General features: G+C 49.8%; 4 protein-coding genes across 5 annotated transcripts; 3 read left to right on the top strand and 1 right to left on the bottom strand.

Annotated features, from left to right (window-relative positions):
• Nucleotides 1-661: 661 nt before the first annotated feature.
• On the top strand, nt 662-25,050 carry HAUS7 (HAUS augmin like complex subunit 7). Of its 2 annotated transcripts, none has more exons than XM_079123887.1 (10): nt 662-875; nt 1,748-1,863; nt 6,801-6,868; nt 8,505-8,566; nt 13,237-13,328; nt 13,868-14,026; nt 14,175-14,271; nt 14,752-14,964; nt 16,443-16,557; nt 24,912-25,050. In XM_079123887.1, exons 1-10 carry the CDS (start codon nt 714-716, stop codon nt 24,980-24,982), a joined length of 1,155 nt encoding a protein of 384 aa, XP_078980013.1. In that variant the 5' UTR covers nt 662-713; the 3' UTR covers nt 24,983-25,050. The 2 variants fall into 2 exon arrangements, with proteins under 2 accessions (XP_078980013.1, XP_078980012.1); XM_079123886.1 differs by having other exon boundaries at nt 667-875; nt 14,740-14,964.
• A 1,836-nt stretch (nt 25,051-26,886) lies between these two features.
• Nucleotides 26,887-28,558, top strand: TREX2 (three prime repair exonuclease 2). The gene is made up of 2 exons (XM_079123891.1): nt 26,887-26,946; nt 27,590-28,558. Exon 2 carries the CDS (start codon nt 27,624-27,626, stop codon nt 28,332-28,334), a length of 711 nt encoding a protein of 236 aa, XP_078980017.1. The 5' UTR covers nt 26,887-26,946; nt 27,590-27,623; the 3' UTR covers nt 28,335-28,558.
• An 8,737-nt stretch (nt 28,559-37,295) lies between these two features.
• On the bottom strand, nt 37,296-52,982 carry ZFP92 (ZFP92 zinc finger protein). Its single transcript, XM_079123885.1, has 5 exons — nt 52,351-52,982; nt 45,400-45,451; nt 44,957-45,083; nt 43,656-43,760; nt 37,296-43,281 (listed from the first exon to the last, which is right to left on the bottom strand). The coding sequence occupies exons 2-5, from the start codon at nt 45,430-45,432 to the stop codon at nt 42,047-42,049; spliced, it is 1,500 nt and encodes a 499-aa protein (XP_078980011.1). The 5' UTR covers nt 45,433-45,451; nt 52,351-52,982; the 3' UTR covers nt 37,296-42,046.
• Nucleotides 52,983-65,613: 12,631 nt separating this feature from the next.
• On the top strand, nt 65,614-68,616 carry LOC306651169 (paraneoplastic antigen Ma6E-like; the record flags this gene model as incomplete). The annotated part of the gene is made up of 2 exons (XM_079123654.1): nt 65,614-65,974; nt 66,704-68,616. The coding sequence occupies 2 exons, from the start codon at nt 65,614-65,616 to the stop codon at nt 68,614-68,616; spliced, it is 2,274 nt and encodes a 757-aa protein (XP_078979780.1).
• Nucleotides 68,617-69,766: the final 1,150 nt, after the last annotated feature.

A 69,766-nucleotide genomic window follows, 5' to 3' on the forward strand; every position in this document is an offset into this window, starting at 1 on the left:
TGGTACTGGGTTCAATCTCCAGTACCAAACCAAACAAAAACAAAATAATAGTGAACATTTATCCGGTGCTTTTGACCAATCAGGCACTGCCCTAGGTATTTCATAGGAATTATTACCGCAGGTCATTCTCATTAGCAACTCAATGAGGTGACCTTTCTCATTATACCTGTTAGGTGAAGGCAAGGAGGCACCGAGATGTTAGGTAACTGGTCCAAAGTTACCAGAGCCAGATTTGAACTTAAAAAACTTCTAACCATAGCGTGAGCTAGAGAAACAGGAGATGGTACTCCGCGCTGGGAGACGGGTCGCTCAAGTTCCGTTCTGCACCCAAAGGGGCTCCCCTTCATCTTCCTGGGGACCAGGTTCCGCCCAGCTCTGACCAAGGAGAGCTGTGGCAGGAGCGCCCTCTCCCGGAAGAGCCTCGCCTCTCAGTGTTCTGCTCCAGGGTCGCCACTAGGGGCGATGCCAGCAGACAGGCAACAGGGAGCAAGTTCCAGCCCGCCCCGCCTCCCGCCCCGCCTCCCGCCCCGCGCGGGTGGTGCTGAGACCCACGCAATGGAGCCGCTGCCCAATAGGAAGGCGCGGTGGGAAAGGGGACGGCCCACAGATGCTAGAGATCCTGCTGAGGGGCCCCTGCTGAAGGGCCCCGCCTCCGCCGTGCACGGACGAGGGGGCGGGAAGAGTGCGAAGCTGTGGTGTGATTGGCAGCCTGGATGGCGAGTGAGGCTGGGGGCGTGGGCGGGGCTCTGTTCAGAGCGCGAAACATGGCGCGGCAGGACGCTGGCGTAGGCGGCGGCTCTGGCGACGACTACTGCGAAGACAATGGCGACGACAGCGTTTTCAAGGCGGCCGTGGAGGTGTTCGGGAAGCTGAAGGTGCTGCGGGTCCAAGAAGCCACCCCAGGGAGGGGGGCTGGGTAGGGCCCAGTCCACGTCCTGCTCGTATTTACCCTGCGTGACGGCGGCGCCACGCGGCCACTGTCGCGGGTCTGGGCTATGGTCTGTGACTCCGCAGCGCGGGGCGGCTTTACCTTGCTCTTTGGGGTTCCCTGGACCTTTGCTCTTGGTGTCTTCAAGGCCTATGCCTGGCCGTGAAGTTGAGGTCAGTGCCATGCACAGAACTGCAAGACCAGGTCTGGGATCTGTTTGTTATTTCCACAATCCCACAGTGCTGGGGACTCGAACCCGGGCCTCCAGCATGCGAGTCAGGCACTCTACGAGATGGGCTATATGGCCAGCACAAGGTCTGGGATCTGGAAGCAAGTGCAGAGACCAAGGATGCGGGCCCTGACCCGAAGGAGCTTGCACGGTCTAAGAGGACAGATGTTCGAACTCAGTACCACCTGTCAAGTCAGATAGTTGGGGAGCTTGGAGTGATCAGGGAGCTCCCCAACAGACTTCGTGCTTCCTCTCACTTTCCCTCCCCTTATCTCATAGTCCGGAGCTGAGATCTGAGTATCTCTAAAGGTCCACTCTTTAGGCATTGTTTCTAGTTTTGCTGCCACCAGATCCCAGAGGGGACACACTTAAAGGTGGTGTGGGGCAGCAGGCTGCTGCAGATGTGGGGGTGAGGATGAAGGACTTGCAACTACTGGCAAGATGGAAGGAAAGCAAGAGGGGTGTCCAGGGACATCCTGCTCTGGGCTGCCAGCCCAGGAATGGGTCTGAAACACACACTGGCAGAAGTGCGTTGCCACCCAGCAGTGACAGACTTCCTAAAGCTTCCCACTTTTCTTTTCCTTGCTTAGGACTTAAACTGCCCCTTCCTTGAGGGTCTCTATATCGCAGAACCAAAGACGATTAAGGAACTGCTTTGTAGTCCCTCGAAGTACCGCTTGGAGATACTGGAGTGGTTGTGTACACGGTAAAACCTTTCTCTTCTTATGGGGTATCCACCACGCCACCAGCCCACCTGGGGCAGATGGGATGTTCTAGCTTCATAACTCAGCTGACTGGGAGAGTAGCTGGTTGTTGTCTACAGAGCACAAATCGGGGGCTATTTGAGCCTCAGCAGTGCTGGTCTACTACATCTGTCACCTTGCTGGGGAACTTGGCTTGCCTTCTGAGTGCTCTTCCAACTTTAACTACGTGTTTGGATGTTCCGGGCTGGCAGGGACCTGAGAAATGCACTACTTCACTCCTTCTCAGACGAGGGAGCTGAGGATAAGTTGAATTCATGAACTGTCCTGGATCTGTGGTAGAGGAGAACCAGGAAGGCCAGGGTGCACAGGCTTTTGCCTGTGTGACAGGTTTACCAGGAGGCCCTCGTGCTACCTTCTGTACCATGATCCAATTTCCCAGTCCTTTGGGTCAGGTGTGGCATGGTGTATGTTCTTCCTTAGTATGTGTACTGGGAGCAAATGGGTCTGTCCAGAAGGCAGTGAATGTCTGCTTCTCAGTAACACTATTGCCTGAGGCACATATTGTTCCCCCTCAGTTCCTGGGCTGAGCATCTGTCTTAAAGTTGTAGGTGCAGAACCTTGCCCCAGCCTCCCTGGGAAACACAGGCTCTTGTGGGATTTGGCATGACCTCCAGGAACTTCTCTGCTGGTACCAGTCATCTGCTGGTATGGGAGTTTCTTGTGAGGCCAGGCATGGGCCTGCCTACCTCAGTCTGTGATCTGCTACCCTTGCTGCTGAAAAAGGGGCCTGGGCTAGCTTGCACTCAGCATATATGACCTGTCAGGCCACAGGATATCAACAGGACAGCCAGGGGAAGAAAGCATTTTCACATTTGAACCTCTGCCTTTCCACCAGACCTTTCCTCAGGCTCCTCCCTAGGCTTCAGCACCCTGGCACTTTATAACCTTTTGATCTTACTAATACTGCATGTCATACATACTCCTAGACACCCTCAAAGGGCCCACTCACATGTCCCATTTCCTTATCAACTTATTTTTTTTTTACTAGTGATTGAACCCAGAAGCACTTTAACATTAAGCCTTATTCCCAGTCCTTTTTTAATTTTAAATTTTAAAACAGGGCCTCACTAAGGTGCTGAAGGGTCTTGTTAAGTTGCTTAGGTTGGCCTTGAACTTGTGATTCCCCTGCCTCAGCCTCCTGAGTCACTGGGATTACAGGTGTGCACCACCATGCCCAGCTCCAACTCCTTTTATAACGTTTCCTGTTTGCATGGTGTGGTGGCATATGCCTATAATCCCAGTGACTCAGGAGGCTGAGTGAGGCAGGAGGAACACAAGTTGGAGGCCAACCTGGGTACTTAGGGAGACCATGTCTCAAAATAAAATGGAACAAGATCTGGGGATATGGCTTAGTGGTAGAGTGCTTCTGGGTTCAATCCCCCATATTACAAAAAACAAAAAAGGTCTCCTGTTCCCAGGGTGAATCGTTTCTTCTTCCCCTGGAAGTCTACAGTCATTTGAACATACTCACCCCTGCTGGAGTCCTTAGCCTTTTGTTCTCTTGGACCATTATCCTATCTGGATCTCCAAAGCACTGGTTCCAGCATGGTGTGGCACATGGTTAGTAGGTCCTCTAGGGTGCAGCCTGATTGGCAGGTGCACGGATACACATGCACTGCTGTGCTATTTCAGGTGCTGCAGGCATAGATTGATATCTTCAAGGATCCAGGGCTCTAGTGGGTATGGGTCCCAGTGGCAAGCAGAAATAATGTGTGCCTCTAGAGTCTGAGTTGCATGCAGTGGTTGTTGGCAAGGAGCAGTTAGCAGTTGATCTGGGAAGGAATAGGTAATGGCTGGGTGGTTGGGGGTATAGCTCAGTGGTAGAGTGCTTGCCTAGTGTGCACAAGGCCCTGGGCTCAATCCAGCACTAAAGAAAGAAAGAAACAAACAAACAGGAAGGGGAGGGCAGGGCAGCAGTGACCCAAGGCGGCATCTTGGTGTAGCTTACTCAGGGCCTCGCAAAGCCTTGTGAGGGCCTTTGAACTTCATGTTCTGGGTATGGCAGGCATGGGGCCAGGGGAAAATTGGCATTTTGGGGGCTCTGTGGTAGATGAAGCTTTAGAGAGCAATAGCTGGAGGCACAGAGACCAATACCCCAGGAAAGGATGGCGGGAACCTGGCTTGGAGTGGCAAACAACCTGTGTGACAGCCATTGCAGGTCCTGGAGGGACCAGTGCCACCTGGTCCAGGAACCTGGGAGGAGAGGCACTAGTGGGGATGGCCTGGCCATGTATGATTTGAGGCCCCAGGAAGGGAAAGGAGGGAGAGAACACAGATTCATCAGGCCCAGGCAGATGCTTGAACCAGCAGGAACCAGGGTGCTACGTTGACCAGAGAGGGATGGGTAGGGGGCTGAGGTCACATCTCTCAAATGCTTCCAGTAATTCTTTAAATACTAGAAACAGAATCATTTTAAGAAGCAGCCAAGGAAATATAATGTCATTTTATGATCCCAAATTGGCAAAAGCACTTAGGCCTCTCAAGGGTCCAGAAGGAAGATTGGACAGATTTCAGTTTTCTCCCAAATTTCTTGTTGCTTTTTTTGCACGTGGCTGCACCAAGGTGGCTTCCATCCGGGCTGCTTTTCCCTCTTCTGATGGAACCTCGAAGCTGTATCTAGCATTTGATAGATGCCTTGGTGCACTGGCCCTCAAGGTGGGGTTGGGTAGAGCCATGTGGACTCCTTGGTTGTTGAGGTCAAGGTTTCCTTGGTGCTATCAAGGCCTTGAGCACAGTTCTTTCCACTCTGTTCCTGGCACCATCAAGATTGACTGTAACAAAATCCCTTCCTGGGCTAGGCAGCATGGGCTTTTGTGGCTTGTTTTGGAGTATGCTGAGGAATTTGCTGTTGTCCAGCAGTGATTATTCTCCAGTCCATTGGCATCTTGTCCCTTGTGATCAGGGACATTGCTCAGCAACCCAGCAATAGAGCCCAGCCTCTAGCATTTCCCTGCTCCTTCCTAAACCCTATTTGCACAGAACTGGGAGTTGTCTTTGTGCTTCCTGATGGCAGAAGATGCAGCTGAGGCAGTTGGTCCTAGCCCTGTCTTGCTGTAGTCCTGGATCAAGTGCGGCCCCAGGGAAGGAGTATCTGAATCCTTTCCAGTCACAGCATCCTTTCCCACCACTGTGAGTCAGCAGGCCATAGTGCTGGGGTGCAGGTCACACACACCATGATGGAAATGGTGGTGTGGAGGCCAGGCTTCTACCGCTGTGTGAAGAGGCTTTTTCTCTGTACATGGGGGGCTTTCTGTGGTGACAAACACTTGGCCCTCCCTAGTGAGCAGATAGAGCCACGCTCCCAAGGCCTCAGCTGTACCAGGCATGGAGCTTGGGGTTGGGGGTGCAGCACTTGGACCTGCCCCACTAAAGGAGGAGACTTAGTGGAATTCCTGGGTGTTGCTGGACTTCATGAGTTATAGTTGCATGTGGGATTTGTTCTGCTCAGCAGATTGCTGTCTTAAGACAAGGTGTTTACTGGAGTGGTCATTGTGACCAACATTTATCTTTGTGCCAGTGTCAAGGCCAGGGCAGAAGAACTGGGACATTGACTGTAGATTGTTTTACAATAGGAGCCTCAAATGGCTTAAAACAGGACTCAGCAAGGCCTTTCTGGCAAAGGGCCAGTCAATGTTGTTGGTCTGTGTTGTGACCCCTCCTGGAGGATTGCGGTTGGGTGAGTGCTGATAAACTTGATTTATTAATTGTTTTGCAGTACTGGGGATTGAACTCAGGGCTTTCTGCAGCTAGGCAAGTGCTCTACCACTGAATTACAGCCCCAGTCCTCAATAAACCTTTATTTCCAGAAACTGGAGGCCAACTTGTGGGCTGATTCCTGCTTTCAACTGTGAACTAGTTTTTTTTTTTTTTTAATTTGGTACCAGGTATTGAACCCAGGGATGCCACAGCCTCAACTCAGTCTTTTATTTTTTATTTTGAGCCAGGGTTTTGCCAAGTTGCTTAGGGTCTTGCTAAATTGCTGAAGCTGGCTTTGAACTTGTGCCTCCCCCACCCCCCTGTTTTCAGCCTCCTGAGCAGGTAGGATTACAGGTGTGTGCCACCACACCTGGCTTCTTTTTTTTTACACTTGGAGATAGGGTTTAGTATAGACTTAGGGTCTATACTAAATTGCTAAAGCTGTCCTTGAACTTGAGATCCTCCCACCTCAGCCTTCTGAGCCACTGGGATTACAGATGTACACCACCTCACCTGGCCGAATTTAGTTTGTTTTTTTTTTTTTTTGTTTTTTTTGTTTTTTTTTTTTAAACAGAACATCTTTCTCTGGAAAGAGCTCAGTGTTGGTATTTCCTGATAGCAGAGGTGGTGGTCATTCATTCCTTACATGCTCACTGTCGTCTGGGTCATTGCCCAGAAACGTGCTAGGCTCCAGAAATACTGAACAGAAAGCCAGCTTCTGGCCTCTCAGCAAGCCTGCACGCCAGGTGGTGAGAGCCCTGCTGGGATGGACGGCCACCAGTGTGATTGCAGGCTTCCCTGGGGTGGCCTTTGTGAAATGTTAGCCACTGACTTGGGGACTGGAGTTTTGCCTACTTTTATCTGTGTTCATAATCAGGTTAAGGACAGTTGCTGCCAAAAAATGATAGGGAAAAAAAGAGGTTACGAGACAAGCCCCATCAGAGAGCAAGCAGGGTGATTCTAAGAGCGCACATACCGTGAGTCAGAGCACTGGGGACGCTGGTGAGAATCACTCTCTACCTACAAGTGCAGCAGTGCCTGGGGGACCCTCATTCTAGACTCTAGAAATATTGACAGGGTGTGCATCACCCGGAACAAAGCACCAGTCTGATGGAAAACTCAGTTAAGAAAGGGAGATTCTCCAGCCCCTTCAGGCCTGACTGGCTTTGCTGTTTTCCTGCAGGATCTGTCCCTCCTTGCAGGACAAGTTCAACTCACTGAAGGGGGCCTCGGTGGAGTTGAAGATCCAAGGTAGGTCTCTTTATGGGAGTGTGGAATGTGGTGGTAAATTCTGGGTGATTCTAAGCTTGATCACAGTCCTTACTAACAGCTGTCCCTGCATGCTAGGGATTGAACCCACAAGTGCTCTACCTCTGAACTGTGTCTCTAGTCCTTTATATTTTATTTTTTGAGGCAGGATCTTGCTAAGTTGCCCAGGCTGGGTTCAAACTTGCCATTCTCCTGCCTCAGCTTCCCAAGTAGTGTAGATTATAGGCCTGAGCTACTGTGCCTGGCTTAGGCTGGTTCTTGAATTCATCTGATATGCAGGAAGTTTACATGTTATGTAATAAACCAAGAAGGTCCTGAAATTTTCAGTGCATGGAGTGGTAAGAAGAGCTATACAGAGTTGGGAAAAGCAAGGTGGTGCCTGTGGTGTTTGGGGGAAGCACGACCCTGTTGACATAAAGATGGCAGGAAGGGAGAAGATGAGCCTGGGTGATAGCAGGAGCAGTGGTGTTTAGGGTAAAGGGACAGCAAGTGCAAAGGGCCTGAGGTGGGCTTGTGCCTGGAAACTTTGAGGAAGAGTCAGGAAGCAGATGTGGCGGGAGAAGAAGGAGTGTAGGAGGTCCAGAATGTTTGGGGCCACATTAGACCAGGCCTAATTGGCTTTTACTCAGGAAGGCTGCAGTCCTATGTTGAATTTTGCATGTTCTCTGGGGCCACTGTGCTTAGATTAGGAGCATGTTGGCTGAGACATGGAGACCAGCCCTGGGCTCTTGCAGTGACTGATCCAGGCAAGAGGTTGGAGGGGGTGCTAGCCAGGTCCTGGATTTATAGTTGAGGGAGCGTTGGCTAGACTTGCTGAGGGGAAGAAAGGAGTCAGGGAGGATGTGGGTTTAGGGCTGAGTGCAGCAGGCGTGCTTGTGGGGAGCAGTTGGCATTTGCAGAACATTTCCAGGGGGATCGAGAGCTCACATGTAGATTGTCTGCTTCCTTCTTGCAACTGACCTCCCAAAGCACTGGCCCCAGGCATTCTGACTCCATGTCTTGGCCTTTCTCCACATTCCAGATTGTTACAAGATACCCTGGGCACCCTGGAAGATGTGACTGGGTGTTCTCTGGCCTGTGCAGGGACTCAGGCTTCCCATGTATAAAATGAAGCTAAGACACTCCCCCAAGGTTGCCACAAGATGACAGGAGAGGATGACATAAAAGGTCTTTAGGATGTGAACCAGTGTGCTGTGGTTCCTTTTGCTTTGGTCACAAGGCCTCTGAAAGGGCTGCACACAAAGTGTTTCAGAGGTTCCCTGACCTCTGTTGGCTCCTCAGGCAGCTGACTGTCTCTGTTAGAATCCACTGTTAGAGAGTTCCATACATGCAAGAGCATTAAAGGCAACCTCTTATTTTCACACAAGGAAACTTGTTCAGAAAGGGGCAGAGAATGGGTGTAGGCCACACAGCAGCAGGTACTGGGTATGTCTTTCACTTGCCTCCTTGTCCTCCTGTTCTGTACTCAGGCCAGCCTTGTGGGTGCTGCTACTGCTACTGATGTGGCAGAAACCAACTCACTGATGAAGAGCCTCAGCACCCCATTTCTGTGACTTCCTGGGTATCTGGTGTCCTCTGTTTGGGTAGGTGTAGTAACAGGGTCTTTGTGTTCCAACAGAGATGGTGAAACTAGGCCATGAGCTGATGCTGTGTGCACCAGATGATCAGGAGCTTGTACAGGTGAGAGGGGCCCTTGTCTGTCCCTGTGGAGGTAGTGCACGTTTCCTCTCCTAGGCTGGGGTCTCAACCAGCCAAAGAAACCCACTCCCTACTGTTAAAATGTTTAAATTTCGAAGTAATTGTCTCCACTTTTTGACTATTGTGGACAGTGCCACTATGTGGTCTTGCTTGTTTTCGAATGAATCTATTTTCGCTTCTTTTGGGTTTGTGGCACAGAGTGGGATTGCTGGGTGATGTGGTAGCTCTGTGTTTAACTTTCTTTCCATTCTGCTGTTTAGTCTATCCGGTCAGGTTTCTTTTAGTTTTATAATAAGTAGACTTCAGTGCACTGATAAAGGCAAAAAAAAAAAAGTAATCTTAATGTTTTGAGAGAAGTTTTAGATTCACAGCAAATTTAAGCAACAAGTACAGAAAATTTGCCCATACTCCTGACCGCCCCCACAGCCTCCTTCATTGTCAACATTTGTTACAATCAAGGAACCAACATTGACACATCATTATCACCAAAAAATCATATTCAGTGAGTTCTAGTTCAGTTTATTCTGTTTTTCTGTTCTCAAGTTGCTACATGGTTGTTTTATTTTCTGCTTCTTTGCTGATGCTTCCAGTTTTAACTTTTGTTCATGTTCATAGTTGCTTATTCAAGCATTTTTATAATGGCTGTTTTAAAATCTTGGTCAGAGTATTCCAACATCTGTGTAAGCTTGTCATTGGCATCTATTGATCATCTTTTCTCATGCAAGTTGATGTTTTTTCATGTGCCAAGTAATTTTGGATCATATCCTGGATATTTTGGCTATTCCTTTGATTCTGGGTCTTGTTAAATTGTGTGGAGAATGGTGACGTGTGTTCTAGCAGGTATTTGACCTGGTTAGGCTTAGGCAGCAAGGTCCAGCACCCCCTGGGGCCCCATTGTCAGCTCAACTGCTTGCTTCTGTCCTGCCGGTGCTCCACCCAGTGAATATCCTGGGACCTGGGCCTTGGTTTAGTAATCCAAGTCAGCTGTTAGGTCAAAATCAGATCCACCCCTGCTCAGGTGGGGCTCAGCCCAGGCATTCAGAAACAGATATATGAGGTTACTTTCTTGAGCTCCTTCCTCTCCACCATCTCTTTGAGATGATTTTTTTAGCTTGTTGGGGCTCCCCTTCCCCATTCTCTATAACCATGGTGCAGTGGTCTGTGTACAAAGAGGAAAAAGTAGTAAGAAGGTTACCCCTGTGCTGTTGGTACTACTATCCCTGTGTACCTCTAATGGAGCAGAGGCTCTCCCCATCATAATTTTTATTTTTGAAGAGTCTCAGTAAGTTGCCGAGACTGGTCTTGAACTCGTGATCCTCCTCTCAAGTGATCAGCCTCTCAAGTTGCTGGGATTAAAGGCATGTGCCATCTTGCCCGGCATCTATCAGAGTTATGTATGGCTCCTGCAGATTTCTCTTCTCTCTGGCTACTTCTGTCACCCCCACCATATTACCTGGGGTCTGAGTGACAGATTTCCATTCTTTCTGAGCCTTATGGGTTCTCTTCTCTGCTCCTTGAGCCAGAACTCCCTAGAAGGTCTGTCCTGGGGCTCTGGCCATCTGCTCTGCAGCACTCCCTTCCAGGGTTCCATCTGGTGAGCTCTCCACCAGGCTGAATGATAGCTTTGAATTCTGGTGTTCCTCCCCAACCACCTGCTGGCCTTTACTGTCCAGAGACTGCAATTCCTGCCCCCTGCCTTCTGCTGTCCAGCTCTGACAGATGGGACTTCAGTGGGCCAAAAAGATGGTGTGTGTTCTCTGTGTCTTACCTGTACCTGGAACCCTTCTCCTCTCTTCAGTCTTTATAGTATTTATTGTGGTAAGCTGCACATAATATACAGTCCACCATTATAACAACTTTTTAAGAGTTTCCCAGCAAGTCCTGAGGGACTCTACTCTTTTTAAAAGAAACATTCTGACATATATGTAAGATAAAATGTGCTATTTTCACTATCGCCACTATCCATCTCCAGGACTTATTCATCTTCCCAAGTCGAAATTCTACTTTTTTTTTTTGGTACCAGGGACTGAGCCCAGGGGCACTTAGCCAAGTTACTGAGCCATATCCCTAGCCCTTTTTATATTTTATTTTGAGACAGGCTCTCACTAAGTTGCTAAGAACCTCGCTAAGTTCCAGAGGCTGCCCTTGAACTTGCAGTCCTCCTGCCTCCAAGTCTCTGAGATTATAGTTGTATGGGACTGCTTGACTCTACTCAAATTTTAAACCATTTTTAAAAGCATAAAAATGGCATTTAGTGCATACATTCACAATGTTGTACAACCACTGCCTGTAATGAATTCCAAAACATTTTTATTCCCTGAAAGATACCCTGCACCCACTAAGTGGCCTCTTCCTCTTCCCTGCAGCCCTGACACCCATTCAACTAGTATCTCCTTGTGCCACTTAAGTGGGATTTCTCACTGAGCACAGTGTTTTCAAGGTTTGTCCGGGTGGCAACACAATATATCAAGACTTTATTTCTTGTATGGAATGAAAACTAGAAGCAACTGGATGATCACATTGGCATTATTGAGATGTGGAAGATACATTTGTAAGATTGGAAGGTTTGGTCAAACACTGTAATCCTGAAGTTTAAGCAGGAGCATCAGTGTTAATATATTCTGACTTACAAATCTATTTGCATTCACTTGCCTTGTCCCCCCACAAAGGCCTAGATCAGTGATGGCTCACTTGTAACAGTGATGACTGAGGGAGGAAAAGCACAAATGGAGCCAGGAACACCTTGTGACAGCAGGGAGTGAGGCAGCCATCCGAGACTTAGGGTGACATCTGAGGGACTCCAGAGCCAGCAAATGTTAGGAACCTTCACTGGCCAAAGAGGGGCACATGTGAGCACCATGAGCACGATGGCTGCTGTGGATTGCTGTCCTTCATGTGCACTTCAACCCAGGCATTCATTTCACACTAAAAGCACAAGCAACAAAAGAAGAAGTAGGTCAATTGGACTTTATTAAAATTAAACCCTTTGGTGCACCAAAGGACACCTAGCAAGCGAAGGAACAGCCTACAGAATGGGAGAGAGTATTTGGAAATCATCTATAAGGGACTTATCCAGAATCCATGAAGAACACTTACAAATTAATAACCCAGAGAACCCAATTCAAACATGGGCCAAGAATCTTGAGCAGATACTTCTGCAGGGAAGACATAGAAATGGCCAATAAGCTCCTGGAAAAGTGCTCAGCATCATTTGTCATGAGAGCTATGCAAATCAGAACCACAATAAGAGGCCCTTCACATATATTGGAGTTTTTTTTTTTAAAGGAAAATAGCAAGTATTAGTGAAGTCGAGGAGACATTGGAACCTCACACATTGCTGGCGGTGATGTGAAATGGTGCAGCCACTGTGGAAAACCATCTGGTAGTTTCCCAAAAGGTTAAACATGGAATAACCATACGACCCCAACAGTTGTACTCCCAAGGGAATTGAAAACACCTGTACACTCCAAAACACATATATAAATGATATTATCATAATAGCCCCAAACTGGAAATAACCCAAATATTCATCATCTGAATGGATAAACTGATTTTCAGTAATAAAGAATAAACTATTATAGCCAAACACAGTGCTATAGTCCTAGCAACTCAGGGTGCTAGGGCAGGAGGATCACAAGTTTGAGGTTAGCCTCAGCAACTGAGTGAGACACTGTCTCAAAAAATAAAAAGGGCTGGGGATATGGTTCAGAGGGAAAGTGTCCCTGGGTTCAATCCCTAATGCTGTGAATTAAAAGAATAAACTATATGGGGGAATCCTTGAGAACATTATGCTAAGAGAAAGCACTCAGGCAAAGGTCACATACTGTGTGATTCCATGTACATGAACTGTCTGGAAAAGGCAAATCCATGGAGCTACAAAGGAGCTTGTGGGGTGGGGCGGGGGAGCTGAGCTGCCCGCAAGTCTCCTCACCAGGGCAGGTCAGCCCTTTTGTTGGAGCCTGAGTTTTCAATGTGGTAGTGTAATACAAATGCTTCTTGTAGGGCACTCTAGAAAGTTGCCAGTGATGCTCTCTGGGTCACTTCATTCCATTGTGCTCCTCAGAACAACAATGAAGTAAAATCTGAGAGATGGACCCAGCTTTTATTCTGGTGCTGTTGCTTACTCTGGGCTTCCTGGAGCAGGCATAACTTCTCAGGTTGTTTGCTTCTGGGGATCAGTGCCTTTCTGGAAGGACACAAACCTTAAACTCTTGGCGGGGTAGCTCCTTACAGGAATTTCAACCACCTTTCCTGGCAGGTGGGCAGGGAGAAGATGAGGTCACTGGGGCCTTCTTGACTGGACCTCCAGTCCCCTGCCAAAGAACAGGCCACCTCCAGGGTCCCATATCACACACTCACCCAATGAGCTATGCAACTGGCTGTGTGACAAACACACTGCAGCATGTTTCTACAGCATTTGACATTTTCCAGACTGGGGTCCCAGGTATCATTGCAGCCCTGGGTGGGGCTGGGCAGGGAGCACTTCTGAGATAGTCCCAGATGTTGCTGGGTACAGACAGTGAGCTGGTGGGCCAGGTCCTTCCATTTGAGTGGTGCCCAGCAGAAGTCTGCATGAGAATGGGGCACCCAGAACAGCTACACGGGGCCTGGACTTGGGTAGCTAGCAAACGTGTGTGACCTTCCCTGTACAGGGCTGTGCCTGTGCCCAGAAGCAGCTGCACTTCATGGCCCAGTTGCTGGATGCAGTTCAGAGCCTGAATGTTGGATGTTCCACTTGTTCCAGGTAAACTGTTCCCACAGCCCAGCAGGGCACCCTTGACAGGCTGGTCTTGGTCTTAGGAATGGAGCTGAAAGGGACCAGGACACCTTTCCAGCTGGGATCTTGCCATCTCCCTCCTGTAGCACAGGCTGATTATTGGCCCAGGAGCTGGAGGTGGAAGCTGAGGGAGATAGGGCACTGCTCTGGGGAATCATCTGGCTGGTCAGGGGCCAGCAGTGTACAGACAGGGTGTGCTGCATTATGTGGGTGCCCAGGTGCTGCCCAAGGTCCCAGGCACTGCACCTAAAGGGTGCTGTGGGCTTTGGAGAAGACAACCTGGGCACATTGGAGGAGGGCAAGCACCTGGGTGCATATGCAGATGGGCAGGCTTCTTGGAGGAGCCAGAAGCAGGCAGGCGCTACGAGTGATGCTGGGCAGAGGGTTCCCTGCTCCCTTCCCTTCTGCCTGCTCTCCTTTTGCCTCTTGGGTCTTTCACATGGGACGTGGGCTCATTGGGCTTGGGTTCTGCCAGTGACGGTGTGTCCTGGGTTGCGCCTTTCCAGCCTGAAGGAGCATTTGGAGGATACCACAGAGAAGAACGAGGCATTGCTGGGGGAGCTCTTTACCAGCTCCCACCTGCGGACGCTCATGAACCCCAAGTGTGAGCCATGGCCCCTGGATTTGCAACCCCTCCTCGATAAGCAAAGTGACAGCTGGACAAGGTAGGTGTCAGGGAAGGCTCCTGTCCCAGCTCCAACCCTGCTTCCTTCTGTTACTTAAGGCAGACCCTGCATGTGGCCCACAGGGTGCTCCACTGCCCATGGCAGCAGTGGCAGATGGCTGGAAGTGTCTCCCTTTCTTTCCTTACAGGGCCGGCCCCTCTGCCCAGTCAGAGGAGGAGAAGGTGGCACAGCTGGCCAGGCAGCTGCAGGAGAGCGCCGCCAAGCTGCAGGCACTCAGGGTAGAGGTGAGGGGCATCAATTTCCAGGAGCTGGGGGGCTTGGGGACTAGACCCTGGTCTGTGTCCTGGGGCAAATAATGTCACCCCCAGCATAGTGTGCTGTGAGTCTTCAGTGAGGTTACTTGTGTACATGACCTGCTAGGTTCTAGAAGGTGGCAGGTGCTTAGTTCACATGGAGTGGGGGAGGCAGGTGCTGAGGTTGAGCTCCCCCATATCTGGGAAGCTTCCTTAAGAGGCTTAGCGTTAGGCAGCAGCCATGTGCCAGGCCTGAGCTCCATGCTTCTGTGTACCTTGGCTGGGCCTCTTTGTTGAGCCAGACGAGAATAAGCAGCAGGGCCGAGGTTCTGCACAGCTCCTCCATCTCCTGGTTCCTGGAGGCTTTCCTCCTCATCCTGCCTGTGCAGTGCTTAAGGCACCTGCTCACAGTAGCTCAGCCAGGGCAGCCTCTAGGGACTGTCCCCTTTGACTTTGCAGTGCTTTGCGCAGCAAAAACCGGGAGCTGCTGCAGGTGGAACTGACGCTAGTACCCTAGACCAGAAGCTGCGCCTGGTCGTCTCCGACTTCCACCAGCTCATCCTGGCCTTCCTCCAAGTCTACGATGATGAGCTGGGGGAGTGCTGCCAGCGCCCTCGGCCTCACCTCCACCCAAGCGGCCCCATCATCCAAGCCGTGTACCACACTCTGACTTCCTGCAGCCAGGTGCGAATCCTCTTCTCTTCCCACTGAGAATTTGTGCCGTCCCAGGCTTGGGGACCTCAGCAGCCCCTGACGAGGGACTCGAGGGCTGGGACAAGGGGCTACAAAGGGCTTGACTTGGGCTCCCCAAGCCAGTGGCATGACAGGGCTCTTGGTTCTAGGCCTGGGCCCTTTGTGGGTTGGGGCAGACAGTTCCGTGCTTGTGCAGTGGAGGGTATGAGAACTGATGCAGAAGTTGTCCCCAGGAGACCCACTGACTTCAGTGGATGGGGCATTAGCCAAGCCACAAGCCTGGGCTCTGGAGAGGTTTGTGCAGCCTGTGCTGGGTCTTCTTAATTCAGTATGAGATCCTTGTCCTGGCCCTGTACTGGTCTCACTCCATTGTCACACTAAGCCCTAGTGCACCCAAGTGCCTTAAGTCTTGTATGACCAAGCAGTGCACCAGATGGACAGACAAATGCTTGCTGGTCTGTGCCCACCAGCCTCAAATGAGACAGGAGACAACTCTCATATGGCTCTGCCAACTAAATAAATGTGCACTTATTTTGTTCTGCATTTTAGCTCCAGGTTAATATCACTATAGTTGCCATGTGTAAAACTCTGATGTTGACTCAAGGGTTCCGTGATCTATCTATCTATCTTTCTTTCTTTCTTTCTTTCTTTCTTTCTTTCTTTCTTTCTTTCTTTCTTTCTTTCTTTCTTTCTTTCTTTCTTTTCTTTCTTTCTTTCTTTCTTTCTTTCTTTCTTTCTTTCTTTCTTTCTTTCTTTCTTTCTTTCTTTCTTTCTTTCTTTCTTTCTTTCTTTCTTTCTTTCTTTCTCTCTTTCTCTTTCTTTCTTTTCGTGATTTTTCTTTCTTTTTGTGATCTTTCTTTCTTTTCTTTTCTGTACTGGGAATTGAACTCCAAGAAAATTCTGCCTCTGAGCTACATCCTCAGTCCTTTTTTTCTTATTTTTTACTTTGAGATAGGGTCTCCCTAAGTTGCTGAGGCTGCCCTTGAACTTGTGATTGTCCCAGAGTTGCTGGGATTATAGGAGTGCACTACCATGCCCAGCTTATTTTCGGGTTTTAACAGAAAGGTTCCAAGACTGTCCACACGCAGACCAGCCTGTCCATGAGACTCCCCCAGCAGGATGTCTTCTCTCATCAGAAAGGCCTTTTATCTCTTAGGACATTTCTTTTCCCTCCCTACCATTTGCTTTGCTTGTGCTGGGATATCACACATTGCTGGCATGTCACTGGGCACTGAGGGTTGCCAGAGTGACATGATTGTGTGGTGTCCCCACTGGACCAGGAGCAAGGAGACTTAGGTTTGATTGGTTACTCTCTGGATGCGAGTTCTGTCCCTTGCTCTTGGCTGTTTTGGGGGTGAATGCTACCTGCTGAGGGTGACCTTGCATGGGAAGCAGGAAATACTATCTCCAGGTCAGAGCAGCAACATTGAGTGCCTGCATGTCCTTCTCCCTCCCTCTCCCCATGCCAGCTGTTGAAAGCAGTTGTGGAGGTGACCAATACCTCTGCAAAAGCTGTGGATACTGTGAAGAAGCAGCAGAGCGAGCAGATCTCTTGGGGCAGCAGCAGCTCCGTGATGAGCTTAGGTATGTGACTGCCGCTGATGGGGTAGGGGCAGGTGTCCCCATGTCTGCTTAGCACCCACTTGGCTCAGGACTCTACTAGCCCTTGGGAACATTTGGGGACTGGCCCCTTCATTTTTTCTTTTTCTAATGCATGTTTCCTTCCCTTGAAAAAATGCTTTCAACAGATGATAAAATAAAAACATTCATGGTAGGAAATTGGGATAATCCAGAAATGTACAGAGGTATAAATGACAATCCACTGGTGGTCAGTGTTACTGTTTTTGGTCTATTTCCTGCTATTCTTTTTCCTATTGTCATTTTAATTTTTTATAACTTACATGTAATCAATCATAACACGTATAGTTATCCATTTCCTTTAACTTCATTATATGCCTTTCTCCAGTTTTCCTAGTAAACATTTTTACTTATCAAATATTGCATTCAGGCATTTGTGTAATTTGCTTAACATTTTCTATTACTGAGTCTGTAGGTCATTTTCAGTATTTGCTATTGAAGATAATGCTATTGCAGGATTTATAATAGTGAAAATGGAAACAATCTAGAGTTCTAATGCTGGGTAATGCCTGGTTAATAATGTCTGTATGGTGGGACTGTAATCAATGTTTAAAGAGTTAGTTACAATGACATGAGGAATGCATACTGTAAAATGTTAAAGGAAAAATCTAGAAGAGACCCTTGAAAGAAATGAGTAGGACATTGATTTCTCTCTGTGTTGGAATCAGAGGTGGTTCAGTTCGTTTATCTTTCTATTTATGTTTGTGTCTGTCTATCTGTATTTATTGTGGTGCTGGGAATTGAGTCCAGAAGTGCTTTACCACTGACCTACATCCCCAGCCTTTTTTTTTTTTTTTTTTTTTTAATTTCAAGACAAGGTCTTACTAAGTTGCTGAGGATCTTATAAAATGCTGAGGCTGGTCTTAAGCTTGTGATCCTCTGCCTCAGCCTCCTTAAGTGGGATTACAGGCATGCACCACTGTGCCTAGCTGAACTTAATTTTTAATTAAACCTTTTTTCTAAGTTTTTTTTTTAATTGTGGAAATATACATTCAGAAAAGCTTTTTTTTTTTTCTAATAAGAAAAATAGCATTCCGGAAGTCTTGATTTGCAGGACCATAATGATCAACTGATTTGGATATTTTCCCTGTGCCATATCAAACCTAACTTTATCCCAAATTGATGATTTCCAGGACAGTTGTGTGGTGACTTGTGTCACCATAACCCAGGTGGAGAACAGACTGTAGCTGCCATGTGCCTCTCAAAGTCACTGCTGACCTGACTTAGTAATAATTCTTCATGAGATTTGTCTACATCATCTGTGCTGTAATTGGCTCGTTTCATTGCCATGGGGCACAGGTCAGCGAACTTTATCAGTAAAGGACCAGATAGTAAATATTCATGACCTTGCAGGCCACATGGTCTCTGTGGCACCTCCTCCTCTCTGCTCTGCTGCTAAGAAAGCAGCCGTTGAGGATGCATAAATGAGTGAGTGGCTGTTTCAATAAACTTTTACTTATAAAAACAGGTGGTGGGCTGTAGGCTTGTTGACTCCTGCTGTGTAGGGTGCCATCTGCCAGCATGGCACTGCATCTGCTCTTCCTGGACATGCGGGTTGCTTCAGTTAGGATGTCTTGTGAATAATGCTGCCGTGAATGTTCCTGAGCACCTCTCCCCATGCATACTTGCCAGTTTCTCTAAGATGTCACCCTCGGAGCCTGGTTCTCTGCCTTGCCATCTCACTGCTTCGTGTCTCATCAGCCCTTGCCTTACTTAGGCTTGGTGATGGGTGCTATTTGGTAGGTATGTAGTGTGCCTTTCCCTAATTACTAACAGGGCTGTGCTTTTTTACTTTTTTGTTTTTGCAGAGCCCCACTGAGCCACATCCCCAGCCCTTTTTGTTGCTTTTTCCCATTTATTTAATTAATTGAGTAATTAATTTTGTGGTACTGGGAACCAAACCCAGGGATGCTCTACTACTGAGTTACATCTCCAGCCCTTTTCATTTTTGGTTTTGAGGCAGGGTCTTGGTAAATTGCTGAGGCTGGCCTCAAATTTGCTATCCTCCTGCCTTAACCTTCCAGGTCGTGGGGATTACAGATGCGTGCTACCACTTCATGCATATATTTGCCATTGCAGTTGTCTCATGTCAAGTGCCTGTTTAACTCTTATTCATTTTGCTATTGGGTTGACTTATCTTTTTCTCCTTGATTTGACCCCTTTTTATATTATAAATATGACTTCTCAGATGTGAACTATCTCATGGATGTCTTTTGTTTCTCACTGAAGACTACTTTCCTACTTCAACATATCATCTTCCAAAAGCTTTATAGCATTATCTTCTATAGTGAGGTTATTAATCTTCCCAGAGTTGATTTTTGAGTGTGGTGTGAGGTGGGGGTCTAATTTCATTTTTTCCTATAAGAATACACATTTGTCTCAGCACCATTTAACGGAAATCCACTCTTTACCCATTGGTCTATAATACCATCACCTCTGTTAGTTATTTAGTGTCCATATATGTGGATTTCTGGGTTCTCAGTTTTTTCTATTTCGATTTTCTTTCTATCCTTGCACCAGTACCATATTTAAAGAGATTAGAAAATAAAAGGTACCGAGCACAGTGGTGCACGCCTGCAATCCCTGCTGCTTAGGAGACTGAGACTGGAGGATCACAAGTTCAGAGCCAGCCTCAGCAACTCCGTGGGCCCTGTCTCAAAATAAAAAATAAAAAGGGCTGCTCAGTGGTTAAGTATCCTTGGGTTCAATCCCCAGTACCAAACATAAATAAATAAAAGGCAAAATAAACCCAAAGAAAGAAGGTAAAATTAGTCTATTTATCTGTCAGTCCTTCCCTCCCTCCCTTCTCTCCTTTTCCTTTTCTTTTGCCTTCTTGTGCTGGAGATTGAACCCAAAGCCTCAGGCATGCTAGGAGACTACCTCTGAGCTACACCTCAGCCTTAATTTTAGTGACAGCTTTACTAAGCTATAATTTATTATAACATAAAATTCACCCTTTTAAAATTGTACAATCTAGTTTTTTTAGGATATTCACAGAATTGCGTAACAATTACTGCTAAGTCTAGAGTATTTTCATCACTCTGAAAGGAAACCCCATACCATTAGTAGTCAATCCACATTTGCCCCCAGCCAACCATTGATCTATTGTCTATCTCTATGGATTTGTTTCTTCTGGACATTTCCTGTAAATGGAATCATACAATATCTGGTCTTCTGTTTCTGTTCTCTTTCTCTGAGCATAGCAGTTTCAAGATTTGTTCATATACTATATACTACATTCTTTTTTTTTTTTTTTGTACCAGGAATTGGTACCCAGAAATGCTTAACCACTGAGCTACATTCCCAGCCCTTTAAAAAAATTTTTTTTAGTTGTAGATAGACACAATGCCTTTATTTTATTTATTCATTTTATGTGGTGTTGAGAATCGAACCCAGTGCCTCCCACATGTGAGGCAAGTGCTCTGCCACTGAGCCACAATCCCAGCCCCCAGCCCTTTTTTATATTTTATTTAGAGACAGGGTTTCAATGAGTTGCTTAGGGCCTTACTAAGCTGCTGAGACTGGCTTTGAACTCATGATCCTCCTGCCTCAGCCTCCCCAGTTGCTGGGATTACAGGCATGTGCCACTGTACCTGGCTCTACATTCCTTTTATGGCTGAATATTATTCCATTTTGTAGATATACTGCATTTTTTTATCTAGTCATCTATCAGTGGATTTGGTTGTTATGAAAGCCAGCCTTTGTTTGAACATGTTTTCAGTTGTCTTGAGTCTATACCTAGGAGTGGAATTGCTGGGTCATATGGTGACTTTGAGTTTATCCTCTTCAGGGACTGATAGGCATGTTTTATTCATTCTGTAATCTCTGTCTTTGGCTTGGGGTTTTTAATCCACTTGCATTTAATGTAATTACTGATGAGGTAGGATTTCTTTCTCCCATTTTACTTGTTTCCTATAATTCTTAGATCATAATTCTCTTTTCCTCTTACTTTAGTGTTAAATAGATATTTTCTACTTCACCATTTTAATTCCCTTATTGTTTTTTTTAACTCCAATTTCTTAATTTAAAGCAATCAGTGTTGTAGCAGGTTGATTTCATTAGTACACAAATGCTTTGTTCTAATGGTACTTCTTCTCCCTTCCTTTATGTTATTTTTATATAAATTTCAACTTTATATATCACCTGCCTATCAAAACAGATTTCTATTATTGCTTCATGTAATTGCCTTTTAAATTACGAGAAAAGAGTCACAAACAAAAATATATTTATATCCACTTTTATATTTATCTGTGTAGTGATTTTACCGGAGTTCTTTATTTCTTCACATGGATTGATGTTACTATCTAGTGTTCTTTCAGCCTAAGGACTATCTTAGTTTTCTTATAGGAAAAGTCTACTAAAAACTTCCTCGGTTTTTGCTGGTCCAGAAATGTCTTATTTTCTCCTTCATTTTTGAAGGATAGTTTTGCTGAATATAGAATTCCTGGTTGACAGTTTTTTTTTCTTTCATATGTTAACGTACAATTATTTGGCCTCCATAGCTTCTTCATCTTTTTGGTACCAGGGATTGAACCCAGGGGTGCTTAACCAGTGAGCCACATCCCCGGCCCTGTTTTATATTTCATTTAAAGACAGGGTCTCACTGAGTTGCAGAATCTGGCTTTGAACTTGCGGTCCTCCAGTTTCAGCCTCCTGTGCCACTGGGATAACAGGTGTGTACCCCCACACCTGGTTGGCCTCCATAGCTTCTGATATGAAATAAGTTTTTAATTTTATTGAGAATCCTTTTATGTGAGAAACTTCTTCACTCGTTTTTTTCATTTGCAGTGCTAGAGATTGAATCCGGGGTGCTCCACCACTGAACTATACCCCCAGCCCTGTTTACTTTTTAATTTTAAGAGAAGATCTTGCCAAGTTGCTAAGCCTCCTGAGTAGCTAGGATTACAGATGTGTCCCGTGCCTGACTTCTTCAATTTCTTGTTTGCATATGTCTCTTGGTCTCTGGCTTTTGACAGTTTGGTTGTGACATGTCTTGGTGTGGGTCGCCTTGAGTTTATTTTGGTTGGAGCTCTTTGGACTTTTAGATCTGTAGATTTCTGTTTTTCATCAATACTCAGCCAGACAGTTGGCAAATCTTCCTTGTGCACTTTTTACTGACTTACAGCCTCAAGGTCAACTGAACGGAAGAACTCAGGACCTTCGTTCATCTCCTCTGGTCATGCACATGGCCTTCTAAAGACTGTCAAGAGCTTTTCAGAGCACTGTGGACAAGCCTGTTCCATAATCTTTCTTTCCAGGATTTTTGGTTAGTCTCTTGTGTGCCCCACTGTTATCCACCACCTCAGGCAGCAGCAACTAAAGCCTTTGCCTGGAAATGTTTTCCACTGTTGTGTCCCCAAGTAGTGGCTTTAGGTCACACAGCCTCTGAGCCCCTCCCTTTGGAGACTGTCAATCAATGTTCTCTCCAGCTGGCTCTCTGCTCTGACAACTTGGCCTTGGCACATGCCTCCCACATGTATACCAGACACTCAGGAGTCTGTTCATACTGATTGAATGGCAACCGAATCCTCCATTTAAAAAATTTTTATAGCATTTATCCTAATCACCACTGTCACTATGACTCTTGTTGCCGTCTGTATAATTGCTATTAGTAAAATGCTTATAATCTATACTATCATTATCATAATAATATTCACTACTCTGTTTAACAGTATGCCATTTCACTGGTCACCAGGGAACAACAGGGCTAATGGCAGGTGTGGCTTTTCACTCTTTATGTCTAAGCTGTGTGAACCAGGCAGTGCTAGTCCTGGCCCCATGCTTTGGTGCAGGGTGGTGGCTGCTCACCCTTGAGCTTGCAGTAGCCTTGGGGTATCAAAGCCAGGGCTTCTGCCAGCTCTTGTCAATGTTGCTTCCTGATGTTTACTTGAAGATGTTTTCTTAGACTCTAAACATGCCCAGAGAAAGGAGCCAGTACCATATACCCGCCAAAGGCCACTAGGAGTGGTCCTTTGCGTCTCACCTGTCTCCCAACATACATGTTAGGACCTTGGTCTCGACCTCCTCAAGCCATGCCTCTTGGAAGGATTGGTTTCTGTGCTGTTTGCACCCCCACGAACCTGGGCGCCAGTAGCCAAGCATAAAGGGAGGGCTCACATGGGGAGCTGAGCGCACCTGCTGTGAGTGGTGCTACCACGAGTCACATGCTGAGAATGAGGGAGTGTGTCAATGGCACCAACACAAGAAAGATGGTTACAGGCATAGGAGGTAGGAAGGGAGTGGGAGCCATTTGTCTAATGCTGTGCACAGGGAAGCTGCAGGGACAGGATAGCCAAGGCAGCAGTAGTGGGACAATGGTGGGTTGCTACAATGGTCCCAGGCCTGTCTGCTCCAGAAGAAAAGCAGGTGAAGCAGGCCTGCAGAGAGGGGACAGCTATATAGGCAGATGCCCCCCAGCAAGATCCTAGCCTGTGCTTATGTGAAAAAAATGATGGAGCCAGGACATGGGCAGGGCCCCTGGGGCGCAGGGGCAGCCTGTCACCAGGCTCCTCTCCCAGGGTGGGGATGAACACCAGTGCCAGAAAGAGACGAGGCCTGGGCATGCAGGAAGTCTGACCTGGAGAACTTTAAAAGAGGCTAGACTGAGCACTTGTCCAGCGTGACACCCAAGCCTGAAAAGCCAGCAGTGAGGAAAGGCAGACTGAGGCAGCACGTGTCTAAGAGTGGAAAGAAAGGACAGAAAAACGAGCACAAGGCTCAGAGGCGTGGAGGCTGGATGGAGGTAGCCAACCGTCTCCAGAGCCAGAGTGGAAGGGAAGTGTTGGGGGGCAGAACTGAAGTGGGCAAGTGTCCACACCAAGTCCAGAGTGGATGGAACCCAAAACATGCAGCCCAGGACCCAGCCTCCTGCCACCAGGGGTGCCAGGACCAGGGACCTGGGGGCAAAGCTTGCAGAGAGAAAGCCCGAGCAGGGCCTCAGGAGCAGCCCTGGAGGCCAGATGGTAATGCCTTACAAGGCCAGGCATGGTGGCACATGGCTGTGATCCCAGTAAATCTGGAGGCTGAAGCAGGAGGACCACAAGTTCAAAGCCAGCCTCAACAACTTAGTAAGGCCCTATCTCTAAATGAAAACTAATAAGGCCTGGGGATGGAGCTCAGTGGGAGGGAACCCCTGTGTTCAATCCCTGGCATCTCCCTAACCTGCCCACCTAAAAAAGGAAGGATCAGGTGCCTTGGGGCCTCTGATACTGGACTCAGCCAGGCTCCTCTGAAAAAAGCAAGGCAGACCAGCTGGAAACTTGCCAGGGTTTGATAAAGGCAGATGCCACCCAGAGGAAGGGCAGGTTGGAATCTGGGAAAACACCATCTGCAGAGAGGAGTGGATTGCCATAGGAAGCCCTCTCAACTGGCATCCATGGAAGCACTGGTGGCAATTGGGGAGGTCCTCAGGGCAAGGTTCAGGGTGGCCAGCACATCCCCGCTTTGTAAGGAGAAGTCTCCCATTCTGGCATCAACCCTGAGGCACACCCATGAGTCTTGAGCTCTAGAACCACCCTTGGGATGGGCAGAGGATGACAAATTCAGGTGATCAGTGGACCTAATGTCTATGTTAATGACCTTGAAATGTGTGTGGCAAAATGTAGCTGAGGGTGGAATGTCCTCCCAGGGAGAAGCTGGGGGTAAGGGGAGTCAGATTGGCAGAGGAAGAAACAGGTTTGTGTATAAGTTCCAAAAACTCGAAGGCAGAATTTAACTGTGGTTGGGGGAAGGCAACTGAAGTTGGTGGCTGGGGAGGCATATGCAGTTGCTGGGCAAGCTGGGCGGCGCGTGCCTTGCTCTTGCCTGCAGGGTGGGGTGGGCAGCAGAGACTGGCACTCTTCAGCTTAGGCTTTAGGACTGTTCTGTCACTGGGCTTCTTACTTTACACGCATATTATTCATTTGATTAAAATACAGACACATCTTCATCCACCAGATCAAGCCCCTGATCCTCACTGCACTGCATCCCCTGGGATCTGGGGTGGTGGGCAGGGGAAAGGATGTGACTGCCCTCAGCCTCGGCTCCATGCTGTGGTCAGTGTGACCCAGCCCAGGACTTCGAGCTGCTTTCCTGGCACTCAGAGTAGTTTCTGGGTCACAGGAGAAGTCTGGCCTCCAGGCTTCGAGTCCCATGAGGGTCAGGGGGGCTCCTCCCTGCCGCTCAGTTGTGTCTGAGAAGAAGGATACAGGCCTCTGGTGGGAGGCAGGAGGTGATCCTGGTGGGTGCTGCCCAACACTGCCTTTTCCAGGCCCAGAAGCACTAGACTCACTTTGCTGTTTGTGTTTTTCTTTCCTCTGCAGCCACCAAGATGGATGAACTAACCCAGAAGTACAAGGTCTTCAATGACAGCCTGCAGAAAGGCACAGGATAATGCAGGAGCAGAAGGCCCTCCCAGCACCCTTGCTGGAGAAGTGGTTCCAGTCCCTAGGGCTTCTCCATTCGCCGGGTGTCTTCAGCTCCTTGGGAGGGCGGGCAGGAGGGCAGAGATGGGCAGGGCTGTTTGAGTGGGACAGAAAGGACACCTCAGGCTCCAAGAAGTTGCCTCCAGCCTGCTGTTTGCTTCTGCCATTTTGCCTCCCCTCTGGCCTGGGCTGCCGAGCTCCCTTCTTCCTGTCCCCATTATCCTAGGCCCAGGGTCTGCTGTCCTGGTGGGTCTGGGCCCAGCCTCTATTCCCTCCTGTCCTTGCCTGGTTAAGCTTGGTTGTTCCCAGCCCCGGATGCACACACCCCTCTCCCTGCCTCTGCCACCCCTGGCCTGTCCTCAGCTCCACGTGAGCACTCGTTACAGCCCCTCAGCAGCCCTCCTCATGGTGCCCCTGGGAGACAGCCTCTCTTTCTTCCTCCCTGGGTGCTCAGCATCTACTGGGGAATTCTTGATGTGGCCTGACTGGTTGTCCAGGAAGCTGCTCTCTTGGCTTCCCAGGATGACCCAATATCTGCCTGAGCAGTGTGCCTGTCACAGACACCTCCCTTTGAGCATGGGACCAGGCAGGACTGGTGGGTCCTGAGGAGGGGGCTCCGTCCCACCTGTGGCTGCTTCTGCCTACCCTGCTCTCTGTGACATCACCTTTGCTCCCCCTAGTTCCCCTATGGGCACCTGAGGCAAGGAGGCACTGGGGAACCAGGTGCCAGACCCCTTCCTGCCATTGCCTGGGGCGGCCCCCAGATTGCTGCTATGGGAGGGTAGGCAGACCGGTGCTCACCACCATCCAGGTGAACCAACTACCTTTCAGCGCAAGGGACACAGGACTTGCAGTGGGCAGGGAGAAGCATCCTGATGGCCTCCCTGTTCCCGCAGCAGGAGGCTGGACCTGTAGTGCATCCACTGCCAAAAGCTGACATGTGGTGCTCTGGAATGAGGTTCTCAGGATGCTGCATGCTTCCTGGGTCAGGGATGGTCCTCTGGCCACCCTTCCATTTTGACGGTGCCCTTCATTTGAAGCCAGGGGGAACAGGGAAAGCCCCAGAGCCTGGGATCCGAGCAGCTGGGCTTTACTCCTATTCTGTGCTATTGGGGCCTCCCAGCCCCAACCCACGGTGTTGCATGTCCCTGTAAGTGGAAGAATGTGCATAGCCACAGCCCACAGGGCTGCTGGGCCAGGCCCATCCACGCTCCAGCCCAGCAGAGTTGCTCCTGTCTCACCTCTTCCCTCCCTGGCCGCCTCTGCTAAATGCTTGTTAGACATCATGGGTCACTGCACCCCTGGAGCAGATTACCATCTCACTCCCCTTCCTGCTGGAGGATGAACCCACAGCTGGCTAAGCCACAGCCAGGCAGTGTCTATACTGGGCACATCCCTGAGGCCACCCCTGGTCTATCCTTAGCCCCCCTCCTCCACAGGCTGAGCATGACATGTGGGTGCCTGTGTCACTCCTGAGGTCACATTAGGACATCCTGGTCCCCAGCTATGGGGAAAGCAAGGCCTAGAGAAGGTGACTAGTCTTTGTGTGGCATGCCCCAGCATGGGGCTTGGCATCAGACTTGGGTCTGCTGGACTGGTAGCTGTAGCCTGACCTTCATCAGACTCTAGGCATGACTGGGTGGAGGGCTTCCTTGTACCTGTGAAGACACATTCCTCCTTCCCATCACTCACCGGAAGCCTGCGTGTGGCTGGAGCCTGCTTCCCAATCTGTAAACACGGGGCGTGTTTTCCAGTGGTGAGTCGAGAGGGGGTGGCAAGCGAGCCGGCCACACAGGTCCTGCGGCCTCAGGCCTCCTGGTTGCCCAACAAGCTGCTGGGGGCGGGCCGCAGCTGTTGATTAAAGGCTGCCTCAAGCAGCCTGTGTGGAGACAGGTGTCCCGTAGCCTAGGAAGCTGGCCAGCGCCTGCCCCAGGTAAGCCAACATGGTGGGGTTGGCAAGGACCAACGCTGGGAGCCAGGAGGCAGGCAGAGGCCGGTTTGGGGCCAACACTGGACAGGGGAAGGCTGGGAACACTGTGTGGGCTTTCTTGGGTGTCTGCTCCTCTGCTTCCCAGCAGCCCACCCATGGGTAGAGAGACTAAAGCTCCCAGCCATGATGTCTGTAAAGCAGCTGGGCTCCCACTGGCCCAGGTGCCATTTCTGGGCTGTATCTGCCTACCCATGTCCCTGAAGGGGACTGTGGCTAGACAATGGCCTGGCAGCATAAGGTGGAGGGCACAGGACTAGGATCTGGGCTCGTTAGGCCTGCCTTTTTCTTGTTAGGTGGCAGGAGTGGGACTGTTTAGGGAGAGATGGGAGGGACAAAGGGACATCGGTCCCTGGGAGGCCCCTTTCTGGACAGAAGTTAACAGGTCCTGGTCACTGGGCCCCTTCAAAGTCTCCTTGGATGTAGGCTTTAGATACTGCTTCCAGAGCCAAATCCCTGTGAACTGGGGTGGGGTAGCAGGAAGTGAAACCTAGTGGGGTCAGAGCTTTGACCAGAGAGATGGCTGTGGGTACCAGGGCCCAGGTGTCCTCATCTCTAGCCTTCAGATATATGCCTCTTACTCTGGCAGCTGTAGGCCTTGCTGCCTCTGCGAAAACATCACCATGTCTGAGCCACCCCGGGCTGAGACCTTTGTCTTCCTGGACCTGGAAGCCACTGGGCTCCCCAATGTGGATCCGGAGATTGCTGAGATATCCCTCTTCGCTGTTCATCGTTCCTCCCTGGAGAACCCTGAACGTGATGAGTCTGGCATCCCCATGCTGCCTCGTGTCCTGGACAAGCTCACGCTGTGCATGTGCCCAGAGCGCCCCTTCACTGCCAAGGCCAGCGAGATTACGGGCCTGAGCAGCGAAGGCCTGGCACAGTGCCGGAAGGCTGGCTTTGATGGTGCTGTGGTGCGGACACTGCAGGCCTTCCTGAGCCGCCAGGAGGGCCCTATTTGCCTCGTGGCCCACAATGGCTTTGACTACGACTTCCCTCTGCTTTGTACAGAGCTTCGACGCCTGGGTGCTCACCTGCCCCGGGACACTGTCTGCCTGGACACGCTGCCAGCATTGCGAGGCCTGGACCGTGCCCACAGTCACAGCACCCGGGCTCAAGGCCGCAAGGGCTATAGCCTGGGCAGCCTCTTCCACCGCTACTTCCATGCTGAGCCAAGTGCAGCCCACTCAGCCGAGGGTGATGTGCACACCCTGCTCCTGATCTTCCTGCATCGCGCTACTGAGCTACTTACCTGGGCAGATGAGCAGGCCCGCAGCTGGGCCCACATTGAGCCCATGTACACACCCCCTGATGGCCCAAGCATTGAGGCCTGAATGCCACCTCACCAGTTCAGCCAGGCTCTGTGGCCTGGAGCTGGTTCTAACCAGGGAGACTTGCTGCCCCTCTCGCCAACTCTTAGCTGGATAGTCCCAGGCCTGGTTGACCATGGAGCCCAAGAGCCTTCTTTAAGCCCCACCTCTGGGCCTGCATGCTCTGGCAGTTGGCAGCTTTGGGGATTCTGCTCTTCCCCCTGTTTTTCAATAAACATCACTAACTACTTACCCGCTGACTTACTGGCCAGACCTTGAGGCCAGGCTCCCTGCCTAGGCCTTCCATCATCGTGTCTGGAGAGGGCAGACAGGGAGCTGTGCCTGCCAGAGAAGAGCTCCCAGGTTGCTCCACAGTGGCAGATCCCTGTGGGGGTCAGCATTCCTAGGTGTTGACCCTGAGTCACTGGCTACCTTCCTGGCTGGTCTCAACGTCACCTTGAGTATGCCCCTCTCTGCATTGTTGCTCCAGGGGTTTAAGAAATCAATGAACAGGGCCTTGAGGTGAGCAAGCGGTCTGTGCCTGGAAGAGGGAGCTGAGCCTGCAGAATTGGCACCTCCCTGGGTGCAAGCCCAGCTCCAGCACTTGGCCACTTGGGCCCTTCCAGAGCTGTCTCTGTGCTGTGAAGTGGTAAGAGCGTGAATTGATGTGGGGCACTGGGAAAAGGGAGGTGCCCCTATCCACATGCAGGCGTGGTGCATGTACATGCTTTGCCATGGGAGGTCCATGGAAGTGTGCAGAAGAGGGGTACACAGAGGAGGTCATGTTGTAAAGCTGACCAGAGGCACGGAAGAGAGGTGGGGTGGCTAGCACAGAGGGCACCACCTAGAAAGGAACCTATTCTGGGCCCTGTGTCCAGTGGTGCAGTCCTAGGAAGGCTGGGAGGGCACCTCACTAGCCACATTGGCTGGGCTTCAGGTTGCTGGTTAATCTGTCTCTGGGGCCCCACCCTGAGGCACTCCCATCTTGCAAGGAGGTGGACAAGGAGAGACCTGTGTCACCCAAACGCTGGGGTAGGTAAGAAGGAATGGAGTGGCCACACCCAAGAGTGACTCGCAAGAGCAAAGCCTCCATCCTCAAGCCAGCCAGGCCCGTTTGGGGAACCCTAAGTAGGTCAAAAAGGCTAGGACTCTGCAGTCTGCAAGGTGGCAGGATGATAAGGCCAGAGCACAGGCAGCAGCCACATCAGATCGTCCTCATGGCCTGGATCAGGACAGCCTGATGGTAATGGTGAGTCACAGAAGGCTGTGTGCAGGAGAGGGCAGGATCTGACCGGCACATAGTTTTCAGTGCCTCTCAGGCTGCTGCTTGGAGAATGAAATGAGAGCAGGTATGGAGGGGATGATGGCAAATAAGGGACAGAGAAATAGAGACTGAGGGATTGGAAGGAGAGTCATCAACCCAGTTAAGGACAACATGGTGGGCTCAGGGGAGGGATGCAGTAAGGGCAAGCCCTGAAGTGGCTAGTTTGGGAGTGGGCTCAGAAACCAGGTCTGGCCACAGCCAAGCTTCCTGACCAGAGCAGCCCCCAAGACTTGCAAAGCCAGGGTTGGCCAGGCGGTGCCAGTGCTCAGAGGAGCTCAGGGAGTAGGGGGCACAGGTCTCCCAGAGCCACCGCCCATGCAAGGCTGGGTTCCAGGCAGGCAACCTGAAGCAGCAGGTGGTGCCTCAGAACACTGGCCTTACTGCTGGCTCAGGTCAGAGGGGGCTCAACTCCAAGCTCAGCAGACAGGAAGACTGCCCAGTCTTTGGTGGATGTCGCCTCTGCAGGGCGGTCTCTGGCTTCTGCCCTCCCACCCCTCCAGGGCCAAGGTGCTGCTCCCTCACAATTCTGGGCTCCCTTGACCTCACAGTGGCCTGACCTCAGGCATCCTCCCTGAGTCTGTGCTCACCCAGACCAGCCAGGTCAAGCATTGTGCTTCCATGCAATAGACAGGCTGTTTCCAAGCAGCTGGCCCCCCAGGAAAGGACCTGGAAGTGTGTGTATGTATATATGCATGCTTGTGCCTGAGCTGTGACAGCATCTGATGAACAAATGTTCCCATGTGAACACTGACTGATGCTCTTGTTATCTTAAGATGAAAGCAAAACAACAAGGATGGATGTTAGAGCATCGCCGACTCATGGTATTCACAATGTCATGGGCACAGACAGACATCCTCAGTTTGATCTGTATTAACATTTCCCCCATTTGCTAAGTCTAGGCAAAGAAAAAAGAAGAAAGTAATCACTGAAGGTGGACTTGGCAAGAGATTTGACCTAACACACTAGATCGTCTGCACATTTCCACCATGCAGACCCTCTAGGTGAACAGCGATACATAGAGAAGCACGGCCAGCTCAGATGTGATGGGTTTTGAGTATCGCCTTTCTTTTTAGTAAATGGAAGATGTTCTCGTGACACACAACAATTTGGATGAGTCTTGCAGTAATTATGTTGAGGGAAAGGAGCTGTGGTGTGTCCCAAGAGTCAACTCCAGAGCTCCAGCTTATCCCTGGACTACCACCGTCCCCCCACCAAGCTGCATCATTGACTGACATGAGGCCATGGGGTATCTGCCCATGCAGACACGCTGTGATAACAAGAGCGTACCTGGGGGACTTTTGACACAAGCCAATTGCAAACAATTGTCCACAGAGAGGGACAAATACTAAAATTAAAAGGCCATAAGCATTTCCAGTTTGTGCAGAAGCTGCATCAGCATTGTAGAGACTCTGCTCGTGCACACATGTTCCCCCCCATACTGCACCCCTACACACTCATATGCACACGCACACGTTCTCACCCACCCCCTACATCTTCCTTCCTTCCTTCCTTCCTTCCTTCCTTCCTTCCTTCCTTCCTTCCTTCCTTCCTTCCTTCCTTCCTTCCTTCCTTCCTTCCTTCTCTCTCTCTTTCTGATGCTGGGTATTGGACCCAGTGCCACATCCCCAGTCCCTTCATTTGCCTATTAAAGTCCCTTAAACATCTATATCTCCCAGCAGGTGTACCTGGGATGAGGGCCTGGCAGGTGGTATTTGAACCTTGCCTTGGTCTCTACAGGATGCGATAGCTTATAAGACTCAGTAGCTTATAAGCAACAGAAATTTATTGCTCTTAGTTCCAGAGGCTGGGAGTCCAAGACCAAGGTGATAGCAGGCTCAGTATCTGGTGAGAGCTCCCTTTCTCACGGATGGCAGCTTCTTGGAAGTCCTCATGTGGTGGAAGAGACTAGTTCGCTTCCTGGGGTCTCTCGGACCGGTACTAATCCCATTCATGGGGATCTGTCCTTATGACCTACTCACCTTCCAAAGGCTGCACCTTATAATACCACCACCTTGGTGATCAGGCTTTAACATATGGATGGGGGCACACTCAGACCATAGCACACAAACATACACAGACACACACGAGTCTCCATTCCCCCCACATACACGCACCTCTAAACCCCGACTCACTCCCACAACCCATTCTCACACAGACACACACACACACATGCACCTTGCTCCCACACACTCATGATTTTACATAAATGGGATTTTACTGGATGCTGCTTTTTAAAAAACTCGTAAAAGCCTTTGTTGTTTGAGTCTATCTTCTAGTTGCAGCACTGGTCTTTGAACCCAGGGGCACTCTACCACTCAGCTATATCCTCAGCCCTTTTAAAATTTTAAGACAGGGTCTTGCTAAGTTGCTGAGGCTGGCTTTGAACTTGCCATCCTCCTGCCTCAGCCTCCTGTGCTGCTGGGATTATAGGCATGCGCCACTACACCTGGCATCATTTTCGTTTCTTTTTGAGGCAGGGTCTCACCATGTTGCTTATCTTGCCCAGGCTGGTCTCTGACTCTTGATTCTCCTGCCTCAGTCTCCTAAGCCACTGGGACTACAGGTGTGTGCCATTGTGCCTGGAGTTTTTAGTCTTTTTCTAGCTGATTTCATCTAGGTTTTCAAATGTACTGCCATCATTTATTTCTTCTGTTTTAATTTAAGAAAAACATTTAAAGCAAGTGAGCAGGAATTTCATTAAGAAGTTAAGAGAAAGATTCAGAACTCTTGGTGTGGCACGTCTGGGAAGCCGAGAGTGCCCCACAACTCCTTCCTAGTCATGTGTTCATCTGTGGCTTTTTTCTTAACAAGGACTGTAAGAGATATATACATTTTAAAGAAGAAAACAGAATTTTATTTATTTATTTATTTATTTTGGTACCAGGGATTGAACTCAGGAGCACTTAACTGCTGAGTCACATCCTCAGACCTTTTATTTTTTTATTTCGCGACAGGGTCTCTCTCAATTGCTTAGGGCCTCACTGAGCCAGCTCAGGCTGGTGTGATTCTCCTGCTTCATCTTCTCAAGCCACTGGGATTACAGGCATGTGCCACTGCGCCCAGCAGAAAACAGGAGTTTGAATTCTCCTTTCTCCTTTTTAAATTTTCTGCTTCATTAACTTCAGCTTTTATTTTGATTAATTCCAACAATCGATTTCCTTTGATTTAGTTTTTGCTCTTTCTTCCAGTTTCCTGCGATGAAGACTAAGCACCTTTGTCACCTCCCTTCTTGAAAGACTAAGGCATGCAAAGGCTGCAATTTCGCCCAAAGCATGCACCTCACTGTGCCCTGTTAAACATGCTTCTTTGCTTTGCTTTAGAGACAGCTGGTGATTCTGCCTTTGATTTCCTTCCCAATCTAATGCTTGTTTAGTAGAATTTATCTTAATTTTGGAGTAGTGAAGATTTTGTAGTCATCTTTTATTGTATATTTTAGTTGGAAAATAAGTAAGAATGTGAAGGCCTGGGGTTGTGGCTCAGTGGTGGAGCACTTGCCTAGTATGTGTGAGGCACTGGGTTCCGTTCTCAGCACCACATAAATATAAATGAATTAAATAAAGATCTATCAACATCTAAAAATATTTTTTGAAAGATGTGAGAATGTGTTGCTTAAAATATCTTTTTGTCCGAGTGCGGTGGACATGCTTGTAATCCCAGGAGTTTGGGAGGCTGAAGCAGGAGGATCCCAATTTTAAGGCCAGACCCAGAAATTCAGTGAGACCCTGTCTCAAGATAAAATTAAAAAGGGCTGGGGATGTAGCTTAGATAGAGTGCCACTGAGTTTGATTCCTGCTACCAAAGAAAGACAAATGATCTTGAATTAAGGCTGTCTGGGGACTGTATGGGTTTTCTAGGACTGCCATAGCAAAGCATCATAAACTGGGGGCTGGGAGTTCTGGAAGCTGGAAGTACACGATGTAGGTGTCATCAGAATGGGTTCCTTCTGTGGGCCCTAAAGAGTGTTCCATGCCCCTTCCCTACCTCTGATAGTTGCTAGCAATCTTGCTGGTGCACAGTTCTGATCTCTGCTTTCATCTTCCCAAGGTCTTCTCCCCACCTGCATGTCTCTGTGTCCAAATCCCCCCTTTCCTATAAGGATGCAGTCACCCTGGATGAGGGCCTACCCTAATGAATTCATCTTAACTTCATGACCTTTATAAGGACTTTATCTCCAATGAGGTCACATTCTGAGGTGCTGAGGATAGGACTCCAACATATTGGGAGACCCAGAAAATTGGGCAAAATAATGAATACTTTAAAAAAAATATTGCACAGACTCTAAAAAATGGCGTCTCCTTAAGGCGGGTTATATAGTTCTAAATCTAGTTTGACAATCAGACTACTATTCAATTCCTTTACATTTTTAATTGTTTTTAATCAACTACGTCTGCCTGATTCTATGACAATATAGGGAAATATTCCGTTCTGATTGCCTTTCACTGAAGTCTCCTTCAGGTTCAGTAGTTTTCTCTGCGCACACAGCTGCTGCATGTGTGCCTGCTGCTTTTGCAACAGGTTAGTCTGGGCTCTCATGGTGCCATCTATGGAGAAGCTGGAAGGCGTTGGCCCATGTGATGTGGAGGCTGCAGGCCAGACTGGGAACTGAGAGAAGAGCTGCAGTTTGAGTCTACAGGTCACTTGGGGCAGAACTCCTTTCACTTCAGGTGATCTTAGTCTTTCTTCTTAAGGTCTTCAGCTTATGTGGATGAGACTGACCCACACTGTGGACAGAAAAACTGCTTTACTCAATGTGCTGGTTTAAGAGGTAGTCTCGTCTCAACAATACTTTCGCAGCCATATTTAGACTGGTGTTTGACCCCAAACTGGGTGCCATTGATACATGGGTCAAACTGATCCCTGAGTCAGGCTCCCAGTGACTATTGTGTAGTCTTTGTTCGCTGACCTGTAATGGCAGCAACCCCTTAAGTGGGGTGAGGCCTGACAGTTGCTGCAGTCCCGGTTAAGGCCCTAACCTTCTAGGTTGCCAGTCTCCTTCTGTGGCAGTGGCCACAAGGCCACAGCTTGCCAATGGGTGGCTGTGTTGTTTGTTCCTGGAAGCTTCCATGGCCCTGGGTAGCTGGGTGCTGGGTCCGCACTCAGCCCTTCCCTTCCCAACCCTGATTCCAGCCTCCCTTGAGGAAGACCCTGCCAACCCAAAGTCCTCTCCAAATATGTAGACAAGAAGCAAACAGTAAACTGAGTGGGGATGATCACGGGCACTCCAGTCCTCTAATGACATTGCAGAGGTCATAAAAAGAATCTCACCCTTTAGCCAGGCAGATAGCATCTTAAGATAACTCTAACTTGTCCCAGTTCATTGTGAGTACACCTGGTAATTGGCAGTATCCATTTGGGCTAGTGAGTTGTCTTTACCCCAGGGGAGCATAAATCTCTCTCTAGTTAGCATGAATTTGGAGCCAGAACCTAGGCTGAACTCCCACAGAGGCAGGGAGTCAGGCTCACTGGCTTCCTGATGTTTGCATTTCAAAGAAATGCTTCTAGGCCCTTAAGAAACACCTCCCTGGTTGATGGGGCTGGTGGGAGGCCTTATTGAAACAATTTACAAACATATACACATATCCCCAAGAGCCAGAGGGAGGATTCTTTTCTTTTTTATTTTTGGTACTGGGGATTGAACCCAGGGACACTTTACCACTGAGCTACATCCCCAGTCAGTCCTTTAATTTTTTTTTTTTAATGTTGAGGCAGGATCTCACTAAGTTGCTAAGGGTCTCACTAATTTGCTGAGGCTGGCCTCAAACTTGTGATCCTCCTATCTCAACCTTCCATGCCACTAGGATTGTAGCCATATGCCACCACCGCAGACTCAGAGGGAGGATTCACATAGCAGAGGTCACCCCCTGAAAAATTCTAAAAATGGGAGGGAAGAGAGTTCTTCATCTGACAGGGAATCCCATGGAATGTGAATCCCAGAATTTCATGCTGAGTAAGCTAGGCACCCAGCCTAGCCATGGCCCCTGCTCTCCACCTTAAGATGTGTACTTACTCAGGCCAGGTGAGGGATGAGCTCCTGCTGAAGGCTTCCTGGTGCCCATCCTTGGCACTCTTGTCTGCCTGTGGACTCCCCTCTCTGGGTGCACATGGTTCCCATAATCTGCCTGATTCTCAGTAGGGGAGCTCTCTGCTGCAGAGGGGCAACCTCCATGCACCCTCGACCGCAAGGGTTGGGCTGGAGAAAGAACCCAGAGTCTCTCTTCCTCAGTAGGCTTGGCCCTGCCAAGTTCTACCCTGTGTCACTGCCCTGAACCTCAGCATCAACCAGGGCTCTTGGCGAGAGTGCTCAGTGCTGGTGGGTGTCCCTGTCACTGAGCATTTTTAGAAAGGCCTGGCCTTGGAAAGGGCTTCTCAACCTCAGTGACGTGCTGTCATCTGAAGTGATTGTTTGGAGGACCAGGTGAGTATGCGTGTGACTGCTCCTTCAATTTCTACCCATTGCCACACACCGGCTCCCAACTTCCAGAGTTCAGATGCAAAGAGTCAAAGGGCCACAGGTGGAAATGGAGGAGTCAGTGGAGCTGAACTCCCTCAAGATGCTCTAGGGAAGGGTACTTGCCTGCCTTTTCTAGCTTCTCACGGCCCCACAGGCTTTTATTGGTTATGGCCACGTCGCTCCAATCCCTGTCCCTCTTCTCCTTGTGTGACATGTCTGCACATGACATTTGCTTCTCCATCCCATCCTCACAAACACAGGAGATAACCAGGATGCCTTGGACCCCAGTGTTCCATCTGTGCAAAACTGTTCTCCTTCCCTGGACCTTGCTTTCCACTTTCCTCCTCTATCTTCCTCTCCCCATCCCTTCTCTGCCTGTGTGGCTCCATTTCCCTCCACCTCATCTTCCCTTGTTTCCACTCAACTAGCTAAAGTGTGGAAAAGGCCATTATATATTAAGTGGAGAATATTTTCACTGAAAAAATTAATTCGATTATTTGTTTTGATTCGACTTTGATTTTCTGTCAAAAAACTGCTAGAGAATGTTTTCTTTTCAATTGTGGAACAATTATAAATTCTCTGAATCATCAACATGGGACATATGGCTCTGTTTTATATTGTGGTCAAGGTCACTGTCAAATCTGGGCTAGGCTAAACAAAAACACAATAGGAACAAATGAATATTCCTGATTCTGAGTCTAGGCAGCACATACATCCTCATTTCAACAGTTAAATGTTCAGTATGTGTCTGCTGAGTGAATGGATATCTCAATGAGAATGCAAGGTTACTAAGGGTGGTTGAAAAAAATAACCCAAGAATCAGTAAGGACATTGTCAGAGAAGGCCTAGACACTGAAACTACACCCTAATGCTGAGAGGAATTGAAAGAATCCTTCAACATGGAGACATATACCATATCCTTGGTTTCAAAGGCTCAATATTACAAAGTCAATCCTCCCCTAAATGATTTCTTGTTTTGATTCAGTGCAATCCCAGTCAAAATCCCAGCAAGCTTTTGTTTCCTCTAGAAATTGTCAGTGTATTCTAAAACTCATGTGGACTTTGAAAAACAAGAACAACAGAGGACTCGTTGCCTGACTGATTTCAAGATTTAGAAAGCTACAATAATCAAGAGAGTGTGGCACTGACAGGAAGGTACACAAAGTGTTTTAGTGGGTTGGGCTACAATAACAAAATACCATAGACTGGGCAGCTTAAACAACAGATTTATTTCTCATCATTCTGGAGGTTGGGAAGTCCAAGATCAAGGTGCTGTCAGATTTGGCTCTCTCGTCCATAGCTTCCTTCTCTCTGTAGCTTCACGTGTTGGAGAATGGACAATGCTTCTTACTAGTAGGGCAGTAATCCCATCATGGGGGCCCCACACTCATTACCTCATCTAAACCTAATTGCTCTCAAAGACCCCACCTCCCTAATACCAGCAGTTGCGGGGGGTCAGGGCTTCCACACATGACTTTTGTGGGGACATAAACTTTCTGTCCATAGCACTGATATGGCATCACAGAGTCCAGAAGCGGGCTCACATTCATACATCCAACTGATTTTCCACAAAGGCCCCGAGGCAATTCCACTGAGGGAACAACTGTCTTTGCAACAAATATTGCTGGGGAAACTGGATATCCAGATAGGAAAAGGGGAACTTTGAAAGACACGTACTATGCAGAGTCCATTTACATAGAATTTTGGGAAATACAAATTAATCTATAGTGACAGAAAGTAGAGCAGTGATCATGAGCCACTATTGGGGATGAGGGATCTGTTCACTGTCCTGATGATGGCGTGGTTTCATGGCTGGACACACATGCCAAAAACCCATCTAACTGTACACCTTAAAGATGTGCAGTCTGTTACACCTCCATAAGCTAGCTGTCAAGGAAAGATTAAAATCCCTAGTAGCCCTTCATTTCCAGTCTGAAAGTTCCTAATTGATGGAGAAGGACCAAGTTTAACCTTCCTGTACACAAAAGGAGGCACCGTGCCATTCACCAATCCCCAAGGCCTTGAACTTGATGGTACTTCTAATATAAGAATATAAGGATCTGCTGACAGCAGGAATCCTGGAAGGTCTCGTATTGTGAAGTCACAGATATACCAGGGCCAGCAAAAGATGAAACCAGCTACAAATAGCATGGCAAGTTGGACCTCCTGAGGAATGTGCTTGGGACACTGCTATGCTTCCCTTTCATGCTCTTCACCATGCACAGTGGACTCCAGCCATCCAGACCCATGTGTCACACCTCACAGACATAAGAATTGTCATCTAGATAGTTGTTTTGCAGACTACACCATGCAACATTGGTGGTTGTCAAGATGTCGATTACTATAGCAGCCATAATTCACATTAACTTTCCCTCCTCCATCACAGACTAATTCATGTTTTGCAAAGTTGCTCCTTACCTAAAACCAGCTAGATCCAAACTCTTGAGTGTGGCATCCCAGGCTCTCCACGCTTGGGGTCTAATTGACCTTTTAACCCAGAACTAGAGAAATCCCTCTGCCTTTTGTAGGTTCCCCCACCACACCACACATGCTCTCTTCTTTCCTTCACCTGTTCCAACTCAAGCACTTCCCAGCAATCCCCCACTGGAAGTCCCTCTACTTCCACTTCCTGTCTGAAGAGCTGGGCACTCTCCCTGGCAGGTGTGGATTTTGCCGTGTTGTGTTGCCTGAAGTCTGGCAACAGAAATATCCAGAAGGAAGACAGCTGCTAATTCTCAGGAGGCGATGTGGCAGCTTGTTAAGGAACACATCAGGCAGGCCAAATCTCCCTTTCTGGTCTCAGTTACGGTAGCCAACCAGCTTTCATTGGCTCTCTATGACCCAGTCAGAGGAGTCTGTACCCTTGGGTCATACATTAGGACCCCAGACAGGGGTCCATGAGCCAGAGGACCCAAAGGGATACCCAAACACTGGTTCTGGGCTCTTCCCAGATTCCTGCTGGGGGCCTTTCCTGCAACCTTAAACCCAACTGCTTGTTTAGTTTAAACATTCAGAATCGCCCCTCGTATTAGCGGGCTCCTTTGAAGGCCAACACTTGTAGACCTTTTTATTTGCAGCCAAAGGAAGTGGAAGCAATTCCATCTCAATCAGTTCAGCCAGGACCATTTAGCAGTTGCATGGAGATACTGACACTGCATGTACACACCTCTTGAAAAGCATCCAAAGTTTCAAAGAGCAAATGGCCCAAAGGCGAAGGGGCCTAAGATTGGCATCCCGGAAAGTTCTGGGGGTGGGGGGAGCAGATGGAGGAAGGAATGGAAAGCAGCAGGACTTCCCTCCATAGTTTAAGCTTTTACACTCTTTCTCCCTCAAAAAGCAAGGGCAATCATCCCCACTTCCCACACAGCAGGAGGGATGGAGCCCAATTTACAGGCACCATAGAAGGAAAAAAAGAGTCCTTTCCAGGCCCTCTCTTATTCCATGTAAAACCCGTGTTGCATACCTGATTACCCTACCTGAAAGAAAACACTACTCTTATTTGTGTGGTAGTGAAAAATCTCATTAACAGGAACTAAATTACTCTGAGAACAGGAGAAACAAAACGACTAGCTTCCATTTGAAGTGTCATTTATCTAGGAAAGCATTGGGGATTCTGGAGCTTTCCAGGTCACTCAAAGTCAGAGAGCAGTGCCCCAAGTCTCTCCTGGCAGATCCACTTTCTGTTGAAAATGCTGCACATGATGCTTTCTGTAGCGAGTCATTTTTGGGTACAGGACTAAGGTGAAAAAAAGGTGCTTGTGTTAAAAATAGAATTAGCTTATTTTAGAACCAATGGAATGTCACTATCCTGGGACAGCCAGCCCTTCTCTGGTAGAAGCTAGTGACTGGCTTGTAGGAACTGAATCATTCCCTTCCCAAAGTACAGGAAATGGACATTAGAATGCGTGTGACAGAGCCCATGCACATAACCTGCTACAGATACCTGCCCTACATGGGAACTGATTTCCTGCATCTGTTCCAGCCCCAGGAGAGACTGTCAGAGCCTCAGAAGAACCCCAAATGCCCAATTACCTCCCCAGAGACTTCAGAGACATATTCCTACTAGAAAATGCAAAGTTGAAGATACTTTGGATTGCCTGTGTGAGGCTGGAGCAGATGAGACACAGCCCAAATGCAACGTGCCAAGCACACAGAGTGCATTTCACATGCAGTCGCCAGTGCCAGCCCTGGGCTGGTGCACAGGACAGGAGGCTGAACACGACACACAGCTACGGGTATACGGGGCACTGGCTTACAGACAAGAAGGCAATCATAAGATGAGGGGATAGGGAGCCACTGGGGACAAGCTAACTTGAGACAAGAGCAAGTTACAAGAACTCTGGAACTTTCCATAAAATAATTTTATATATATAAAACTTATATACATGTGCATGTGTTTATGTGCATGAGATTTCTGGAGTTGTCCTAATGACTGGAGCTCCAAGCAGCATCCTCGGAAGGAACCTGGATTCCCAGGTCCTCCCACATTCTCCTGGCAGGAGGTAACTGTCTTTGAACCTCCCCTGTCTGGCAGGAAAGTGCATGCTCTTTCTTCGGGTTCCCATGGGTAGCCTCCACCACAACTACCACTTGCATATCCTTGGAGAGGCCTGTGTGACAAAGAGCAGCTCTCCCCTGGGAGAGTAGAAGGATGGAAGGGGTGGCCAATCGACCAGGATGGCGGACTGAGAACACCAACGGGTCAGAATTCCCAGGCCTCTGGGGACTGTGTAGGCAGAACAGGACAGTTAGCAGCAAGCTTTCCTCTTGAAGACTCCCCTAAGATTTCATAAGTGCCTTCTGAAGGGTCCGCCCTGACCACGCAGCTGAAGTGGGGGTGCTGCATCATTACAGGGAGAAGAGGCTTACCAGGTGTGGGCCTGGGATGGCCCTCTTTCTTCTGCCTCAGGTCTTCTCAGGGGGTTGGGGGATTCTAATTAAGGAGTGATTCCCTGCACGCTCATATGGCAAAAATCTCCATTTTCGACTTACACTACCCCTGAATACAAAAACATTCCAAGCAAGGGCACCTTGGATATTCTAACAAATGTCATGCAAAAGGCAGCTGCCCTGTTGCCCAAATCCAACACAGGAGCAGTTAAGTTTAAAGCTTTAGGCACTGGTGGGTGAGGGGGTGGGCAGCAAGGCCCGGATGACCTTTGCTGGGTGAGCAGGGTTGGGGTCTGGGGGACAGAGGCAACAGGGCATGAACTGGGGGGCTGGTGCGCAGGGAGGAGACTGAAGCCAGCGGGAGGATGCGAGGGGGGCACAAATGTGGCCAGGTCTTGCTCAGAGGCCACTCCTGTGAGAAACCACAGGAGGTCCCTCCAGGGCTCCTCTCCTAGAGAGGAGAAGCTCAGGCTGTCTGGGTCTTACTCTCTGCAGAGCCCAAGGCCAACCATTTCCCAGAAAGCCCTGCTGAAAGGCCAAGGGGCTGTGTGCAGCTCCTCCTCCAAGCAGCAGGGGGCGCCCAATAGGGCTGGAGTTTTCAGGCATAGCCTCCCGCGGCTCCCCACACCTGCAGGGCTTGCCCACGCTACAGGACAGCGGGGTGCCCCGTGCCTTCCCTGGGAGCAGCAGACTAGTTTCAGAGCTCTCTGCATTCAATAAGCCCTGAAAGGGTTAAAGTGCTTTTAGATCTTCTACGCAGAGGCACTAACCCTTGGCAGGAGGCAAACAACCCGCCATGTAGGTACACTGCGCGCAAGGCGAGGCTGCCTCCTCCCTCCGCACAGCAGGCAGCTGTCCGCGGATGGGGAGCAATTCCGCAATGTACAAAGCTCAGCCAGCACCCCCGCACACACGCGGGCCGCCAGGAGTACCCTGGAGGACCGGGCTGGGCCTTGGGGTGCAGTCTCTAGGAGTCGACCGCCCCTGTACACCCGGCCCTTCCTTTAGTGACAGAACGCACTTGGGGAAGGGTGCGTCCTCCCACTCAGAGTCGTGCCCTGTTTCTTGGCCTCAAGGCGAGGCTTTGCCCTGGGTCTTCCCAGGGTCCAGAACGCTGGCACTGTGGCCGCTGTGGCTCCCCTCGACGGGCGATTTCCCCTCAACTGCAGCCGCCCGCGGGCCGCCCACCTGGGACTTCTCGCCGCTGTGGGCGCGCTTGTGGCCACTCAGCTGCGACTTGCTCTCGAAGGCCTGGCCGCAGTACTCACACGCGTGCGGCTTCTGGCCGCTGCGGCTCCGCCGGGGCTCGGCCGAGCTGCCCTCGCCGGCCTCCTGGGGCCGCAACCCTCGATGCCCGCGCCGGGGCTCCAGGAGCACGCAGCCGCGCCGCAGCCCCCTGGCTCGGCCGCGACGCTCGGAGGGCCGCACCCCGCCGTGCACCGCCTGGTGCTTGAAGAGGTTGGCACGGCGGCCAAACGCCTTGCCGCACTCGCTGCACTCGTAGGGCTTCTCCCCGCTGTGCACGCGCCGGTGCTGGCTGAGGCCCGAGCGGCCGCGGAACGTCTTGCCGCACTCCTGACACGCGAAGGGCTTCTCGCCGCTGTGGCTGCGCTGGTGGTGAATGAGCTGCGAGACGCCCTTGAAGGCCTTGCCGCACTCGGGGCAGGTGTAAGGCTTCTGGCCACTGTGGGTGCGCTGGTGCTCGATGAGGTTGGAGCTACGGCTGAACGCCTTCCCGCACTCGCTGCACGCGTACGGCCGCTCGCCGCTGTGGATGCGCGCGTGCTCCAGCAGCGCGAAGCTGCGCCGGAACAGCTTGCCGCACTCGCCGCAGGCGAAGGGCTTCTCGCCGCTGTGGATGATCTGGTGCTTGATGAGGTTGGAACTGCGCGTGAAGGTCTTGCCACACTCGCTGCACGCGTACGGCTTCTCGCCGCTATGGATGCGCTGGTGCTCCAGCAGCGCGAAGCTGCGCCGGAACAGCTTGCCGCACTCCGGGCACTCGTAGGGCTTCTCGCCGCTGTGGATGATGCGGTGCTTGATCAGATTGGAGCTGCGGCTGAAGGATTTCCCGCACTGCTGACACAGGTACCGTTTCTCCACGCCCTTGGAACGCTGTTGCCTTAGAACCGGGTTGTGCGCGGTGCCCTGGGGACTTCTCTGCCCAGACACTCCCTTAGTGCCTCCTGGCTGGGGAGGCGACCCCGCCACCTGGCCCCTTCTGCCGCCCTGAAAGTCGGGTCCTGGGAGTCCGCTTCCAGAATGTTTCTGTTTTGGAATGGCCGTCTTGCTCTTTATCCCGTCACCTGCCAAGACAGCGCGGGCCAGTGTCACCCGTCTCTGGGACTCTATTGACGGTTTTACTCTTGGCTGAGGGGAGCTGAACAGGACTGGGGGAGGAGCAAGAGGACCCTAGAGCAGAAAACCATCAGGTAGGCAGACAGGAGAGCAGAAGGAGAGAGACAAGATGGGCTGGAAACGGTGGTGGAACGGGTGTGAGGCCGCGGGACAGAGGTTCTCACTTCACCAGGACAGGGATAGGGCGGAAGCCCTTGGGAGACTAACATGGGACACTAAAGAGAATTTCCCAGCCAGGCAGGATGTGCCACACCATCCTGTTTGGCTGGAGCTCTTTCCTTCCTCAGGACTCAAGAAAGTAGGATGAGCACCCCTCACTCACCTGCATGTGATCCTGCCTCAGCTTGGCTTCTGAGGGAGTCTGCTACCCAGGGCCCCTCCCCTCGCTCCAGCTGGGACACCAGGAGAGGCTTGGAGAATGCAAATCCTGTTCACAGAAATAAAGCAGGTTAGCAACACTCTGGCTAAGGACAGAGTGACTACTGAACACAGTAGCCTTAATATCTCCAGGTAACAGAAAGCAAAGAACTTTCTAGAAAGTGCCACTAAGAAAGTTCAGAGAAAGGCCACCCACAGTCATGCTCCTCAAAAGCTGAACCTCTCTGCTTCACCGTCAAACTCAACTGAGAATTCCTGAAGTCTCTTTGGAAGATTTGCCCCCATCTGCCTGGTGAGGGTCAGAGAACCCAGGGGGAAGAGCTGGTTTCCCTTAATGGGGTCAGGTTACAGAAGTGAAGTCTGTAGAGTCAAAATAAAAGGGCTCAGTGCTAAATAGCCCCCTCACAACCCCAAAGGCTTTGGGGTACACTGGGAGCCACCTCTGGATTTACAGCCCACTCCCAGGAGCAAGGAAAATGCCTGGAAAAAGGAAGGCCTGAGCTCAGCTGCAGCCTACAACATGTGGGGCTGCTGGAGGGGAAAGGCCAGCTCCTGGGCTCCTGTCTCAGCACCACTGCTCCTCAGAGACAGGAGGCAGGGCACATTGCTCATGCAACTCACACTCTCCGAGCTTCTGCCTCAGCCCCACCACTCAAACGGTGACTCTTGGTTTTGCCCCTTAATTGGCAAAATTGACACCCCTCGTGATGTCCTAAAGACAAGAAGTTGGGGACATGTTGGCAGAGGAAGGGGAGGGCTGCTTGCTCACGCCTGCCCCAGCTTCATCTTGGATTCTTTGAGGCACACCTAGTGCACACTTAGTCCTCGCATGGCACCTCTGTGGCTGATGCAAGGAAATCCTGCTGCTCAATTCTCCAAAGTGGGAAAAATGGAAAATGCAACTGTTACAAAGATAAGTGAAGTTTAAAATAGTGCATATAAATATCCCAGCATAACTGACACTTATATTTTAAGTAGAGAGATATTTAATCAATCCATGACTATGTACAAAATAACTGACTTGGCATTATTGACATTTACAGGTCTAAAGCATTTAGCTAAAAACTCCTGTTGACGTGACAGCTGGCCCAGAACAGACCCATCGGTCTGCTGGAGATGGACAAGTGCATAGTAATCAACCACCAAGGAAATTCAGAAACAGAGTCCAGAGACAGTAGGTGGGACTGTGTGTGTGTGTGTGTGTGTGTGTGTGTGTGTGTGTGTGTGTATGGTAGGGTCACTTACCCAATGACACTAAATGGCCATAGTTCTCCAGCATCACCTGCTTGTAGAGGATTCTTTGTTTGAGATCCAGAAGCTTCCATTCTGTCTTTGTGAAGTATACTGACACGTCCTCAAAAGATACCGGGACCTGAAATAAGCCATTCCTGCAGCTGTAGGGGAATTCAAGCCCCTGGGCCCCAGGACGAGCTAGCAGCAAGAAAATGTGGGTGTTCCCTCACCACCCCTGGAGAGCTCACAGGTAGGGCAGGTTGAGCTGTAAGTAGACTATTTATGAAAGAGGAGCTGAGAGAAGTCAGGACAACTATTTTGAGGCACTCAGGAAAGGGGCATGATGCTGAGGCCAACCTAAGCTCTCCTGAGTGGAGTGGAGAGGTCCAGGATCTGGAGGGGCAATGGAGGCCACTAAGGGGACATGCTGTGGGAGGGAAGGGCCGCCCACTCACCTTGGGCCTTGTCTTCAGGAGAATGGCGGCCATCACCAGGTACCTGGAGAAGCTGGGGGAAGTGTAGAGCCCCAGTGAGACCAGGCTGGCCTGGAGCACCAACTGGCTGCTCAGAAGCCAACCACAACTTGTTTCAAACTCTGGACAGTTTTCCTTGTCGAGCAGAGCCAAGCAAGGTCGGACTTTGGTGAGTGCAGCCATGAGGTGGAGCAGGGAGCAAGCGAGTGGTCTCTCCCTGAGGCCCAGGACTCAGCCCCGGGTCCCACCGAGTGTGGCCGCCTCCTGGTGGGAACAGCCAATGGGCTTTCTCACTCTCACTCTCACTCAGGAACTTCCCCGCGGTCCCTGACCATCCCACCTCCGAGAGGGTTTCCTGGGGCTGTCAGAACGAAGTATCACAAACGGGGGCCGGGGATGGTGTGAAAACCGTACCCATGTATTTTCTCCCAGTTCTGAAGCTCCTCTCACCTCTCTGAGCTTCTGGTGGTCGCCAGCAATCCTTGGCTGGCAGCTGTATCCCTCCCATCTCTGTCTGCATCTTCACATCCTTCTGTGTGTCTGTCTGGCTCCAAATTTCCTTCATCTTATAAGGACACCAGGCATTGGCTTAAGGCCCACCCTACTCCACTATGATCTCACTTTATCTTGATTACATCTGCAAAGACCCTATCTCCAAATAAGGGTACCTTCACAGGGAGCAGGAAACAACATCAACGTGTCTTTTTGGGGGGCATGTTGAAGCCCCCAACATGTTCCTGAACAGCCTCCATGCCCCCTTCTCTCCTGTGCAGTGGGCTGAGGGCTGGGATCCCATGCCTACTTCTCACACCAGGGCATGCCCAACCAACCTTTCAAGAGAGTCTGTTCTTTTTGTAAATTTTCTTCTTTTATTAGCTCTATTCTCATCTGACCAGGACCCCCTGATCCTAACCTTGTAGCCATTCTGGAGAAAAGAAGGATCTCTTAAAATGGAATGAATGCTAGGACTATTAAGTGAAAAACCAAGGGAGAATGGGATATCACATGTCAAAATGTCATCCCCTGGTTATTTGCTAGTTGCAAGAGAGAAATTGGACCTAAGTGTGGAGCAGAGGGTAGGACAGACCTGCTTCTGGGACACAGGGGAATGGGCTCTTGCTACAGCCATCTGACTACATCCTAGTGCAGCCTTTGGACTCAATGTGCAGTGTCCAGAGGATTTGGGGGACAGATGCAGAAGTGAGACAGCACAAAGGAGCAATCTTCCCAATTCAGAAGGTGGCTCTTCCACAGGGCAACTGGCCCAGTCTCTCTGCAAATCAATGTCAGTGGGAAAAAGGAGGCTGGGGAGGAAGACCCTTCTAGGGGGAAGGAGATTTTAGGGGCTCAACACCCAAGTGCAACAAGGGTCCTCAATAAGATGCTGAAATGAACGAGAAGAGTCATCAAAGGCATTGGAGATGATGGGAAAGTGTGGATGACGATGAGGTGGCCATCAGGGGACAGTAGGGGATCATCAGTGCTCATGTGCTAAGTGGATAAATGGCATTGAGTCATGCAAGAAAATGTCCTTTTGTCTTTTAAAATGTGATTTGAGAAGTGCATTTGAGAAGTGTGAGCCCTACCAAAAGCCAGTAATGCTAAGAAGTTATAGAGAACTGGTTCATTTGCATAACTATCCAAAGGAACTAAGGGGGCTTGGGGTTTAGCTCAGTGGTAGAGTGCTTCTTTAGCATGCGTGAAGCATTGGGTTTGATTCCCAGAAGGCACACAGTCAAAATCCTAAGTCTGTTTCAAGTTAATTTAAGTCTGATCTAACAGATCTGCTAATGGGAAAAATTCAGACCCTGAGATGTGTACAGGTGAAAAATGATTAAAGCTTACTTGCCTAACCTCAGTTGGCTGTTACCCCATTAGGATCTTAGGCTACCATACTTAATCTCTCAGTAAAATTCATATCATCTAGATCACAACAGTACCATGGTTAAGACCCCCTCTTCTCAGATTCCCAGGGGCTCCAAAGGCTCATCTCCAGCTGACCCCTTCTGAAATATTATATGGCAGATGGTTTCTGTACACCAAGCTACCTTTGAGTGTGCTGGCAGCCTGGACACCACGGTCGAGGCCCTCACTGACTGATGGCAACAGGTCAACTCCCTGGCTGCTGAGGTCCTTGGCTCTGATCACTGCCACACCGGGGTGAGACTGCATCATGCTCCCACAGGAGTACTGACTTTGGAGCAACAAGTCAGGACAGGTTCAGGATAACATTCACATACTAACCCACCTGGCATCACAATTCAGGGAGAAGGCAGCCCAGGGCTGGTTCTCGTGGAAGGAGACTTGGTTGTGGTTCTCCTGGCTTTCACCCCTTATTAAGACTATTAACCTCAATCCCACTTCTCTGGTGTGGTTCCTGTTTGCTAAACCTCCTCACTAAGTTTATCTTTTTCCACCTACAGGCCACCAACCTGCAGATGTCTCTGAGGCTTGCTGGGGCCATCATCATCTGTATCAGATCAAGTGGGACAAAGATTCTGCAGTGCTCACCTGCCAGCAGATGCCTCCTGTTAGGCTGAAGCAAGGAACCCTAAAACTCCTATCTCAACCTCTAGACAGTTAGCAAGGACCCAGAGTTTGAGAAATCATTGTCCCTCTCCAGCACGAAGCAGCTAAAGATGTGATCTGATGCCCCAATCTGAAGGCTTTCAGAGTTCTGAGTCCTTGATGGGGGAATGATAGCGTAGGTAGATAGACGTGGACAGAGGAGTTGGGGAAAGGGAATTCAGGCTGTGACCCTGGGGGCACCCAACTGACTTATGCTGCCAAGGGACCACCTTCTTGCAGTCAGACAGCTCCCTATCAATATGGAGAAAATGAATATGGTCTGTGCTGGAAAAATTTTCAACATGGCGAAATTGGCTCAGACAGAGGAAGCTATGGTGGAAACCACACTGACCAGCCCAAATAAATAATTCATGGGGTGGGAGGATCTTAAACAGGCCGTAAGCACCCACAGTGTAGAAGACACAGGCTGTTTCCTCTCTTGAAGGAGCATTACTTCCATATAAACACCTTATGCTTTTCTAAAACAAACAAACAAAAAACAGAAAATGAAAACAAAACCCAGAGAATGTTAAAGAAGTGTGTATTGTAGAATTTAAGGAAGAAATGGTATACAGCTCACTTTAAAATCTTCCAGCTAAAATACAGAACAAAAATACAAAGAAGGATGAAGCAAAATAAGGCAAGATGGCAACTGCTGCTAAACCTGTCTAGACACTTGATAGTGTTTGCTGTAGTTTGGATCTAGAATGTTCCCCAAGGGCCCATGTGTTAAAGGCTTGGTCCCCAGGGTTGTGGTATTGGGAGGTGAGGCCTAGTGGGAGGCCTTTAGGTCAGTGACAGTGTGCTAGCAAAGTGGAGAGTGGGACCCTGGCCCTTTCCTCTTCCTTTTGTTGCTTCCTTGTGCTGAGGTGGGTGGTGTTGCTCTGCCATGTCCGCGTGCTCTAGCTATAACATGCTGCCTTGGCACAGGCCCCAAGCAGGGAGCCAATTGATCACAGGTGAAAGCTCCAAACCTCTGAGCCAAAACAAATCTTTTCTCTTCATTTTGTGAAAGTAATGGACAACTGACTAACAGTGTTCACAAACGGGAAAAAGCTATGGAAACCATTTTGGTCATTACTCAATGAGTCAAACACAGTTACCATACAACTAGCCAATTTCACTCCTGGGTATATACTCATAAGAATTGAAAACACATGCTCAAAAACTTGCACACCCATGTCCACAGCAGCATTATTGACCAAAGCCAAAAGATGAACACAAACCAAATGTCTATCAACAGATGAATGGATAAACAAAACGTGGTCTATATATACAATGGAATATTATTTGGCCATAAAAAGGTTGGAAATTCTGACACATGCTACAGTGTGGGTGAACCCTGAGGACATTTTGTTAAGTGAAAAAAGCCAGACACAGACATAAAAGGCCACATATTGTATGATTCCATTTATGTGATGTAACATCATATTTCACAAGAGCTATCTTGACCTAGTTTTGAAGTTGTAGCTGGAAACTCTCTTCTTTCTGTCCTTTGGGGCAGTTTGCTAGGCTCCCATCTCCAACGCTTCTCGTATCAGGCCCAACTCTCTGGGGCTACTAAATGCATGCCCTACTGACCCCTGATTGGGCTCCCACACTGGGGCCAGGTCCCAGAGAACTAGGGAGAAACTCAATGCCCCAGAACCCACAAAATTCTTCAGATTAGCCAGTTCACAGAGAACCACCCCTCCCACTGACTATGCATAAGTTGTCCCTACAGCTCCAGCTTGCTGTTATCCTGTCACTGTGTGCAATCTCCTGTGGCCCCATGGTGGCAGCCTTCTCTTGTTCAGATCTTCAAGAAACTTGACTTCTACCTTTTGCCTAGCCCAGTGTCATTGTGCAGTGAGCCACTATCCAAAAAAAAATCTGATAGAACATATGACATGCCCAGAATAGGCAAATCCATAGCATCAAAAGCAGCTGGGGACTGGGGGCTGGGGGTGAGCCGAGACTGTTAATGGGTCAGGGGTTTCCTCATGGGGTGATAAAAATATTCTGGAACTGGATACAGGCAGGGTCATGCAACACTGTGAATGTACTAAATGCTGTAGAACTGGTCCTTTAAAATGGTGAATTTTTTGTTATGAGAATCTCACCTTGATTAAAAAAAGGGTGGGGTGGAGAGGTGCTACTGGACTCACTCAGATACTCACAGGTTACACACACATTTTCATTATGGCACATTGTCAGTCATGGGGTGCCCTGCACCTCTAAAAGAATTACTGATAATTTCAAGGATTTCAGGATATAATTATTGTTTTGAAACCCAGTGTAAGCTTGTTTTGCACTACCATAACAGTCCTGCAAGGTTACTATCCATATTGGAAGGAGGAGGAGGTAGCCCTAGTCCCCCGACCCAAGACATATAAGGTAGGTCTAATACCAGAGGCGGCAGAAAGCTGTGGGGTAGTGACCCCTGAGAGACCCACCCCACTGTCAGGATTCCACCTTAGGCAGCCATCGACAGCAGAAGACCTAGTGGTGGTGGGGCCACGTGAGGCTCCAAGTGTCTGTCTTTGAAATCACTACAGGAAATTCAGCCATAATTTCAACGTCCACAAAAAAGACATGACAAGCTTGTCCTCACAGATCCCAGCAGTAACCCTGAGGCAAGCAGGGTGGTGCTCCCTAGTGTGTGTACAAGGAAGCACCTGGAGGGAGCCTGGTGGTCCTGGAAACACCCTTTGACTCTGGTGGGCCACCAGAGCACAGGACAAGTTGAAGGATGATTCCAGGCCCTAAAACAGATTTTCTGCAGCATGATGCTAGGGACGCAGGTGAGGGGCCTTTAGACTGTGTCTCAGGTAAGGCCAGGAAGGCCCGTTAGCCTGTGTACCCAGCAGCTTTTTCCCGGGCTGGTCCACTTCTTTGAGGGGCCAGCAGCAGACTCCCCTATCCTTGCCCCCAGCAAAATGGAGTGTGCTGGGCAGCCCCACTGCTGGCTGGGAGGGCAGGAAAGGAGGCTTGGAAGGAGCCCGCAGCCCAAGGAAAGAAAGCCCTGACGAAAAGGCAGAGCCAGTCAGCGCACCTCAGAGCCGTCCTGAAGACCAACACTAGGTGGGGTGCTTTCCCCAGAAACAGAAAACAAACCAAACAACATCAGTTAAAGCATTCAGCATTTGGGCTTTTTCATCCACGAGGAGGGACAGGCAACACCACTTGGGGTGGGAAGTCCTTGGGTCCAGCAGCTCAAGACCTCAGCTGCCTTCTCTCAGTCCCACTAGCCCTTCCCATCCTGGAGTCCTAGCTACCTGCCACCCACCTAGAGCGATGGCCAGGGAGATCAGCTCGGAGGGCCTGCCTGGGCACGCTCACAGCTCAACCCCAGGCCCCAGGCTCTGTGCAGCCTGGCCTGGTAAAGCCCTCTGGGAGCTCCCCTGCAACTAGTGTCTCCAGGCAGTGGGGACAGAGGCTGACCTAGACATAAAGAGGGCTAACCAGGCTATTTCCTGAGGATTCTTTCCACAGGTGTTTAGATCTTCCCTTTTCTGTTCACAGATCTTACTGGGATGCCCATGTCACTCAGAGCCCCTTCCTGACCCGTTTCTCTCCCACCCCTCCCTCTGCTCCAGCCATACTGGTGTTCAAGCTCTACCTCCCATAAGCCAGGCCACTCCTGCCTCAGTGCCTTTGTATCAGCTGTTCCCTGTGTCCAGAATGCTCTTCCAAAGCATAAGCATATGACTTGTTCTTTTACCACCTTCAAGTGCTTTCTAGAAATCATGCCTTTGAAATGAGACCTATTCTAGTTGCACTAGGCAAACCTGCAAGTGGACCTCCCTTCCCCAGCACTTACCATCTTTTACATGTTGTATAATTACTAATTTAAAACATGTACTGTTTATTGTCTATGTTAGGTCACCAGGACTAGAATCAGAAAGCAGAGTTTTTTTTTTTTTTTTTTTTTTTGCTGTCTTGTTCCCTGATGGATTCCGGATGTCTGCAGCACCCTGGCCCATAGTGGGCGCTTGGCAGATATTCATTGGGCTGAACTAGTCATAACTAGCCCTGTGGGGAAGTGTTGGGCACAGTTCCCTGCTCAAATCAGCTCAGCTTGCTCCCTCTTGTTCTTCCCCACCTTCCATCCAGCCCTTTGCTTCCTCTTCCTTAGCTTGGTTAAGCTTATGCCCTTCCCTGGTGTAGGATGGGATGACACAGGTGGACATGAACCACTGAGATGCACGAACCCCCACCCGAGATAGCCACAGGAGCACGATTTTGGACGTCCCCCTATCAGGGGACCCTCTAGTTCTGTGCCTGTGGACAGTTTACCAGGTGCCCCTAGGCAACAGTGTCATGGCCACACAGTGCCAGCTTGCCCCGCATTTCCACACCCAGAGGTGCAAAATCCAAACTTACCTGGCAGATCAGCGACGGGATGCTTTTGCGCCAGCACCAGGACCAGCGGCGGAAAACCAATCAGAGGAGAGAAACTGGAAAACACGGGCTGAGGCTCCCCGGGCGCCCAGCACAGGCTGATCCCTCTCCTGTGGCTCCCCTGGAAGCGGGGAGCCCCTAGGGCAAGCCTGACTGCTTTCCGCCCTCGCCCGCCTCCCAGGACGTCCCCGACTGTCGCCGCCGCCGCTGCTCCTTCTACCCTGTGGCCACCTGCGCCCGCCCTCCCGCGCCCCTGCCGAGACGGGGCTCCAACCCGCTCCACTGCGTCTCTGTCCGGCGGGCTACCGGGTCTCCGGCGGCCGGGGCTGTCGGCCTCCCCTCCCGCCCCCGGCAGGCCTGAGGCCAAGGCCGCCGCCTCCAAGAAGCCCTCCGGGGCGGCGTCCCCCGGAGGCGGGGGGCTCCCAGCCGGGTCTCGACCTCGCTTGCAGGCGCTCCTTGGGAGGAGCGTCCTGTGCGGCTGTCCGTCGGTCGGGTCGGCTGGCGCTGCCGAACGGGGCCGCGAGCGGGCGGGGCTGGGGCGGCGGCGGCGTGGGAACGGGGCGCGAGGGGGGGCACGGAGCATGCGCGGCGCGGCGGGAGGGCGGCCCGGTCCGCGTCCGCCCCACAGGGGCGTCTGGCCTCGCTCCCCACGCATCCCTGGGCACTTCCGTTTCCCGTCTGGGCTGCTCCGAGGGCTTGGGGTCGCCGTAGTCACAGTACTGAAGTCCCTGAAGGAGATAGGGGAGGGGCCAGCGTTGGCAGAGTACTTCCCATGGGACAGACCCGTGGACATTACGTCCACCCATTCATCAGTCCGTCCCTCTGGGGTCTACGGGGCCCCTGCAGAGTGGCTAGCATCAAGTGGGGAGGCTAGAGGACCAACTTGCATGTGCTGGGAAGGCAGGGATCAGAAAGTGGTGGGGGGCCTGAAAGGGGATTTGGGGAATGGGGGTATGGAGGCAGATGGAGGGCAAAGAGGAACTCAGGAAATGAAAGAAGCAAAGACTTACTGGGTGCAGAGGCCTGCCCTGCAGGTTTCCTCACAAGCTTCAAGCCAGCCCCAAGGGTGGGCATGGGATTGCCATTTTCCAATAGGTTATGATCCACGCGGTGGAACCAAGATGGCAACCCAGGGTTGACTTGGGCGTTGCTCTGTTGAGGATTATGAGTTCCTTGAAGAAAAGGTAGAATAGTGGAAAAAATAAAACTAAAAGAAAAGTAACAGGGGAACAAACCCAGTCGCCTGCATGTCTCAGCCCTGCCCTTGTGACCCTGGGTCCCAGCCAGGACAACTTGGCCAACGGCAAGGAGCCCTTGGCAAGCCTTTGGTACCAGGAGGAAGGATGGCTCTTCCAGGCACAGGTGAGGGCTGGGACACCCACATGGGGTACATAGGGGCACAGCTTCTGGGCCCCTTCCCAGGAGCAGGGACATGGAGTCGTCATCATTGCCCCCCCCCCCCCCCCATGACCCTCAGCTGTGGCCCAGAGGGCCCCTTGCTGGGACACTGACTGGGCAGGTCCAGGCTTGGGCTCCTGAGTTGGACTGGGGTGAGTGGTGGTTCCCCCAGATTTTGCAAATGTCTCTAGGTTAAGGATGTCAAGATGAGATAAGCTAGATTCTCCAGGTGGGCCCCAAGTCCAATGGCAGACGTCCTTATGAGAGACAGAAGAGAGACACAGAAGGAGAAGCCCGTGCGGAGGTGGAGATGGAGGTGGGGGGGAGGTTGGAGGCATGCGGCCACAAGCCAAGGGATGCCCGGAGCCCCTGAAGCTGCTACAAGTGACAAGAGAACCTGCCCTCTAGCCTCCAAAGGGTGCCCACTCCGTGGCCTCAGACTCTGGCCTCCAGGACTGTGACAGTAAATTCCTGTTGTTTTGAGCCACCCGGTTTGTGATCATTTGCTGTGGCCTCCTCGGGCCACTCACAGGAGGGAACAGGCTGAGCCTGGAGCCCTCCTAGGCCAGCTGAAGGGAGGGCTGGGCCTTTGTACCCACATCATCCAGTAACTGGGTGGGTCTGGGGCAACCCGGGCAAGGCTGCTCCCTTTGGCCTCGGGCTGTTTGGGCAGCAACCTCCATAGAAGCCGGGGTCCCTGGGGTGCAGCCGCATTCCCCGTGGGAGGAATTCCTGTGTGTACTGAGCTCACACGTCTGACCCAACTCTAGAAATGGGGAGGACTGGGGGACCCGTGTGCATGGCTGTCTTCAGCCGCTTGGGGTTGCCCTCTTGGAGGAGGGAGCTTTGCTACAGTCAGTCTGTAGACTATGTGACAACTGAAGCAAAGTGAGGGGGACGCTGACAAGCCCACGGTTCCACGGGGACATGCATCCCCTTCTTGAATTTGTTCCATGTTTATTGGGAGGAATTTCAGACACAGGTCCACCTGCCGAGAATGAGCGTCCACCGATCCCCCATCAGCACCTGCAGGACCCAGGCATGGCCATCCCTGCCTGCTTCCCCTTACTATGGCAGAAAGGCCTTTGCTGAGAGAAGGCTACAGGCAGGAACAGGGCCTCCGGGACAGCAAACCCAGATTTAGAAGTGGGAGAAGGACCTGGGTCGTGGAGGTTACACTTTTCTCCCCTGGGCCTCGAGGCTCTAGTTGTCCTGCTGCACTGTCTCTTCTGGAATGGGCCAGCCAGCTGCTGGGCTGCAGGGAGCAGGCGCTGTCCCAGGCTGCGGTGCTGCCTGCTGAGCAAGGGTCTCTCTGAGGCAACTCGGTCCTGGCTTGGCTGCAGCAGATCCCCAGGGGCTCCCATGGGGATGGATCTGGAGAAGGAGTTCTGGGTGAAGCCATGCATCTGTGGAAAAAGCCTCTGGAGAGGGTCTGAGCCAGTGTGTGTGTGGGAAGATCAGTCCCTGTGGACTGCCTTTGCGTTGAGGCTGAGACTGGAGTGGTATGTGCCCTGGGGCCAGCTAACATGCTCTGCTGGCCTATCTGTGGAGGGAGGTGGTTTGGGGGGATGTGCAAATCTTTGAGTGGTGTCCTCCAAGCCCAGGCATTGACTATGTTGATAGAGCCTGGGAGCTTAGGTATGGACAGGCTGTGTGGTTTCTCTGCAGCCCCACTCTTGCACCCCTGCTGGGAAGGGACACATAGGTGGGGGAAGGGGAACGTCCAAGCTGTGGTCTAAGGAGACAGTGGCTCTGGTGGTGGGTGGGAGCAGTGGGTGGGAATGCATGTGGAAATGCCCCAGGGCACCCAGGCTGCTCCTTGACCTTGCAAAGGGGTCAGGGTACTGAGCAGCTTGTGAGTTGGAGGAGGTCATGTCCTATGTGAGACCAGCCCTCACACCCCTGAAGCCCTTAAGGCTTTATGGGGTCCTCATGGTGAGGCAAGTGGGGTAGAAGATCTACCACAGCTGAGAGAGAGCAGCTCCCAACCCTGTGGACCATCTTCGCCATAGGATGCTTGTGGACTTGACTTGGGGGGTCAGCTGGCACCACTGCCAGGACGTTGCAATCCACCTGCTGCAGCTGAAGCAATGGTTTCTGAATTTCCCCACTGTCCCCCTCCTCAGTGTGTCCACCACTGTCCTTCCCTGCCCTTCCCAGTATGGTCTTCCTTTCTGTATATTGACCTTTCAATGTGGCTATCGCTACCTCTTGACTGGCCCTGTCAGTATGGCCATCATCTCCTTTCGCTGCTCCTCTCAGTTGATCACGATTGTACCCAACTTCCCTACTCTCCTGAACTGTCACTCAGGATCTAGTCTCTTTACATCTTCAGGTCTTGGCTCTGGCTTCAGGCTGCTCCTGTGTGCTTGAGAGTCTTTCAGTGTCAATCAGAAACACATAGTCCCTTGTTCTTGCCCAAGGAAAGATAAGTCTCTCATCTGTGGAGAGAATAGGAATGGTTCCCCTAAGTCCCACTTGGTCATTTGGTCAGTGGACTATTGGAGTCATTAACAGATGCTTTAGGAATGTATGTGCAGCTGTGCTTTGACCAATCAGGTCTGCTTCTGAATTCGAAGTTGGAGGTTAAAATGCCCTGAGCCATGTTGGGGAGTGTTATGGTTTGGATATGAGGTACCCTCTGAAAGTTCGTGTGAGACAATGTAGTCATGTCCATAGGGGAAATGATAGAGAGATGTAACCTAATCAGTGGATTAATCCATTTGACAGATTGCTAATTTGAAAGGACTGCTGTACTGGGTGATAACTGGAGGCAGGAGGATGCAGGTCACTGAGGGTGAGCCTTTGAGGTTTATATTTTGTCCCTGGCACCTTGCTTGCTCTCTGCTTCCTGGCTGAGCAAAGGTGAGCAGATTTCTTCCACCACACCCTTCTGCCATGATGTTTTGCCTCACCCCAGGCCCAGAGCAATGGAGTCAGTCACCTCTGAAACCAAGAGCCAAAATTAACCTTTTCTCCTTTAAGTTATTCTTGTCAAGTATTTTGGTCACAGTGACAAAAGGCTGACTAACAAAGGGAGAGGCAGGCACTTCAACAAAAAGGGGGAGGTCCTCTTTTATTGAGGAAGAAGGGGGATGACTGCTGGGAGGGCCGCCAGCAGTGCCCAGTCTCCAGGCATTCCTTCAGGTGACAGGGGCTACATCCAGGAGTATCAACAATGGTGAGGACCTGAAGAGTCATCAAGACTTTCCGAAACTTCCTGGCAGGGAGGAAGGCTCAGTATTCTAGTGGCCTAGGATAGCTACTCAACCTGAGGTTGGCATGAAGCTGGCCTGCCCCCTCTAGTGGCCACATTCCCCCACCCCGTGGCACATGTCCACACTTGGAAGGAGGGGTAAATGAGGTATGCCTATGAGTGGGTTCATTCTTGGGTCACCTGGAGCTTTCCATGATGCCCATTTCCGTTCCTAACCCAGACCTCTCCTCAGAGTTCCTGCTCTTTGTATCCACCTGCCTTCTTGATTTGGATTCTTCCACTCCACATGTCCAAAACTGAGCTCATGATTTACTACCAGGGCTGCTGCTTATGTCAAGTCCCCAGCTACAGTGAATGAAATCCCCGTGCACCCTTGTTAGAGACTAGAAAGTGGGGATATATATCTTTTGCTCACCCTCCACATCCCACCATACATGGTGTTTGGTTACACATATTTTAGGCCTGCGAAATCTTCCCTTTCTGCTCCATGATACTACCATTACTGTTTTCCAGACAATGGGCACCTCTCATGGGGGAATTCCAATAGGTCCCTACTAGTCTTCCTGCATCTATTCTTCTCCTCATATAATTTCTTCACAAACAACCAAGTCCTTGAAATATAATGTGATACTCACATACATGAATGTGTGTGTGTATATCACTGGCTTCAAACTTTTCAATGGGTTACTAACTCTTTTAGAATAAAGACTAACCCCTGCTTAAGGCTCACAAGGATGGTATGGACTGGACCTTCCAGCCTCTGTGCATATTTCTTGTTCTCTCTCTCTCTCTCTCTCTCTCTCTCTCTCTCTCTCTCTCTCTCTCTCTCCTCCAACCACACTGTCATTTAGTTCAGCACTCACCATGTTCCTTCCAGCCCCAGAACTTTTGCATATGCAGTTCTCTTGTCTGATGTAAGGACCATTTTCTATAAGAGGAGTGGAAAATGCCAGGTCTAGGATTTCCCAGGTTCCCTTGCAGTTAGGGCATGAGCACATGACCCAGGTTCCACTCATCAGATACACCCATTTACAACTGAATCTGAGGCACCAGATAGGAGGAAGCAGGAGCCCCACAGATCCCACTTGGGTGGGCTGGTGGCAGCAGAGCCAGTGACACCTGTTTCCAAGGAGCAGAGGCAGCTGTGGCTCTTAGGGCAGCATCCTAAGCTCTATGGTGTCTGTAACAGCTGTGGGTGAGAGCCACAGAGATGCCTCCCCCAACCAAGCACTCTGGTGGGGTCTGGACCCTTGTCCATCTCTGCAAAGGCCCCAAGCCTGGTTCTTCAGTCTTCCCCCAAAGCATGGTGGATTCCCTAGAGCAATTCTTATGCTGTGTTCATCAGCCAGTCAGTTTGTGCTATTTGTGTTGTTGTTAGGAACTGTGAGGGACCAGGTCTCTGCAGGTGCCATCTGATCCCCTCCAAGGGCTCAGGGACACCACTTGCTCCTGGTTTGCTTTTTTGGTCTCAGGTGGCTCATTACAGAGTCCTTCACTGACTCCTGTTCCTGTATCCTTCCTTTATTTGTTGGTGTTTGTTCATAGTTGTCAATGTTTAGAGACTTTGCATCTCTTGTTGGCTAAATGACAGTATCTCTGGTCCCTCACAGTGGTGCTTCCCTGGATGACTTTGGTGTCATTTACTAAGATGATGCTTTTCAGAAGAAGAGACTTGGAGGAACATTCCTAGTGCTATTGTAGATGTGAGTATTAAGGGGCTATTGTAGTGTTAATTATCCATTTTTTTTTTTGTACCACGGTTTGAATCCAGGGGTGCTTAACCACTAAGCCATATCCCCAGCCCCTTTTATTTTTTAATTTAATGACAGGGTTTTGCTAAATTGCTGAGGTGGGCTTTGAACTTGTGATTCTCCTGCCTCAGCCTCCCAAGCTGCTGGGATTACAGGCATGTGCCACCATTCCCAGCAAGTTATCCATTGTTATAAGCCAATTACCCTTAGTGACTTAGCTGGGAGGTTCTGGCTTAGGGTCACTCAGGAGGTGACATTCAGACTGTCTTGTGAAGCTACAGTCTCTGAAGACCTAATGGGCTGTGGGATCCACTTTAAGCTACTCCCATGACTGTTGGCAAGTGACTCAATTCCTTATCACCACATGGACCTATCCATAGGGCCACTCATGTGGATTTCTCCATCAAATAAATGATCAGGGATCTATCTATCTATCTATATTATATATATATATATGTATATATATATATATATACACACACACACACACACAGAGGGGGAGGTGTGGGGGGAGGGAGAGAGACAAGCTGTGCTCTCCTTTAACCTACAGTTGGAAGGCAAGTTATAGCACATTGATTCTGGCTTATTCTGTTTGTTACAAGTGAGTCACTATGTGTAGCCTTCATTCCTGGGGACAGGGATTATTAGACTACATCTCTCAAAAAGGGGAGTGTCAAAGAATTTGTGGACCCACTTTTAAAATCATGTTTTGAGACACTTATGGTAACTGCATCAGGTGCCATGAGAAGGTGGGATGGACAGGAGACAATATGAAGTATTAGGTCAGTTAGGGGATATCTTGCAATAGTCAAGGCCCAAGTGATGGTATTAGACTTAAGTCAGGTTCTGCCCTTAGCCAATGGTGGAGACCAACCCTTCTACAGATAGTAACCAGGATGAAATATTAACAACAAAATTTCCTGATGGCATGAAGACTAAACAGTAGAAGCAGAAACCATGGGAAATTGACACAAGGAAGAAGGGACCAGCAGGATATACATTTCTTGCTTGTCTGCATGTGAAGGCGGGCATTGAGGACACCATGGTAGATGGCCAAAACTCAGAGACAGACTTCAGGGTTTCTACAGCAGAGGGAAAGCAAGAGAGACGTGATCCTGGGAGGACAGAAATGGATGAGGAGCCCCAAATTTGGCATGCTAAACTCTGTCCAAATCTCTGGTTGACCCCAGAACCCACACGGGAAATAATCCAAGAATGGAACTGAATGTACATTTGAGTTGATGCCCAATGCAAGGAAAGCAGAGTTTGGAGTTTGACTTTAGTTAAATCTACAGCCTTGTAAAAGAACTATAGTGACATAAGCAACAACAAAGTCTTTTTGGAGAAATACAACCGAAACCAAGAAGGCAGAGCTACAGAACTCATTATTTGCAATGTCTAGGATATAATGTTAAATTACTAGAAGAAAAAGAAAATAAATTACTAGAAAATAAAGAAAATGGCCTGCTATTTAAAAAATATTTAAGGGAAACTGACTCTGAAATGACCCTGAATAGGATAATTTGGAATGTTTTAAAAATATGCTTAAGGACATAAATCATGCTCATAACGAATTTTTAAAAAGAAAATCTCAAATGTGGAAAAGGAAGTATGGAGAAGAATCAATTATAAATTATAGAACTGATAAATATATCCAAAGTGGAAATTTTACTGAATTTTTTGGGTGGTACTAGGGATTGAACCTTAGGCTTGCATATGCTAGGAAAACACTAAGCTACATCTTCAGCCTTTTATTTTTTTATTTTGAGACAGAGTCTTACTAAATTGCTCAGTCTGGCCTTGAACTTGTGACCCTCCTGCCTCAGCCTCCTGAGTCACAGAGATTACAGGTGTGTGCCACCAAGCCTGCTAGATGGTATTTTTTATTCATTCATTTGTTTATTTTTTTCATTCTTGGTAATGTGCCCAAGGGTGTTTTTACCACTGAGTTTACTCCCAGCCCATTTAATATTTTAATTTGAGACAGGGTCTCCTTAAATTTTCTGGGCTGGCTTTGAACTTGTGACATTCCTGCCTCAACCTCCCAAGTTTCTGGGATTCAGGTATGTGCCATTGTTGTGGGATAGATGGTCTTAATAATAGATTGTAGAAGACAGAAAAAAGAATCATAAATCTGGGGATAGATAAATAGACATGACATTCTGGAAAACTGAAATGACAAGTTTTTTGTTTAATGAAAATAATAGAACTTTAGTGATCTGTGGGGAAATATAGTAAGGTGAAATAAATATGTATATGTAACTACAGGAGAAAGTCACAGAAAGGGGAAGGAAATCACTTGAAGAAATAATGACTGAAAATTTCTACAATTTGGAAAATGACATAATTTACAGTTTAAGAAAGCTCAGTGAGGGGCTGGGGTTATGGCTCAGTGGTACAGTGCTCGCCTAGTGCATGTGAGGCACTTGGTTTGATGCTTAGCACCACCGAAAAATGAGTAAACAAAAATAAAGGTGTCTTATCTACAACTAAAAAATACTTTAAAAAAAGAAAGCTCAATGAAACATGAGGAGGCTAAATACAAAGAAAAACCAGCAGTAGGGACATTGTAGTCAAAGCACTGAAAGCAAAGGATGAAGAGGAAATCTTGAAAGCAGCTGGAATAAAATGAAGCATCACTTATCGGTCATTAACAAGAAGATCAACTGAGTTCTTATCTGAAACAATGAAAGTCAGGAGACAATGGAACGTCATTTTTAAAGTGCTGAAACAAGAACAAACCCTTAACCCTGAAATCTATATTTACATCTAGGTAAAATATCTTTCAGGAAAGAAGGTAAAATAAGGACATTTTGAGATACAGGAAAGCTAAAAGAACTCATGAGTAGATGTACATTAAGGGAAATGTTAAAGGAAGCCTTTGAATCTGAAGAAAAAGATTCTTTTGCTCTTTGTATGGTAACAAAGAGCTCCACAATTGGTAAATGTGTGGGTAAATATTAAAGAATATTTACTCTTAATTTCTTCATAATACATATGACAGTTTCAAGTAATAGTACTTGAAATATTACAAGTAATATTGCTTTATAGGTTTTATAGCATAGATGGGTTTACAACATATGGTGACTCTAGTATAAAGGATGGGGTAAAATGGGAATGAATGTATATGGTAGGTAGGTATTCACATTTTTGTGATCAATCATAATTAGACAGTAAAAAAGTAAAAGATATATTTTATATCTGCAGTAACCACTAAAAAATAATACAAAGTATGATTGTTAAAAAGGTAAAGACAAATTAAAATGGAATTGTAATTTTTTTAAATCCAGGCATGAAATAGTGAATGTAGAAAGAAGAGCAGATGGGACGGACAGTGTAAGGATGGACCTAAATTCAAATTTAGAAAATATTAATGAGCTAAATAATACAATTAAAAGAAGGGTTTTTCAGAATGGATGGAAAAAGAAGGATCTTGCTATCTAAAAGATATTATATTTCAATAAAAAGACTCACTTGGTGTGACAGGAAATGTATAGTGATAAACCACGCAAAGGGCAAGTATAAGAAAGTGGAAACTGCTTTATTAATAGCAGAAAAATAGAGACCAAGAGTGTTAATTGAAATCAAATGTAATGACATAAGGGTTAATAGATCAGGAGTACATAAAAATTGTCAGTGTTTTCTATTCAATAATAGAGCATCAAAATGTATGAAATAAAACTTGAAAGAGTAGGGAGGGAAAAAGGAGGAACTGCAGTATGAAACTGAGCAAATTATGTTTTGTGTGTGAGACATCACAACAAATTCCACCATCGTGTACATTTATGAAGCACTGATTAAAGTCAATCAAGGAGTACTAGTAAAGAAAAGAACGAGGGGGGAGGTGACTGTAAAAGAACAAATTTCATTGTGTGCATTAACTACAATGCACTAAGGAAAGCACTAAAAATGAATAATTGATACAGCAAGGGGATTTATTCCCTCAAACCCACTGCCTTCTGGGTAAGCCATTTTATTGGCCGAAAGCCAATGGGCGTGTCCATTGCTTGTGGAAGTTCTAACCCCTGCTGCGGGGGGTAAACCCTTCCCATTGGGTGCGCTTTATGCTGGTAGCGCTGGGTGCCTCCCATTGGTCGCTCCGCATTCAAAGTGCTAGAACTTTCTGTGTGGTCTGCAGGGGGTTCTGGGAGAAGCAGGGCTTTCTGGGAGCTCACCTGGCTTGAGCACAAAGGGCCTGGGAGATCCTGACGTGACCTCTTCCCATTCTTCTGAGAGGGATTCCGGAGTTGTCAGAAAAAGTCCACGGACAGGTAGGGTAGTCCCTAGAGTTTTGGGGAGCGGGAGGTACGTGTTTATGAGGTGCCAGAGCCAGAGGCGCCCTGGCACTTCATAACCGGAAGGGGGCTCTGGCTGCTGGGATCGGGGAGGCGTGCGGGAGGGGTTCCCTGTCTGGTTTTGGGGAACCGGTGGGGAGGGCCCCTTGCTGCCTGTGGGGTCGCTGGAGGGGAGGGCTTCTGGCCGTGGGGACCTGTGAGACAGGTCTGGTGGTGTGGAGGTGGCTGCTGTGAGGTGGCTGAGGAGGATTCATGACGGTGGGGCCGGCTCTGGAGCCGGGAGGGGGAGGGGAAAGGAGGGCAAAGGAGGGCGTGGTGGCGGCTACCCGTCGCGCTTGTGGGGAGCACAGTCGAGGGCCACTGGCCACCATGTGGGGAACTCGGAGGGAACCAGGGTGCCGGGAGTGGGACGTGTGACGGAAGGTAAAGTTGAGGTGTGAGGGGGCTCCTCAGCGCCGGCAAATGACTGCTGGCTACTGGCCGCGCCTGCGGAGGCGGGCGGGAAGACGCCGCGCGTCCCACGTGTCGGGAAGTAGGCGGCAGGCGGCGACGGATCGCGGTGGGCGGAGGTCGGGGCTGGTGGTCTGTGGCTGGACGGTCGCGGAATTGAGGGCACCCCTCAGCTGCCTGGGGGTCGCGTGGCCAGAGAGGGCCCTTGTTGCACCTTGGAGGGAGCATAGCTGGGAGGGGAGACCCAGGGGCTCGCGGGCTCGCGGGAGCACCGGGGGCGCCCTAATTTGGGCGCGACGGGCCAGCGCTAGTGGCAGTAGGTGTGGGGAGCACGGGGAGGAGGGGCTGCCGGCTCGCGGCTCGGGCCGCGGCCCAGCTCCAGATGTGAGAAGGCTGCGGGCTGAAGGCCGCGTCCCAGCACGCGGGGGCGCCCTACTTCCTGGGGCTCCTCCCGCCAGCCCAAGTGCTGTGTGTCAGCGTGTGGCACCACGCAGGATGGCGGGAGGGGCTGGCTCCTCGAAGCCTGGAGGGACATGGGCTGGAAGACAGGGTCACCACCGGAGGGTGTGCAGGATGCCCTGGGGCATCCATGATGATGACACACCCTCAGCTGTCCCAGCCAAAGTGAGGAGCAGAAGACTCGAAGAGAAGCTGTAGCCCCTACAGTTGGAATTGGAGGCGCTTCGCGTGGCTTCTGCAACATGGGATGCAGTGACTGCATGGGACAGGACCTGGGCGTCTGGAGAAAAATAAACATTAACTACAAGGGCACATTCGACTTTTACCTTTACCTAGATAGCCTACATACCACTCCCAAGGGGAAAAAAAACACTTTACATAAATTCGCTGTGCATCTGTCATCCCAGAAACTGGGGAGGCGAAGGCAAGATGAACACTTCAGCCCATAAGTTTGATACGACCCTGGGCAATGTAGCAAGAACCTGTTTAAAAAAAATCAATAGATTTTAAAGGATTGCACTCCTATTTAATAAGTTTTCTGATTACAGCGCAATTCTACTTGAAATTAATGATAACATGTCTAAATATTTGCAAATCCATGAATCAAAGAAGAAATCACAAAGGAACTTAGAATATATTAGAAACACAATAATAAAAAAATTACAATGTACCAAAAATAAGTGGGAGGCAGCTAAAGAAGGGATCAGAGGAACATTTACTGCTTTAAATGCTTATAATTAGACAAAAAGAAAAGTATAATGGCAATGGCCCACTGGTCCATTTAAAGAAGCTAGAAAATCAAAACCAAATACAAAACAAGTCAAATGAAGAAACAGTAGATAAAGCAGGAAATTATTGACAGAAAATAAACCACAGACAACTAACAAACACACATACTCCTTTTAAAAGTGTAACAAAAGTTATAAAGCAACACTAATCAAGACAAAACAGAAAAAGACACTAATCACTGATATTGGGAATGAAAGGAGATGTTATTACAGGTTGTACAGACATTTAAAAGATAATGAAGAAATAGCACAAATTTGTACAAAAATGTCGAAAACATGCAAATTTGGGGATTCCTTGGGGGAAAAGTGTTTCACCCAAACTGTCACCACATAAACTAGAAACTACTGACTCTATAAATAAATTTTTGTTTTGTAATACTGGGGATCAAACTCAGAGGCACTCTACCACTGAGATACATTCCCAGCCCTTTTTATTTTCAGACATGATTTAACTCAGGGCATGCTACTTCTGAACTACATCCCCCACACTGTTAGTTTTATTTTAGACAGGATTTAACTCACGGGCTCTCTACCACTGAGCTACATCCGCAGACCATTTTATTTTATTTTGAAACTCAGTTGCTGTGGTACTCCAACTTGTGGTACTCCTGCCTTACCCTCCCAAGTTGTTGAAATTACAGGCATGAGCTATTGCACATGACTTGTTATACATAAATTAGTTATAAAGATTTTCCCTAGAATCAAACAAACAAAATAAAGGAAAGGAGGAACCCCTGGCCCCATGCTCAAGGGGCAGCTGTATGAGGGGTTGGGTCATCTAGCAACAATAATTCTTTCTCTCCTTTGTACACACAGGCTGCTCAGAGACTGCAAAACTCAGCATACATCCCTGTTCAATCATGCTTCCTTCCCCCAAGAATACTGCTATGGCAATGGCAGTGCTGCGGGACTGGTGCAGGTGGATGGGTGTCAATGCCCACCGCTCACTGCTCATCCTGGGCATCCCTGAAGACTGCAAGGAAGATGAATTCCAGGAAGCAGTGCAGGCTGCCCTATGGCCCCTGGGCAGGTACCGAGTGCTCTGTAAGACATTTCGAAAGGAGCTTGGGGCCAGGGTTGCTTTGGTTGAGTTTGCTGAATATTTAAACCGAAGTTTGATCCCCCGACAAATACCAGGCAATGGGGGCCCCTGGACTGTGATCTTTCTGCCCCAGGCCCCTGATGCTGACTTCCAGGATACACCCAATTTCCCTGCACAGCCTCAGGGGAGAGTGGTAGAAGCTGCATGTGAGGCAGAAGCTACAGGAGAGGGAGGAGCTGCATGTGAGGCAGAAGCTACAGGTGAGGCAGGAGCTGCATGTGAGGCAAGAGCTACAGGTGAGGGAGGAGCTGCATGTGAAGGAGGAGCTGCATGTGAGGGAGGAGCTGCATGTGAAGGGGGAGCTGCATGTGAGGCAAGAGCTACAGGTGAGAGAGGGGCTGCATATGAGGCAGAAGCTGCAGGTGAGGAAGGAGCTACAGGTGAGGCAAAAGCTGAAGGTGAGGCAGAAGCTATAGGTGAGAATAGATCTGCAGGTGAGGGAGGAGCTGTAGGTGAGGCAGGAGATGGAGGTGAAGGAGGAGCTGTAGGTGAGGCAGGAAATGCTGGTGAGGGAGGAGCTGCAGGTGAGGGAGGACCTACAGGTGAGGCAGCAGTTGCAGGTGAGGAAGGAGCTATAGGTGAGGGAGAAGCTGCAGGTGAGGGAGGAACTGATAGTGAGACCAGGGCTGCAGATGAGGGGGGAGCTGCAGGAGAGGAAAGAGCATCTGGTGAAGTAGGAGCTGTGGGTGAGGGAGGAGTTGTAGGTGAGGCAAGAGATGCAGATGAGATAGGAGCTGCAAATGAGGAAGGAGTTGAAGGGGACAGGGAAGCTGCAGGTGAGGCAGAAGAAGCAGGTGAGGCAAGAGAGTCAGATGAGGAGGGAGCTGAAGGTAACATGGGAGTTGCAGATGTTCTAGGAGTTGTGGGTATAGCAGCAGCTGCAGGTGAGGCAGGAGCTGCAGGTGACAGAGTTAATGCAAGTGAGGGAGGAGCTGTAGTCGAGGCAGAAGAAGCAGGTGAAGTAGGAGTTGCAGATGAGGCAAGAGCATCAGATGAGGAGGGAGCTGCAGGTGACATGGGAGTTGCAGGTGTTCTAGGAGCTTTGGGTATGGTAGGAGCTGCAGGTGAGGCAGGAGCTGCAGGTGATGGAGGAGTGGCAGGTGAGGCAGGAGCTGCAGGTGAGGCAGCAGCTGCAGGTGGGGCTGAAGAGGCAGGTGAAGTAGGAGCTGCACATGAGGCAAGAGTGTCAGATGAGGAGGGAGCTGCAGGTGACATGGGAGTTGCAGGTATCATAGGAGCTGTGGGTATGGCAGGAGCTGCAGGTGAGGGAGGAGCTGCAGGTGATGGAGGAGCGGCAGGTGAGGCAGGAGATGCAGGTGAGGGAGGAGCTGCAGGTGAGAGAAGAGCCGCAGAGGAAGCAGAGGAAGCAGGTGAAGTAGGAGCTGCAGATGAAGCAAGAGAGTCAGATGAGGAGGGAGCTGCAGGTGACATGGGAGTTGCAGGTGTTCTAGGAGCTGTGGGTATGGCAGGAGCTGCAGGTGAGGCTGGAGCTGTAGGTGAGGAAAGAGTCTTGGATATGGCGGGAGGGACAGATGAGGCAGGAGCCCGGACCCAGCAGTGGAACCAGGCCCTGCAGCCAGTCCTGGAAAACATGGCCTATGAGGAACTGAGAAGCTTTTCTGGGATGGAAGAGCCAGCCTGTGGGGAAGACTCCTTCGAGAGCTGGCTGGATCATGCCAACGACATGCTGTACCTGTGGCGCCACATATCGGAGAGGGAGAGGAGGAGGAGGCTGGTGGAGAGCTTGGGTGGGCCCGCCCTGGATCTCATGTGCGGGCTCCTGGAAGAATATCCAGACACTCCTGCGCAGGACTGCCTGGCGGCGCTGGTGCAGGTGTTTGGGAACAAGGACACCCGGATGACCGCTCGGCTGAAATTCCTGACTTGCTCTCAGCGGCCTCAGGAGACTCTCTTTGCCTATGTGATGCGGCTGGAAGGCCTGCTGCAAGTGGCCTTGGAGAAGGGGGCCATCCACCCTGCTATTGCAGACCAGCTGCGAGCCCGGCAGGTGCTGATGCGGGCCCGACCCAACCAGATGCTCCAGAACAACCTGAGGAGGATGCGTCTGGAGAGGAGGCCACCTGGCTTCCTAGGGCTTCTCCGGCTCATTCGGGAAACAGAGGCATGGGAGGCTGCCCGAGCTAGGAATGAGCAGTTGGAAGGTGAAGAGGGAGCTGAAGTTTACCAAGGCGATCTGGCTGCTGCCCAGGCTGCACCTGACAACGAAGATAATGCTGGGGCCACTCTAGCCTGTGAAAATGCCAGTGAGGCTGCCCTTACTAATAAGATCACCATGGAATGTATCTCCATCATTGTAGAGAAAAACAAGGAGGAACCATCCAGTGAAGATGCCAGCAAGGCTGCCCCTGCAAGTGAAAACACTGGTGAATCCTACTCAGCCAACAGAGATGCCGACGAGGTCACTCCTAGCCCTGAGCATGCTGCTGAGGCTGCTTTCAATACAGATAATGTCACAAAGGCAGCACCTGCCATTAAAGAGGCCAAGACCTCCCCTGCCACTCAGGAAAATGAGAATGCTTCTACCCCTGCAGGCCGAGGCCAGGCAAGATCAACCGAGGCCCTCAGTGGCCCCACCCAATCCCAGATGGGCAGTGCTTCTGATGCTGGCCTACTAGGGCCTGGTTGGGGGCCAGAGAGTCTCAGCCAGGGAGAAAATCAGGAGGCAGAGGAGCCCCTGCTGGAGGGGCCCAAGGACATTCTAGAGGAGTCAGGAGATGAGGATGGGGCTGGGGAGATGAGCCACCCCAAGCCCTTCTTGGGCGAATAGGCCCAGAAGTCCCAGGGGCCTCCTCTCCTCTCAGGCAACACATACCTAGAGGCAGAGGCAGGCCAGGATGGGGCTGTCACCCCACCCCACATTTGGAGCACTGTTTTGAGAAGGGCTCACCCCACCCAAACCAAGCTTCTCAATTCTCCAAGGAGCTCTCGTCACCACCACCAGCTCTTCCAAGTGACCTACATGACCACATTTTCAACGAGATTTGGTAGGAGGAGTTACTCCTCCCCATGGCATCCCCAGACCCAAACTCTGCCAATCTAGGGCAGTGTTCTTGGAAGCACCCCTGAGTGGCCAGCCCTGGCCTAGAGGAGGGTGCCTGAAGATGTCTGCCACCTGCACTGGACTGAGAGACATTGCGGATGGTGGGGTGGGGAGATGCCATCTCAAGGGTGCCAGCTGCCTGTCTCTACCAACAGGGGGATTCTGCCCCCTGCATTCACCATCTCCAGGACAGGCTGCTCCCTGTTCCTGGAAATCCACCCTTATCTGTAAGCCCCATAGAGATCCACCTCAAGCAAATGTCCATCCCCACATTAGCCATCATTCTTGTGCAAAGCCATGAGGTGTGTGTCAACCCTATGTGGAGGTCCCTGCCCTCACAGCCAGCCTCCTCCAGGCCTGGGCACATGTTGTAAGCCTCTGTGTGAGCCAAGGCTCTGCTTGCTCCTGTCCAGTGTCCTGAGCTCAACCTCTGCTTTCTTGGTTTAGATCTAGGCCCACCGTCTTCCAGTTGTTCTTGTGGGGTTTTGTATGTTTTTATCTGAGCAGTTTCTTCCAGGAGATCCGGAGCCAGCCCCAGGAGACAGTGGAGAGAATGGATGGCGATGGCATGATTGATGCTCACTCCATGACTGCAACTACAGCTGTGACTGCAACCTGTCCTTGTGCAAGAAGAACTGGACTGGGGAGGGCTGGAGAGGGTTGGAGCCTATTCTTTGATGTTCCACCTCTGTTGTTATTTGTAACTGAGTTTCCTCAGCTTGGTGAGGCATTTCCTGTGCTTTTCAGTGTCTTTGTGCCAGTTACAGGGCAAGGGCCACCCCGAAGTGAATCAGCCCCAGAGGGTATTCCATGAAATTAATGGGTATTGCCAGAGGTCATCATCCTGGCAAGAGGCAGATCTGGGGGCCCTATGAGG

The sequence above is a fragment of the Sciurus vulgaris genome (genome assembly GCF_902686455.1).
Source record: "Sciurus vulgaris genome assembly, chromosome: X".
Lineage (NCBI taxonomy): Eukaryota > Metazoa > Chordata > Mammalia > Rodentia > Sciuridae > Sciurus > Sciurus vulgaris.

Bases quoted from the DNA above. Each gene is read 5' to 3' on its own strand.
- ZFP92 (XM_079123885.1), bottom strand. From the start codon at position 45,432: ATGGCCGCCATTCTCCTGAAGACAAGGCCCAAG. The intron at 45,084-45,399 runs GTGAGTGGGCGG...GGCTTATTTCAG, and splicing joins TCCTGAAGACAAGGCCCAAG to GTCCCGGTATCTTTTGAGGA. The intron at 43,761-44,956 runs GTAAGTGACCCT...TTCTGTGAACAG, and splicing joins TGGCCATTTAGTGTCATTGG to GATTTGCATTCTCCAAGCCT.
- HAUS7 (XM_079123886.1), top strand. From the start codon at position 714: ATGGCGAGTGAGGCTGGGGGCGTGGGCGGGGCTCTGTTCAGAGCGCGA. The intron at 876-1,747 runs GTGCTGCGGGTC...TTCCTTGCTTAG, and splicing joins AGGTGTTCGGGAAGCTGAAG to GACTTAAACTGCCCCTTCCT. The intron at 13,329-13,867 runs GTAAACTGTTCC...GCGCCTTTCCAG, and splicing joins GGATGTTCCACTTGTTCCAG to CCTGAAGGAGCATTTGGAGG.
- TREX2 (XM_079123891.1), top strand. From the start codon at position 27,624: ATGTCTGAGCCACCCCGGGCTGAGACCTTTGTCTTCCTGGACCTGGAA.